The sequence below is a fragment of the Vicia villosa genome, unplaced genomic scaffold, assembly GCF_029867415.1.
Source record: "Vicia villosa cultivar HV-30 ecotype Madison, WI unplaced genomic scaffold, Vvil1.0 ctg.000911F_1_1, whole genome shotgun sequence".
NCBI lineage: Eukaryota > Viridiplantae > Streptophyta > Magnoliopsida > Fabales > Fabaceae > Vicia > Vicia villosa.
The window spans coordinates 338,085-410,173 of record NW_026705409.1 but is presented as its reverse complement, the minus strand read 5'-3'; the positions used below and the strand labels follow the sequence as shown (position 1 = coordinate 410,173).

At 34.2% G+C, this 72,089-nt stretch overlaps 5 protein-coding genes and 1 long non-coding RNA gene across 11 annotated transcripts; 5 read left to right on the top strand and 1 right to left on the bottom strand.

Annotated features, from left to right (window-relative positions):
• Nucleotides 1-30,090: 30,090 nt before the first annotated feature.
• Nucleotides 30,091-38,511, top strand: LOC131632178 (uncharacterized). The gene is made up of 9 exons (XM_058902960.1): nucleotides 30,091-30,281; nucleotides 30,553-33,553; nucleotides 33,645-33,731; nucleotides 34,233-34,385; nucleotides 34,610-34,773; nucleotides 34,841-34,988; nucleotides 36,695-36,817; nucleotides 37,149-37,236; nucleotides 37,981-38,511. Exons 2-9 carry the CDS (start codon nucleotides 30,824-30,826, stop codon nucleotides 38,190-38,192), a joined length of 3,705 nt encoding a protein of 1,234 aa, XP_058758943.1. The 5' UTR covers nucleotides 30,091-30,281; nucleotides 30,553-30,823; the 3' UTR covers nucleotides 38,193-38,511.
• An 8,215-nt stretch (nucleotides 38,512-46,726) lies between these two features.
• Nucleotides 46,727-49,562, top strand: LOC131632171 (uncharacterized). Its single transcript, XR_009292920.1, has 5 exons — nucleotides 46,727-46,925; nucleotides 48,135-48,284; nucleotides 48,379-48,439; nucleotides 48,538-48,572; nucleotides 49,192-49,562. It is a non-coding gene; the product is annotated as an uncharacterized LOC131632171 (long non-coding RNA).
• A 2,119-nt stretch (nucleotides 49,563-51,681) lies between these two features.
• LOC131632170 (17.9 kDa class II heat shock protein-like) lies at nucleotides 51,682-52,515 on the top strand. The gene has a single exon (XM_058902953.1). The coding sequence runs from the start codon at nucleotides 51,732-51,734 to the stop codon at nucleotides 52,365-52,367; it is 636 nt and encodes a 211-aa protein (XP_058758936.1). The 5' UTR covers nucleotides 51,682-51,731; the 3' UTR covers nucleotides 52,368-52,515.
• Nucleotides 52,516-53,442: 927 nt separating this feature from the next.
• LOC131632169 (methyl jasmonate esterase 1-like) lies at nucleotides 53,443-58,794 on the top strand. 6 transcript variants are annotated; one of them, XR_009292919.1, is made up of 5 exons: nucleotides 53,445-53,826; nucleotides 53,907-54,035; nucleotides 54,182-54,470; nucleotides 56,270-57,593; nucleotides 58,571-58,794. XR_009292919.1 is itself a non-coding variant. In XM_058902951.1 (4 exons), exons 1-4 carry the CDS (start codon nucleotides 53,485-53,487, stop codon nucleotides 55,594-55,596), a joined length of 702 nt encoding a protein of 233 aa, XP_058758934.1. In that variant the 5' UTR covers nucleotides 53,443-53,484; the 3' UTR covers nucleotides 55,597-56,247. The 6 variants fall into 6 exon arrangements, 5 of the variants coding, with proteins under 5 accessions (XP_058758934.1, XP_058758933.1, XP_058758935.1 ...); XM_058902951.1 differs by lacking the exons at nucleotides 56,270-57,593; nucleotides 58,571-58,794 and adding an exon at nucleotides 55,506-56,247 and having other exon boundaries at nucleotides 53,443-53,826; nucleotides 54,182-54,321; XM_058902950.1 differs by lacking the exon at nucleotides 56,270-57,593.
• Nucleotides 57,375-59,870, top strand: LOC131632173 (17.9 kDa class II heat shock protein-like). Its single transcript, XM_058902955.1, has 3 exons — nucleotides 57,375-57,487; nucleotides 58,872-58,927; nucleotides 59,273-59,870. The coding sequence occupies exons 1-3, from the start codon at nucleotides 57,375-57,377 to the stop codon at nucleotides 59,575-59,577; spliced, it is 474 nt and encodes a 157-aa protein (XP_058758938.1). The 3' UTR covers nucleotides 59,578-59,870.
• A 619-nt stretch (nucleotides 59,871-60,489) lies between these two features.
• LOC131632188 (potassium transporter 4-like) lies at nucleotides 60,490-65,014 on the bottom strand. The gene is made up of 9 exons (XM_058902970.1): nucleotides 64,868-65,014; nucleotides 63,499-63,739; nucleotides 63,157-63,405; nucleotides 62,844-62,894; nucleotides 62,466-62,726; nucleotides 62,325-62,377; nucleotides 62,112-62,226; nucleotides 61,779-62,033; nucleotides 60,490-61,698 (listed from the first exon to the last, which is right to left on the bottom strand). The coding sequence occupies exons 1-9, from the start codon at nucleotides 64,916-64,918 to the stop codon at nucleotides 60,611-60,613; spliced, it is 2,364 nt and encodes a 787-aa protein (XP_058758953.1). The 5' UTR covers nucleotides 64,919-65,014; the 3' UTR covers nucleotides 60,490-60,610.
• Between the last annotated feature and the right edge of the window lie 7,075 nt (nucleotides 65,015-72,089).

The window sequence follows — 72,089 nt, the reverse complement described above, 5'->3', positions numbered from 1 at the left end:
TAAAAAACAATATAAAAGTGTATATATAATGTCCCTATGCCTGAAATTACAACAACAGTAGTCATCCGATGGGATGCAATGGTAACACGTATATTCTTTTCAATATAAATTGTATATACGAAATTTATTTTTTAATTTATAAAGTCCGTGATCAATAATTTGAGGGTCTGTTTTTTTATGGCCCTGGATTGTGGGCCTGGTTGCCGTGGCCCAGAGTCGTCCCTGTGAATGTGCGTTGCGAAAGAAGTGGTTTTAGAAATATCAAGAGTTGAATCTTGATATTTTTTCACTAGCAAAAATATATTTTCCTTCTAGAATAATTGATCATCTATTATTAGAAGGATTAGTGACATTAAAAAACTTGTTTTGCGTGGGATGCCATAATGAATGGTTCATTCATATAAGTTGACTTATGAAGGTCAACCCGTGTGAGTCATAATTTATCGATTTATAGATGAGTGTCATTGACAATCCACTTTCACTTAAATAAAAGACACTTTAAATATAACATAATCAATCTCTCAAATATCCTCATTGACCCTCACAGTACGATTTATATGTTTTTACGTGATTCTTATCTTATTAACCAGAAAAGTACATAGACCCCAACCTCAGCCATAACCCGCTATTTAGCATAGCACTATGCTCATTCTTTAATTTTGTATAAAATAAATATTTACTACGTTATTACATTAAACTTAACCATATATGATATTCATTAGTTTTGTCAGATGCACTATTATCTTTAGAAACTCTTTCATTGAACTCTTGAGTAAATATTTATTTTGTAGGAAGTTATTTTTGGTTGAGAGTTAAATCACTAAAAGCTCTTGTTTGGTTTGGGGATGGTCTTAGGAAAATTCCATTTGGTTCGTTAGTTTCTCCAAGAAGAAAAACTCTTTTTTGATTCATAAAGATCAACCATTAAAATCTCCACAACGGTTCTTGAGCTCAACCCAGTTAGAAGCTGTATCAGTTCGAGATTATTCTGGTTAAAATCTCAATTGGTTCTTGAGTTCAACTGGTAAAAGCTCATTTGGTTAGAGATCAAATTGTATAAAATCTCAACTTGGTTCGTGATTAACATATATAAAACCCTGGTTTAGTTCAGAGAATAGCCAACTTAAAACTCCATCTTTATTCGAGATTAGCCATTGAAAAATATTTGTTTAAATTGGAGGATAAACACTTCATACCTTGTTCACTGTTTGGTCGGAAGTTAACCGGTAGATAAATATTTTAGCCTCGTTAATTGAACGAGAAAATCTTCAAAGATTTAAACTTTACCCAAATGTTCGAGGAAGCCAGATTAAAGAACTTCATCTTTGAAGTACCTCAAAAAATATTTCCTACATTAGCGAGATTGTTCTATGCTAACCTCAAGTATGTGTATTGAACTCTTATCTCCGAAGTAAAGAAACATCAAATCCACCTGCCCCTTGAGGAAATTGCACAAACTTGCAATCTTCCCTACAACAACTTTGAGTATGAAGACATTGAAGAAGGTAAACTTTAGTTATGTAATGTTATATTTTAGGGATAAATATACGTTACCTCCTGTCATATAGGCGAGATTTGGATTACCCCCCTTTAATATATTTTTTTTGGATTACCCCCTTTAAAAATAAAAATTCTATGTTTTTGCCCCCTATTACCCCCCTGTAAAATGGTTTTTTTATTTACCCCCTGGTTTTTCTCTGGTTTTTACACGCTTAGGGGGTACCCTAAAATTACAGGGGAGTTATCCAAAAAAAAATTAAAGAGGGTAACCCGAATCTCGCCTATATGGCAGGGGGTAACGTATATTTATCCCTATATTTTATCGGGCCCTCCAAAGAAAGGGGGAGCCGCACCCCTAGCGCTAGAACTGGGTCACCCAAAAAAAAGGGTGAGCCGCCCCCCAAGACTAGCACCTGGTAGCTCAACGAGGGGGGAAAGCCCCTTATTGGACTTAGGTTAAGATACCCAATCCAAATAGTCAATCAAAGGGGAAACCATTTCCTCCATGATTCTAGGAAGAACAAATTTTCTCTTTACCTTGTTTTTGGTAATAGTGTTAGGGGATAACGACTTGCTAACTCTGCAACCTAGGCCCAATAAAGCCTCTATAAATACTTAAACTCTAGCAGAGGTGAAATTAACTCATATAGATAACACCTTATGTACTCAAAAGCATATAGACAGGGCCTCTCACATCACGTGAGCAGGTCCTAAAAAAAAATCATAAACACCACCATACATGATTTTTTGCCGCTATAGGCAAACCCTAACTACCATACATCGTAATATACCTACTAAAATCTTTGAGTGCGCATACCCTTATAAAGGTAACATGCAGACCCGTACTTTTGTACAAATACAAATTGTAATGATGTTGTTGTTTCCTTTTTGGTTGATCAAACATCTGTTATTCCTGCTCGACATAATACGCATAAATATTAAATTAAGTCACTATACAAAATCATGTTCTTTTTCAAAAAAGAAAAACAACTCTAATCACATTATCAAATCAGACATATAAAAAAAGTATAATAGAAAATGAAAAGTGGAATAATGAAATATGCTAAAAAAGAGATATGACACTGAATATGCAATTTGGATCCTCGGCAAATAAGGAATGTGGCAGCCATTTGTGCATCTCATTATTGGTCATTAGATGTATCAAATTAATTATTCCAATAATAAATATTTTAATTATTTCAACAATTGATAAAAAAGGTAATTAATTATTATCAAATCAAATATTCTATTTCTAAATAATTAATTAATTAATTAGTGATTGATAATTCAATTTGATATTTTAGTTTAATTATATTTTTTATATTTTTAAATACACCAACTTTTATTTTTAATTTATAGATAAAACCAATCAATTTTTAATTTAAGTTTCCCTTTAAATTGCAGTCTATATATTTTTTGTTTTTAACTCAAGTAATGATCTAATTGCTCCAAATATAAATATTTGAATGTTAAATCATCAATTTAATATTAATATTAATTTTAAAACTACCAATAAAGTAATATAAATTAAATAATTAAATAATTAAAATGGAACTGAAATTATTATTGAAAAATTTATATGAATTAAAATTTAAAAGATATTTTTAAATGAGTTTAAAAAAATATATAGACTAATTGGTGTATTTAAAACAATAAAAAAATATAATTAAACTAAAATATAAAATTGAACTATCAATCACTAGTTAATTAATTATCGAGACATAGAATATTTAATTTATAATAATTAAACACCTTTTTTATCAATTATCGAAACAATTAGGATATTTATTATTGAAATAATTAATTTGATTCATCTAATGGCCAATAATGAGTTGCCCAAATGAGGATTGACACAAATGATTGATAATATTAACTAGATGATAACCTGCCAATTGTGTTAGATTCTTTTACTTTTTTTAATATAATTTTTTTTATATTTTAACAATTTTGTTTTGAGATAATGACAACTCAAAAATATTTGAATGAAATAGTAGATTTTTTTCTTCTTTTAACCAAAGTTCTAGGTTAAGTTATTATAAAGAGGGTGGTATAGTGGGAAATATAGGAGACTTGATGCTGAATTAGTCGTCTTGTTATATTTTTTTTGTCATTTGCGAGGGCTGGATCCAAGCGATCGCCATTGTAATTATGTGACTTTTTGAATTAATCAAAATTTTGTTTGCTCAAAATTATTTTTAATTAAACCAAGCACTTGGACTCCAATGGTAGATGAGCTTCTACTAAGGACGTAATTCGTAGAATATCAGATTCGATTTCTAGGTGGGAACAATGTTTGGCCAATACCCATACCTCTCGGCACAAGTTTTGGATTACTATGGCCTCTTTCCTCCGGGAACCAGAGTGCGAAAGCAAAAAAAAAATTAAAAAAAAATAGTTACAAAGTTGATAGTGCAGAATTTAAGATATTTAATAGTAATTATTAAAATTTATTGTAATTTTAAATATTATTTATTGTAATTTTTTTGCAATATGTTGCAATTTTTTTTTAAAACAAATTCAATTTATTTTAATAGTAATAATTGTTTTTACAAAAATAAGTAAATAATATATTAGTAGTTAAAATTTTGATACTACAAATTTAAGCAAAATTATCAAATGCATTTTTGCTAAGTTGAGAAAGGTGAATGAAGTTTTTTATTATGGATTGACACTTAAGAATTCTTGTTGATCTAAAAGAAATATAAGTATGTGATACATGATGGATGACATGTCAATGTAAAAGATTTGGAGTCTGATTTAAGAAATATAAGTATGTGATACATGGTACTAACCTTGTACATTTCAATGTCAAATTATTTGCTTCAAAATAGACTTCAAAATTATAATATTCATATAGGTCAATGATAAACATAAATTGAATAAATTGATAGATAAATAGATTAGTTAGTAATATTTTTGCATCTTCCTTGTGTATCACTAATAGGGCGTAGATCCAAAGCATGGGTGAGTAAGTTTGCCTCGTTATCACAATTGATACAACATGAACAAGAACGACTGTTAGGCACATCTTGTTTACATTCACAATTGGTAGCCATAGTCCATGATCCTATTGCAAAGAATTCATCCCTGCATGTTCTTGTGCGTAAAATTGTTCCTTCATCAGCACATTTACCATCTGCCGTAATTTCCCTTAGACAATAGTTAATTTTTACATCTGTTGAAGCATGCTTCTCATCTACAAACATTTGTTAACAATATTAGATTATTCATAATAATAATAATAATAATATTAATAATTAATTAATTAATAATAATAATAATAGTAATAATAATAATAGTAATAATAATAATAATAATAATAATAATAATAATAATAATAATAATAATAATAATAATAATAATAATAATAATAATAATAATAATAATAATAATAATAATAATAATAATAATAATATCATACCAGACCCATAGGTAGGAGTGAAAACAGCAGCAACCAATAGTATAACAATGCATCCTAATTTCATCATTGGTTAGCAAATATTAAACCGAAATCAACCCAAATATATATATACACACATAATAATTGACTTTAAATATAGTTAATGATATTTATATTTACATTCAATATATACTTAATGATATTTATATTACATTCAATATATTTAGATTCAATGTACACACAAAATGACAAATATTATAAATGAGACAGTTAGTTAATATTTTATTATAGACAACACTCACGTTAATTTTGATCGAAAATGAATATTATTACTTTCATTTTTCTATTATTTTTATAATGAATTATTTTTAAATAATACTTACTATTTAAATATGATGATATTAAAAAGAATAAACGATTTAAACAAAGAAATGAAAATAAAAAACAAATTCTGAAGTAGACAGTTTTATCGAATTTTCCCTTATAACCCACAATTTAATTTAAAAAATAGTTATTGAACAAAATTTTAATTTGATTTTATTAAAGTTTTAATTTTGTTGACGGTGGTGATTCTGGATATAGAACCAAAGTCTTAGAGGTTAAAAATTATGTTTGAAACTTAGAATCGATATTTGGAGATTTATCTAACTCCTTTCAAGAGGGGTCTAAAATGAAATCTAAAAGCTAAACCTTTTCTTAATGGTGAGATATATAAGGAGGCTTATTAAAGAAAAATTCCGGAAAACAATTGGTTGCCTCCATGGTCTCAATGGAATCTCATTCTAGAGGATCATTTTCACGATCCATGGAGAGTTCTAGTTATTTGTATGTTATTAAACCGAACTATTGGTTTACAGGTACATTCTTTATTGTTTTATGCTGATGTTTTCCTGTTGGCCTGTGAAGCACGGGTACTCCGTTTTAAGTAAAGTACCGGTATCGGGTACATACCGGGTACCGGTACACGTACGGTACGCGTACGGTACGCACCGAAGCCGTACCGATTTTATTTTATTTTATTTTGCTTTGGTACACCAACCGGTACACATTTGGTACACGTACCCAAACTTTTTTATTTTTTTCGATGTTAAATTTTTTTGGATAACATAATTTAAGCTTAAGTAAAAATTAAGTTATTTATTTATTCTATTTATAAATAAAAAACTAAAAGAAAAATTAAGAAATAGGTTAATTGAAAAGAAATTGGAGCACATATGGATTCATTCTCTCGATGAACCTGAACTAGAAGCTGCATTCATTGGAGAAGAAAATATTGATATTAAACTATGATTTTATGATTTATTAATACTTTGAAGTGTGATTTATTTAAGCAAACTATTTTTTAATTTTATTATTTTATCGTTATTTAAATAATATAATTGTTTAATTATTTTTATAATTGTATATTTAAAGCATTATACTAACGTACCCGTACCTTAGTTTTTCTAAAAATGCCGTACCCCGTACCAGTACTCGTACCGGGTACTGGGTACATACCGGTACCTATGCAACGCAGCTGTTGGCCCTGGCCTTATTATGCCATGTTATTGTATCAATCTGTTTTCTGATTTGCCTCAGAAGGCTTTACTGCTATTGTTTGTTGATTTGGCTTCTAAACGGTTTATTATTCCCTTAGAAATTAAGCATTGCTATAATGAGAATGAGTCTGTTCGATGGAATTTTTACTTTTGTTAAAAAGATCTTTTCAGCCGTGTGCTATATCGGAAAAAGAATAATTTTATTATTAGGATCCTATATCATTGATATTTTTGTCTTACTATTAGGATCCTATTGTTTGTTAATTTGGCTATTTTTCACTCTACCAGTCACATAATGACATGTAATATGGTATTAAGGCCTGGAGAGTGGTCAATTTAACCACAGGAGAGAAAGTTTCAAAGAAGTTCATATCCGTGGCGGAGCTAGGGGTGGCGAAGGCCACGGCCACCCCATTGTTTAAAAAAAAAATTTTAATCATGATGCAATGTCATTGCTTATTGATATAATTAATATTAAATTTTTAAAATACAAAGCTGATAATTTTTTTTTTTTAATTTACACAAGTAGTAGCTTTAAAGTATTAGAAAATATTGGGATGTACTATTATTTGTAATCAGCTCATATGGTCTTACACCATATACTGTAGTCAATTAACTAATTAACTAATTTGTTAATAAAAAAATCAATATGAATTTTATATTTATATTTCAATCTACAAGTTACCACTCCACATATCAAAACTAACTATTATCATAACTCCTAATTAATTCATTGAATTAACTATATATATATATATATATATATATATATATATATATATATATATATATATATATATATGGGGAATGCTATAACACACCCACTCATTTTAATGAAGGTGTGTATTAGCATGATGCACCTTCTTAATTTAAGATTAAAAGCTCTTCTCTCTCTTAATTATGATTTATATAATTTCTTTTTCAATTATTTTTATACCTAAAACTCATTTTCTCTCTCTATTTTTCACTCAATTAATTTATGTAATTATTTGGCTTCCCTATTTTTCACTCAATCTTTAACGTTGTTTGACAAAAATATTGATATAAATAAATTTTATTTTGTAGGGTATTTAAAGAACATGTCATAACAATTTATAGTGTGTTTTAACCATTATTTAAAATAAAAAAATTATAACGAGTAAATATATTGCTTTGTAATGTATTTTAACTATCAGTTGTTTTTTTAACGAAAACAATTTTATAATGAAATTACTTCTTGAAATATACTACAAAAGAATTTTTTAATTTAAAAATAAATTATAAAAAGACTGATTACTCAAAAATAAAAGGATTACTTTTGTTAAAGAAAACATTATAAGCTGTTTTTTTAAAAAAAAAAAAAATCTAATTGTACCTAAAAAAAATAGTAAAAATGTTTTCTTTTATCATACACTAATGTTTTAGTAAAATAATTGAAAAAAATTTCCATGAGCTGTATTTCAAGAAAAGAAATTACTGAACATATTTTCTTTTAATTATAAATGTTAGTGCTATAAAAGTTACGTATGCATTAATTTAATTACAAAATTTTTTTTGTCAAAAAATAAAATAAAATAGATGGTTTTGCCAATAATTTAATTACAAAAATGTTTTTGTCAAAAAATAAAATAAAATAGATGAGTAGAATGACAATGAGCAATGTTAAAGGACTTTTATTATTAAATTGATAGTTAAATGTCAAATAATTACATAACATAAATTAATTGAATGAAAAATAGAGAGAGAAAATGAATTTTAGGTATAAAAATAATTGAAAAAGAAATTATATAAAACATAATTAAGAGAGAGAAGAGATTTTAATCTTAAATTAAGAAGGTGCATCATGCTAATACACACCTTCATTAAAATGAGTGGGTGTGTTATAGCATTCCCATATATATATATATATATATATATATATATATATATATATATATATATATATATATATATATATATATATATATATATATATATATATATATATATATATATATATATATATATATATATATTATTAATACTATTAACTATGTTACACTATTTTCCATAATTTATATGACAAAATTTCTATAAAAAAAGTAAAATAAATAATTATTGTGTATTTTAAAAAATTTCGTTCTAAAGACTCTTCATAATTTAATCTCGATTCCGTCTTAATATTCCAAACAGATTTGAGGCGAAATATAAAAATATAAAATATATATAAAAAATTGTATTAAGTTTAAAATATATATATCAAAGTCTCTATACATAATGAAAATTCGTTTCAGTATATCACACGAATTTGAAACATAATTTTCATAAAATTAAAAAAATAATAAATATTTATGTATTTTTTTCTTAAATCTATCTTAAAGGTCTCCGTAATTAAAAAAATTCACAAACTCATTTTAATATATTACAAGAATTTGAAATAAAAGTTTAAAAATATAGCTAAATAAACAAATTTCTCACTCATTTTAATATATTACAAGAATTTGGAATAAAAATTTCAAAATATAGCAAAATAAACAACAATTATGTAATTAGTCTCAAATACGTCTCAAAGTCTCTACTACATGATTGAAATCTATCTGAAATTTTAATGTCATTTAAAACGAAATTTATTTCCTCCAAAAATTTTATTTAAAAATGTTAATATTTTAATAGTGTCACAACTGACACAACATGCAATTGAATGATGATAAGAAATTTCTTTCAAACTCAGCCTTGAACACGCATAGGGTTAATTTATTTCCCTCTTATTATAGTCCTCGTCCTCCCCGATTCGAGAAATTAGTCTTTGCACTCCATGCAAAAGATGCTTAATTTCTACAGAAGAAAAAAACTACATTCATTCATCGCTCTCATTATCCTATTAGCTTATATAATATGCTTTTTATATTTATTTATAATTTTTAGTTTATTGCAGCGACCATCCCAAAAATTTTGGTCTGGCTCCGCCACTGTAATCATACCTTCAATATGGGTAAAAACCTTAGCAACTAACCTTGCTTTGTGCCTCTTAATAGTACCATCAGATTTGAATATGGTCTTGTAGACCCATCTACAACCAATTGTTTTCTTACCATGGGGAAGAGTAGTGAAAATCCAAGTCTTATTATCACTAAGAGTTGTTAGTTCATCAGTCATGTCCTGCACCCAATGAGGGGAAAAAATGGCATGCTTATACGAGGTGGGCTCACAATTGACAGTAATAGCATAAATAAATTCATGAAAAAAAGGAGAAGTATTATGATAGCTAATATAATTAGATATATCATATGGGTGATTAGATTTAGAAGTGCTACAAATAAAATCCTTGATATATGCAGGTTGGTTTACTGATGGTTCTGTTGGATTTTCTTATGGGATTGTTAGAAGTTGGGGTATGGATAGGTTCAGGGGTGGAGATAATAGGAGTGGCAGTAGGTGGATTTGTGGAAATAGGAGGTTCAATATTTTGGGACTTGGGTGAAGTGGACTGAAGGGGAAAGTCAAATATGAAGGGATTGTCACTATCAAGGGAAGTAGGTATAGGAGGTGAAGGAGAATGGTTATTGAATGGAAGGTAAGAAAAGTGTGTTCATAGAAGGTACAATTTTCTGGAAACAAAGGTGGTTCAGTGTGATGGTCATAAAGAACATAGCCCTTAATGGCTGTAGGCTATCCTAAAAAATGCACCTAGTGGCACGAGGGTACAATTTATCTTTGTTTCTTAGGAGAGTAGAGGCATAAGTGAGGCAACCAAAGGATTTGGGGTTGGTAAGGTTGGGAGGTGTTAGACGCTAGACTTAAAATCTATAGGGGGTGAATAGATCCTACTAAAAAATTATTCATTTCTAAAATTGTTTTCAAAGATGGCTTGCGGAAGCACTCCAGGATCGACTTGCGTCTATTCTGAACCGCTATTGGTAGAATCAGATATGCGGCTAAACATTTAATAAATGTGAGGAATGCTAAATATGAGAAGTAGCTTGAATTAATTGGTTTTTGAAATATAGTCGTTTGAATAGTTAAACACTCTAGCACCTACTTCCAATGAAATATAATTGACAAATTGACTTAGTCAATTTATCGAATACTTGTTGTGAAAATGTTGTTATGGACAAACAATTTCACAAACAGTTGGTGTGCAAATATTAGCCAGTCAATATGATCTAAGTGTTGTTGATTGTGAAATTCAATTGTAATTAACAGTTGCAATTCTCTACACAAAAACAGTTTTATATCACAATTTAAACACTTAGAAGTATTAGCAAGTAAAGAATTCATATCTATAGCAAGTAATAGAGAAATTAGGAGAGAGGAACACAAAGAATTGTTTAGGCAGTTCATCGTTCGTCCTTGCTACGGTTACGTCTTCCCCCAATTCCAATTGGGAATTGAGATAGTTATTATTTCTTTGCAAAATGTTATTACAAGAGAAGTTAAACCAATAAATAAACAAACTCAGTTTTGATGTCAATTCTTTATCTTCTCTCCCCTTGATCTTAAGCAAGATCAAGTCGCCCAATTATCTCGAATTAACCCTCCGGTTACCGGTACTCCCTTGACTGAACCCACCGTTCTTTAAGGCTTTCACTCGGCTGAATTGCAATTGCAAATTGTTGTCACCCTAGAACTTTGATTGATCCTCCGTCTACCGTTATTCCCTTGACCGAACCCACCGTTCTTTATGGCTTTCACTAGGTTGAATCGAATATAAAGCTTCTTGTCAAAAACCCTTAAGTCAATCCGACCTTGGAGGATAAAACCTAATGGTTTTACTCAATGAATCCCCCACAATTCTTCACCTAATCAGAATCTACAAATTCCTAACCTTGGACGTTATCACTCTCAATCTATGATCACTCAAGCAAAAATAATTATGTGTATTTGATGAATGAGCAAGAGAAAGATGAAGATTAGAAAAATGTTTGTCTCTTTCATGTTTCAAAGTTGTGTTGACAAAGATGCATGAATGTATTTATATGTGTGTGAGAAAGGAGGCAAAAACTGGGAAATTCGTGCACAAAAATGCCCAGTATTAAGCGATGCGTCAACCTCAAAGACTCAAACTATGCAGGGCAGTAAGGTCTAGGGGTGAGCAACACAGTATGCATCGACATCTGCACTCATGGGCGTCGACCTATACTCTCATATACGTCAACCTGCACCTTTTGTGCGTCAACTTATGCTTGGCAGAGGTGTTTTTCATGAAATTATCTTTTTCATGCTCAGTGGAGGTCGACCTCCAAGAGTTATGCATCGACTTCTAGTATGAATATTCATCCAAAACTATGCTTTTAACTAGTGAAACTAACCTACATGCATATGAACAAGTTTAGAATGATTATGTAAACATTTTTATGCAAGAGTGCACCTTAGGCTAAGAGGATACCGTCCAATACATTCTACTTCTAAAGCCCTAGTTTTGACATCACTCAAAATAAACTACTTGAAGTATGCACTCAAATACTCCCCCTTTTTATGATGGAAAAACATGGCGAAGTGCTTGTCTTTAGGTAGCTCCCCCTTAATATGTGCACCAATTAAACACTTCGTCTCTTTTGCACTTACTTCTCCCCCTTTGACAACATCAAAAAGAGGACAAGCACAAAAGAAATGTTAGAAGTATCAAGTATGGTTTTCAAACACACAAACAAAATTCAGAGGCGGTTTCCAAGGAAATAAACATTAACAATCATTCATATTAAATGAGGTTCATGCAAGATAGTCAATAATTAACCAGAACAAACAATTTAAAATACACACGTTGTGCGTAGAAATAGTAAGTTGTTCAAGGATGAAATACAGGAAAATAAAAAGGATAGCCACTAAAAATTTGAACAGGTCTCATATGTATCCATCTAATCAACATCCTCTATCATAAGTCATCACAACCTCGCAAAAAATATGAACAGGTCTGATATGTATCCTATATCATAAGTCTGCACAAGATAACCACTGAAAATGTAAAATTGTCTAATCGACATAGTTTATCATAATTTACCATAAGATAAATGTAGTTTATTATAACTCACCACAACACAACCAACAAAATATACTCCATGATCCCTATTTAACAATTAAACGACATGTCTTTTAGAAGCGAGTCAAAACAATAAATGGTCCAATATGCTAAAATGCTACTCTCATCAAACACAACTTTCAATAAAAAGTCATATGTACTTATATAAAAACTTATGCTTTTGAGTGTTATGAAGATTCTCGAAAGTTCCTTGAAGCCGCAAACCATTTAAACAACCAAAAATTTAATACTTCATTGTTAAATAAGTAAATAGTCAAAATTGAAATATCATTAAGATTTGAAAGACAAACAAAATTTACTGTTATTTTTGTTTAACAATATCATACTGCAAATTTTGAAATATTATTATGATTTAGGTGCTGTTTGGCCTGACTTTTTTCATCATAATAACAAGTAAAGGGGTTAGGTTCAAAAATACAATATTAAATCTAGTTGTTAGTAATCAAAATAACTTATAAAACACCTTAGTTCGAATGAAGATTGTAGGATATGATAGAGGGAAACGAGGGTGCGAGGGGCCAAGGTATTAACCTAAAGGCCCTTAAAGAGTATTGTACCTCTATTACTTTGGATAAACATTCGTTTGAGGAAAGAAAATTGATTAAAATCAAATGTTATATTATGATACTATTTGGTAACCTGTTATTTTCTGAACGTATAAGTAATAATGTCAATTTTATGTATTTAAGTTTGCTTGGAGACATTGATAAAATAGGAAAGTATAGTTGGGCTTCTGTTGTTTTGGCTACTCTTTATAGTTCACTATGTAAAAACGCTAAATATGATACTTGTATATTTTATGGATGCGCTTTCTTGCTCCAAGTATGAGGTTGGTGGAGAATGTCAATACTAGCCTCAGACAACAGCGACCACTACATGCCCCCCTATGCAACAAAGTAAGTCTATTATGCTATTTCAATTTAATTACTCCCTTTATTATAAAAATAACTGTAAATAATTTGTTTTCTCTCTTTTTGCTTAAGGTTTTGTGTTGGATGGATGGATTACAATAAAAATCCTAGAGGAAATATCTTGATGTATCGCCAACTTTGGGATCACCTTCGATTAGAGGATGTATTACAACTAAACTATTCATCTTCTAAGTAATTTATTTTTAATATTCACCTTCTCTTTTTAATATTTTTTCCTCTACAATTTTATTAGAGACCATACCCGAGTCTGCAATATGATCCAACCCCGAAGATGAAGAAGTTTGGACTACAAAAACGACTATCACGCTGATCGGTAAAATAGCAAGTGTACTATTTTGCCTCTGTAGTAATAAAGGGAAAATTCCCCGAATATCGATCTCAAGGACTGCGTGATATTATAGAGTTAGAAGGAATTCAATTAAACAAAAAGCCTTGGGGGTTTTGGTTTTTATGATTACGAATTAAATTGAAAATAAACTTAAAAAGGGTGATTTGGCCAAATATGAGTAACATGCCAGGGTAGGTGTGTGCATTAACATGTAACAATTCTGAACCCTTGTTTCATTAACAAAATTCAACTTATCAATTACCGGTTCTTAAGGGTATTTGCTCCTAAGTCCTTACTGGGCAAACCTTTGAACATTGAAATCCTAATCCCAAAGTCCTTCGAAATTAGTGATCAAATCAAGTATTATTATAATCAAGAACAATTCGGTTACTATAGGGTGTCCCTAGTCCTAGGTGATATCTACTATAGTATAATGGTATAAAAACCCTAACAATGGAGGTCAATCCTAATTGTCAGTCATAAATCAATCCAGTTGGTCCGACGAGGAAAGCATTAAAAACCTTATACCATTAAATTGAACATGAAAGAGAAATATGTTATTGAAATTCGGATTCAAAATCATCACAAATGTTAATCAGGGACACCCCATAGCATTGGGGTGTTTAGCTACTCATATCATCCAAAGAAATTACAAAGATATCAAATAAAGACATTACAATAGAGATGATGAACTTTGATCTTCAATGGCTTCCGCTCATGAGAGTTCTCTGTTCTTCTCCAATTGCATAGGCTTCCTTTCTCTATCCTCCAATTCTTCGTGTGGCAAAAAGATCCCTAATTCATCTTGAAAACCCTCCTAAATAGTGCAGACTCACTTAAGTTGGTTGGAAATCCCAAAAACACCCCTGCAGGCCAACCACTGAACTAAATAATAAAAATCACTGAAATCAGCGTCATCACCCAACACGGGCCGTGTTGTGCAACACGGGCACCCGTGTTGGTCCCCTGTCATATTTATTTTTGTTGTTGAGTCCCAGGATGTGCAACACGGGCCGTGTTGTGCAACACGGGCACCCGTGTTGCTTCACTGTTTTTCCATTCTTCTTGCGTCCTCTTCCTGACACGGCCCGTGTTGTGCAACACGGCCACCCGTGTCAGGCCTCCTGTAGCAAGTTTTCTGAATTTCCTCAAAACTCCGAGTTTCGCACTGATTTACTCCGATTTCTCCATATGAACCTAAAAACATTAAAACATACAACCAAAGCATAAAATGACGAATAAAGAAATAAAACACTCAATAACATAACTTAAAAATACTTAAAAACAACGATAAATATATGTGTGAAAACCACTGATCAAACTCCCCCAAACTTAAACCGTTTATTGACCTCAAGCGACAATTACAAAAGTTAATGACCTTCAAAGCACACGGTGTTCATACGTGGGATATCCGTCTGTATTGATCAAGAAACAGCTGGTTCGGCATTCACATAACGCGACGAGTTTCTGTTACCACTTTAAACCTCAATCTCCCGTTTCGGATACCTCTCCAACTATGCTTTGCACTTAAGTCTCTTTCCGATTTTCATCCTCTTTCATTCGGACAATCATATTAAGGCACTGCATGTCTTCTAATAATCATCACCTGCATGAGACGAATCAAGGCTTCTAGTTTTCTTTTCCTGGCACCAAACTAGCAGCATTGGCTATTTTTTATTCCTGATGAAATTTTCAAACTTTGCAGTTATATATTGTCCTTTTGGACGACGTTTGGGGATCAATCTCGTTTGGGCTGAATAACCGGGTGAGAGTTACCCAATTTAGCGAGCCGATTGCCTTTTACCGCCTTTTCATCATTCGGTGCCAACTTTATATCTCTTTTTTTTTTCTCAACCAGTCATCATGCAAGAGAATCTGAATTATGCCAGACTGTATCAATAAACTACTCGAGAAGTACTTCTCAGGAGACAAGTACTATGGTGCAAATCTACACGTTAGACTCGTATCTCTTCCAGGGAACCAAGGGTGCTGAAACAAACCTCTTCTTGCCACATTATTCCGCACTTCCTGTCCTCAAACAATCCTCGCTTCATCTCTATATACTATTCTCGATCGCTCTTTAGGATCAAAACTTTGTTTTAAAAAAAAAATAAAATTTCGGTCAAAATTTGGGCAGAATTCACCTTATGGTTTGACATCATACCAATAACATAAAAATAACATAAAAATAAAATGCAAAGAGAAGAGCCTCCCCCAAACTTGAACTAAACATTGGCCTCAATGTTTCAGAACGAGCCTGAGAGAGGTGACTCACAGAGGGTAATGCACTCTAATGATCACTTCCAAGCTTTCACCAGAGACGTCCTCTTTTATTTCCTGAAAATAAAATAAACAAACATAGAAATTAATTATTAAAACCGTGGGTTGCCTCCCACGAAGCGCTTCGTTTAACATCGCATAGCTCGACGGTCCATTACCCTTTATTATGGAGGGTATTTCCTTTTCCACACCTTGCTGCTTGTCACTTTTGCAACCACGAACTCATGAAGATGAAAAGCGTGGCTAACTTCTCTCTTCAATTTGCTTCTCACATTCTTCTTGACTCCCTTCGCTTTCTTATGACTTTTGACAGCTACATAAGTTGGTTGCACCCGAGAGGCTATGCTTGACACTTTTTCTTGGAGATTTTTAGGATTTTTATCTTCTTTTTCACCTTCTGTCATACCAGCTGAAGTTTTCTCATTCATACCTGCCCTATTTTTCTTAACTCCTAACATCTTCAAGGTTACTTCTTCATCAAATGATTTTAGCGTTAGTGTCCCTTTTTCAATGTCGAGGTTGCAGCGGCCTGTCGACAAAAATGGTCTCCCAAGAAGGATAGGAGTTTCTTCGTCTTCCGGAATATCCATGATGTGGAAGTCAAGAGGGAATACAAACTTATCAACTTCCACTAGTACATCTTCAACTACCCCATAGGATTTCTTGACGGTGTGATCAGCGAACCTTAACTATGTCTTACTTTCACTAATCTTTTCTAATTTAAGCTTTTTGAAAATGGACAAAGGCATTAAACTCACACTAGACCCAGAATCGAGGAGTACCTTTTTAAATGCTATATTCTTGATAGTGCATGGTATCGCCACTGCCCCAGGGTCTTTCCTCTTTATTGGGATCTTTCTTGCTGTTGAGACTATACCATACTTCTCCGTTGCAATTTTTGGTTCTCCTCCTAGTGATCTCTTTTTCGCCAACACCTCCTTCATAAATTTCTTATACAAAGGCATGTGCTCAAGGGCTTCAAAGAATGGTAGATTTACCTCTAACTTTTTGAACAATTTAGTAAATTTCTCAAAGTCTTTCTCTCTTGAACCCTTCTTTGTCACTCTGGAGGGGAAGGGTAGTTTTATCACCGGTTCAGCGTCTTTCTTATTTTTTTCTTCAATTGGTTTAACTGGTGGTACCACAACTTCTGGATCTTTTGGATTCTCTCTTATTTCCAGATCCACCTCTATTACCATGGGGTCATCTATTTCCTCCTTTTCTTTTTCAGATTCTGCTACTCTCCTACTTCTTGTAGTAACAGCATTAATCTTCTCTTGATCTTTCGGATTTTTCAGAGTTGAGCTCGGAAGGGTACCTTGTGCCTGTAGAGTGAGATGCTGTGCTATCTGCCCCACTTGAACTTCCAGATTTTTAATTGACGCTGAAGTGTTTCTGTGGTTGTTTCTTGTTTCTTCTTGGAACTGAGAACACTGCCCAGCTAATCTTTCAATTGCCACTTCCCACTCTGCCTTCTGGGTACCTTGTTGTTGTTGATCTTTCCAAGCAAAATTTGGATGATTCTTCCACCCTAGATTATAGGTGTTAGAATACGGGTTGTTTTGCCTTAGGAATTTGATTTCTTCAATCTACTTGGGAGTAGAAAAATAGTACACCGTTTGGTGTGGGCCATTACAGATTTCACAGCTTACAGGTTGAGCTTGTTGAACTTGAGCCACTTGTTGTTTACCTATATTCATAGCCTTCAATTTCTTTTCAAATTCTGCGGCTATCGCATCTTCAACCCGAGTTTTAGAAGTCTCCAGATTGAGATCAATGATTCCTTCCGGTTTGCTAGCACACCTGTCATACAATTCCAAATGCTCATTTGCAGCTATTGCTTCAATGATTTTTATGATGCCTGAGGCTGTTGTGAAATTTGTCGAGCCTCCAGCTGCTGTATCAATTAACTGTTTTGTTTTCATTCTGAGCCCATTGAAAAATACTTGCATCTGTTCAGTCTTGTCCATATTGTGAGTGGGACATGCTACTAGAATTCTTTTGAATCTTTTGTATGCATCTCCTAAGGGCTCACCCTCCTTCTTCTTGAAATTCAGAATGTCATACCTCTTCCTTATAAATACCGAGGCGGGAAAATACTCATTTAAGAAAGCTTTTTCCATCTCTTCCCATGATGTAATGCTGCCCGCTGGAAGGGAATAAAACCACTCTTCTGCTTCTTCTGCCAAGGTGAATGGAAACATTCTCAGCTTCTTGGCCTCTTCTGTATGACCTTCGATTTTTAAAGTTGTACTCATGGTCAGAAACCTCTGTAGGTGCTTGTTTGCATCTTCATTAACCTTTCCGGTGAAAGGCTTTCTTTCGAGCTGAGTGATGGTGCTTGGATGCAATTGAAAATTAGGAACATTCACCGGTTGGTTGACAATAGTTAGTCTTCCTCCCGGTGTGTTTCTAGCACCATAGTCTCCGAGAAGTCTCTCTGGTGGTGGTACCTCGCCCATGATCTCTTCTTCACTTTCGGTGTCTGAACCAGAATGAACTGTAATTACTTCTTCCTCAGATTCCAGTTTAGCTTGACGAGTTTGTCTGCGCCTTGCGTGAAAAGTCCTTTCAATTTCTGCGTCAAAAAGAAATTCTGCTGAGGCCTTACCTCGCATAAACATATTAGATAATTATTAGAATGAGGAACAAAAGTCAAATTAAATATAAATTTTTTTTCCAGAAAATAAAATTTTAGTCGCAGAGCAACAAAATTCTAATTGAAATAAAACTAAAAACTCTAAAATTTTCGGCAATCCCCGGCAACGGCGCCAAAAACTTGATCGGTAAAATAGCAAGTGTACTATTTTGCCTCTATAGTAATAAAGGGAAAATTCCCCGAATATCGATCTCAAAGACTGCGTGATATTATAGAGTTAGAAGGAATTCAATTAAACAAAAAGCCTTGGGGGTTTTGGTTTTTATGATTACGAATTAAATTGCAAATAAACTTAAAAAGGGTGATTTGGCCAAATATGAGTAACATGCCAGGGTAGGTGTGTGCATTAACATGTAACAATTCTGAACCCTTGTTTCATTAACAAAATTCAACTTATCAATTACCGGTTCTTAAGGGTATTTGCTCCTAAGTCCTTAGTGGGCAAACCTTTGAACATTGAAATCCTAATCCCAAAGTCCTTCGAAATTAGTGATCAAATCAAGTATTATTATAATCAAGAACAATTCGGTTACTATAGGGTGTCCCTAGTCCTAGGTGATATCTACTATAGTATAATGGTATAAAAACCCTAACAATGGAGGTCAATCCTAATTGTCAGTCATAAATCAATCCAGTTGGTCCGACGAGGAAAGCATTAAAAACCTTATACCATTTAATTGAACATGAAAGAGAAATATGTTATTGAAATTCGGAATTCAAAGTCATCACAAATGTTAATCAGGGACACCCCCTAGCATTGGGGGGTTTAGCTACTCATATCATCCAAAGAAATTACAAAGATATCAAATAAAGACATTACAATAGAGATGATGAACTTTGATCTTCAATGGCTTCCGCTCATGAGAGTTCTCTGTTCTTCTCCAATTGCATAGGCTTCCTTTCTCTATCCTCCAATTCTTCGTGTGGCAAAAAGATCCCTAATTCATCTTGAAAACCCTCCTAAATAGTGCAGACTCACTTAAGTTGGTTGGAAATCCCAAAAACACCCCTGCAGGCCAACCACTGAGCTAAATAATAAAAATCACTGAAATCAGCGTCATCACCCAACACGGGCCGTGTTGTGCAACACGGGCACCCGTGTTGGTCCCCTGTCATATTTATTTTTGTTGTTGAGTCCCAGGATGTGCAACACGGGCACCCGTGTTGCTTCACTGTTTTTCCATTCTCCTTGCGCCCTCTTCCTGACACGGCCCGTGTTGTGCAACACGGCCACCCGTGTCAGGCCTCCTGTAGCATGTTTTCTGAATTTCCTCAAAACTCCGAGTTTCGCACTGATTTACTCCGATTTCTCCATATGAACCTGAAAACATTAAAACATACAACCAAAGCATAAAATGACGAATAAAGAAATAAAACACTCAATACCATAACTTAAAAATTCTTAAAAACAACGGTAAATATATGTGTGAAAACCACTGATCACACGCGGTACAACATTGTGGAGACACACTGTAACGCCCGTATAATTTTAATTTTTAATTTAATTTGAATATTAGATTAATAATTATTATTATTATGGATTTTATGAAAATAAGAGGAAAATGATGGTTAATGGCATTTGGGCCATGTGTGAAATTAGTAAGAAGAGGGGGGTGTGGTGTAGTAATCCCTTACTAATTTAATATTATTTTTCATAAAATAATCAGAATTGGGAATTGGAAAAGAAAGAACGTGAAAGAACAGAATTGGGAACAAGGAACGTGAAGGAGAACTGTAGAGGGAGAGACCAAGAACCAAGACTTTTATCTGAGGTAAGGGGAGACTCTCCATTTAATCTCTTTTATCGTATTATAGGTGATAGTATGGATTAGGAGTATGGTTGGATCCATTGATTCTATATTCTGAAATTGTGTATGTGTTCATCATTGAAATTTGGACTGTGAATCCCTAATAACTGATAGATTTAGGGTATGATGAATGAAATTGATTATAGAATCATATACTGTGGTTGTGGATGAATTCGTATGCTGTTTAGATGTGAATTTTTATGGTTTTTAGACTCAAAATCGTGGACTGGTATGAGTAAAAACGAATGGGTTTTGGACTGTTACGAATTCTGTAGGTTCTGGGCATTTTCTGGTGTTTCGCGTATGAAACAGTGCCATACGCGTATGGGATGAGGTCATACGCGTATGGGGGACACTCCCAATGGGCTATACGCGTATGATACGCAGTTGCCCTGTCCCAAATACAATGTACTGGTGTTTTGCGTATGGGAGCGTATGGGGATGCTCATACGCGTATGGGAATTTGGAAAGAGGAAAATTATTCTGGTGATACGCGTATGGCAAGGCTGATACGCGTATGGGTTGGTTTCTAGGCCATTTTGAGTTCTGGTGAAATGCGTATGATACGCGTATGAGACATGGTGATACGCGTATGGATGCGTATGGGCAACATGATACGCGTATGGACGCTATGTGTGCAAATTTCTGTTTTGTGATTTTTCAGGAAAGTTCGATGATGTGTAACTTTCGATTTGTAGGCCTGTTTGTATGCTGTTTTAGACTGTGTAAACCTTGTGATGTGACTCTGTGGTTTACTGATGATTGATTGTATTGAATGATGTAATGTATATATGAATATGCTTAGTATTGTTGATGATGATGATGATGAAATGAGTATAGATGATGCTACTCATAGAATGGTAATGATGAAAGTATGTTATATATATGTTGCATGCATTCATAAACATGGGCTGAATCCTATATGATGAGAGGATTCAGCGAGGGGCAGAATTCCCATTGTGTGGAATTTGTGCTGGCAGGGCCGTATCTGGATGATGATAGATCGGTCGGTGGATGATTTCCACTGGTGATGATTGGTACCACATGCATAGTGTCAGTTTCATACATGTGCATGATTTGTTTATAGCATGATGATAGATGTTACATGTTGACTGTTTGTTTATCTGTGGATGTATGAATGATTGATTTGTCTGAGTATGAAACAATTGGGTGAATGATATAACTATGATATGTTATTATTTATGATGCAATAACATTAGTTAACTGTGATGAGACTCACCCTTACTTGTTGTCATTTTCAGATTGAGGATAGCGGCGCGACTTGGTGAGGATTAGCTCATAAGTCGGTTTCTAGTTATAGTGTCGGTGTCATGCTCTGGTAGATGTAACACTGGGAACACGTTTGTTTTGAGTTGATTATAACTCTAAGTGGTTTTGTTGGTTGAGTCGGATACATTGATGATGAATGTTGACTCCATGTTTTGGTTCCGCTGTGTAAAACATGATTTAATTTAATGAGTTATGATTTCAGTTGTTTCAGTGAATGCATGATATGTACCGACGTGTGTTTTATCATTTATATAATTGTGATGCCTCTCTACATGTTACTCTGATTTAATATACTGTTATTTGCCGCGGGTTATTAGAGGGGTGTTACAATAGTGGTATCAGAGCATAGTCGGTCGTTGTGACCCGAGTCTTAGTGTCAGTCTTCTGTGTATGCGACTAATACAAGTTATTTGTCGATACTTTTGTTCTGACTGGATTGTTTGTGATAAGCAGAATAATGGCTGGAAGAGGAGGAAGAAACGATGATGCGATCGCTGAGGCTCTGGGCATGATTGCTGGTGTGCTGGGAGGGAATGCCAATGGAGCTGCGATTGGTGCTGACAGACAACTGAACAGTTTTCAGAGGAACAATCCTCCATTGTTCAAGGGCACGCATAATCCTGAAGGTGCTCAGAAATGGCTTAAGGAGACCGAGAGGATTTTCAGAGTCATTGACTGTGCTGAGGATCTCAAGGTGAGATATGGCACCCACATGTTATCTGAGGAGGCTGATGACTGGTGGATGTCAACCAGAACTGAGCTGGATGCTAGTGGCACATCAATTACTTGGACTGTATTCAGGAGGGAATTTCTGAGGAGGTATTTTCCTGAAGATGTCAGGGGAAGAAAGGAAGTTGAATTTTTGGCACTGGTTCAAGGCAATATGTCGGTACCAGAGTATGCTGCCAAGTTTGTGGAACTGGCAAGGTACTATGTACATTACAATGATGACGAAGCCAGGAGTTCTCGAAATGTGTCAAATTTGAGAATGGTCTTCGTGATGAGATCAAGCAGGGTATCAGGTACCAGAGAATCCGGAGGTTTGTTGATCTGGTAGATTGTAGCAGGATTTTTGAGGAAGATAACATCAAGCTGAGGTCATCTCACTCTCGCGAGTTGGTTGACAGAAAAGGAAAGAAACATATGGATCGAGGTAAGCCATATGGTAGAGGTAAACCTGTTGATTGGAAGAAACCCAGTGGGGGAGATTCCAGTGCTCGTATCAGATGTTACAATTGTGGTGAGATGGGACATCGTAGGAATGAATGTAAGGTTGATCAGAAGAAGTGTTACAAGTTTGACCAAGTGGGTCATATTGCTGCTGACTGCAAGAAGAGGGTCGTGGCTTGTTACAACTGTGGAGAAGAAGGTCACATCAGTCCTAATTGTCCTAAGCCAAAGAAGAACCAATCAGGAGGAAAGGTTTTTGCTTTGACCGGGTCAGAGACTACTCCAGAGGACAGGTTGATTAAAGGTACGTGTTTCATTCATGGCACACCTTTAGTTGCAATTATTGATACTGGAGCAACTCATTCTTTTATTTCTTTGGATTGTGCTATGAGGTTGAATCTTGAGATATCTGATATAAATGGAAGTATGGTTATTGACACTCCTGCGTCGGGTTCAGTAACTACTTCGTCTGCATGCTTGAATTGTCTGGTTGATATTTTTGGTAGAGAATTTGGGATGGACTTAGTGTGCCTTCCGTTGAAACAACTCGATGTAATCCTGGGAATGAACTGGTTGGAGTTCAACCGTGTTCATATCAACTGTTTTGCGAAGACGGTGATTTTTCCTGAAGAGGTTAGTTCTGATAGTCTGGAAATGACAGCTAGACAGGTGAATGAAGCTATCGGAGATGGTGCAACAGTGTTTATGTTGTTCGCATTGATGAATATAAAAGAGAAAGTGGCGAGTGGCGAATTGCCTGTAGTGTGTGAATTTCCATAAGTTTTTCCAGAAGATGTGAATGAATTGCCACCGGAAAGAGAAGTGGAGTTTTCTATTGATTTGGTTCCAGGAACTAGTCCAGTGTCAATGGCGCCGTATCGTATGTCGCCTTCTGAATTGGCTGAACTGAAGAAGCAGCTAGAGGAATTGTTTGAGAAGAAGTTTATTCGTCCTAGTGTTTCGCCGTGGGGTGCGCCTGTGTTGCTGGTAAAGAAGAAAGAAGGTTCAATGAGGCTGTGTGTAGATTACAGACAATTGAACAAGGTCACTATCAAGAATCGGTATCCATTGCCGAGGATTGATGATTTGATGGACCAGTTGGTTGGAGCACGTGTGTTTAGTAAAATTGATCTGAGGTCTGGGTATCATCAGATACGTGTGAAAGATGACGATATTCAGAAGACTGCTTTTAGAACGAGGTATGGACATTATGAGTATTCTGTGATGCCGTTTGGAGTTACTAATGCACCTGGTGTTTTTATGGAATATATGAACAGGATCTTTCATCCTTATCTCGATAAGTTCGTGGTGGTGTTTATAGATGATATCCTGATATATTCTAAGAATGAGGAGGAACATGCAGAGCATCTCAGAACTGTGTTAGAATTGTTGAAAGAGAAGCAACTTTTTGCCAAACTGTCGAAGTGTGAATTCTGGTTAGAGGAAGTCAGTTTTCTTAGACATGTGATTTCTAAGAATGGTATTGCTGTTGATCCTACAAAGATAGAAGCTGTGTCTCAGTGGGAAGCTCCGAAGTCAGTATCCGAGATTCGTAGTTTTCTTGGCCTTGCAGGTTACTACAGAAAGTTCATTGAGGGATTTTCAAAGTTAGCATTGCCGTTAACTAAACTAACCAGGAAGGGACAAACCTTTATTTGGGATGCAAAGTGTGAAGAAGGATTCCAAGAGCTGAAGAGAAGATTGACTAGTGCTCCTATTTTGATTTTGCCGAATCCGACAGAATCATTTGTGGTTTATTGTGACGCATCACTGATGGGTTTAGGTGGTGTATTGATGCAGAATCAACAGGTGGTCGCTTATGCGTCGAGACAACTCAAAGTGCATGAGAGGAATTATCCGACTCATGATTTGGAGTTGGCAGCTGTGGTTTTTGTTTTGAAGTTGTGGCGACACTATTTGTATGGTTCGAGATTTGAGGTGTTCAGTGATCACAAAATCCTGAAGTATCTCTTTGATCAGAAAGAGCTGAATATGAGGCAGAGAAGGTGGTTAGAATTTCTGAAGGATTATGATTTTGGTCTGAATTACCATCCGGGTAAGGCGAACGTCGTGGCTAATGCATTGAGTAGAAAAACCTTGCATATGTCTATGCTAATGGTGAAGGAATTGGATTTGATTGAGCAATTCAGAGACTTGAGTTTAGAGTGTGAAGGTACTCCTACTAGTGTCAAATTGGGTATGCTGAAGCTGACTAGTGGTATTCTCGAAGAAATAAGAGAAGGTCAGAAAGCTGATGTTGGATTGATTGATAAGTTGACTATGATCAATCAAGGCAAGAGTAGTGAATTCAGAGTCGACGAAAATGGTATACTGAGGTTTGGTGACAGAGTTTGTGTTCCTGATATTGATGAACTCCGAAAGCGTATTTTGGAGGAAGGACACCGTAGTGGATTGAGTATTCATCCTGGTGCTACCAAGATGTATCATGATTTGAAAAAGTTGTTTTGGTGGCCTGGAATGAAGAAGGAAATTGCTGAGTTTGTGTATTCTTGTTTGACTTGCCAGAAGTCAAAGATCGAGCATCAGAAACCGTCTGGGTTGATGCAACCGATGTTTATTCCTGAGTGGAAGTGGGACAGCATCTCAATGGATTTTGTGTCGGGTTTGCCGAGAACTGTCAGAAATTGTGAAGCTATCTGGGTCGTGGTAGACAGGTTGACGAAGTCTGCACATTTTATACCGGTGAGAATGGATTATCCGATGGAGAAGCTGGCTCAATTGTATATTGAGAAGATAGTGAGTCTGCATGGTATTCCTTCAAGTATCGTGTCTGACAGAGATCCGAGGTTTACGTCTAAGTTCTGGGAAGGTTTGCAGAAAGCTTTAGGTACTAAGCTAAGATTGAGTTCTGCTTATCATCCGCAGACTGATGGACAGACTGAGAGGACGATTCAGTCGCTAGAGGATTTGTTGCGTGCTTGTGTGTTGGAAAAAGGAGGTACTTGGGATAGTTATCTGCCTTTGATTGAGTTTACCTACAACAACAGTTATCATTCGAGTATCGGTATGGCTCCGTTTGAGGCTTTGTATGGTAGGAGATGTAGGACGCCGTTGTGTTGGTACGAATCTGGTGAGAGTGCTGTGATTGGTCCAGAAATTGTACAACAGACTACAGAGAAGATTAAAATGATTCAGGAGAAGATGAAGGCTTCTCAGAGTCGTCAGAAGAGTTATCACGACAAAAGGAGGAAAACACTTGAGTTTCAAGAGGGAGATCATGTGTTTATGAGAGTTACTCCTATGACAGGGATTGGTCGGGCATTGAAGTCGAAGAAGTTGACTCCGCGTTTTATCGGACCTTTCCAAATTTCTGAAAGAGTGGGAGAAGTGGCTTATCGTATCGCTCTACCGCCGATGCTTGCAAATTTGCATGATGTATTTCATGTGTCTCAGTTGAGGAAATACATTTCAGATCCGTCCCATGTGATCCAAGTAGATGATATACAGGTGAAAGATAACTTGACGGTTGAGACTTTACCCGTGAGGATTGAGGATCGAAGGCTGAAGCAATTGCGTGGCAAGGAAATAGCTTTGGTCAGAGTAGCTTGGGGAGGACCTGCTGAGGGGAATGTTACCTGGGAGCTAGAGAGTCTGATGAAGGATTCTTATCCAGAACTTTTTACCTGAGGTATGTTTTCGAGGACGAAAACTCTTTTAGTGGGGGAGAGTTGTAACGCCCGTATAATTTTAATTTTTAATTTAATTTGAATATTAGATTAATAATTATTATTATTATGGATTTTATGAAAATAAGAGGAAAATGATGGTTAATGGCATTTGGGCCATGTGTGAATTTAGTAAGAAGAGGGGGTGTGGTGTAGTAAGCCCTTACTAATTTAATATTATTTTTCATAAAATAATCAGAATTGGGAATTGGGAAAGAAAGAACGTGAAAGAACAGAATTGGGAACAAGGAACGTGAAGGAGAACTGTAGAGGGAGAGACCAAGAACCAAGAACCAAGACTTTTATCTGAGGTAAGGGGAGACTCTCCATTTAATCTCTTTTATCGTATTATAGGTGATAGTATGGATTAGGAGTATGGTTGGATCCATTGATTCTATATTCTGAAATTGTGTATGTGTTCATCATTGAAATTTGGACTGTGAATCCCTAATAACGGATAGATTTAGGGTATGATGAATGAAATTGATTATAGAATCATATACTGTGGTTGTGGATGAATTCGTATGCTGTTTAGATGTGAATTTTTATGGTTTTTAGACTCAAAATCGTGGACTGGTATGAGTAAAAATGAATGGGTTTTGGACTGTTACGAATTCTGTAGGTTCTGGGCATTTTCTGGTGTTTCGCGTATGAAACAGTGCCATACGCGTATGGGATGAGGTCATACGCGTATGGGGGACACTCCCAATGGGCTATACGCGTATGATACGCAGTTGCCCTGTCCCAAATACAATGTACTGGTGTTTTGCGTATGGGAGCGTATGGGGATGCTCATACGCGTATGGGAATTTGGAAAGAGGAAAATTATTCTGGTGATACGCGTATGGCAAGGCTGATACGCGTATGGGTTGGTTTCTAGGCCATTTTGAGTTCTGGTGAAATGCGTATGATACGCGTATGAGACATGGTGATACGCGTATGGATGCGTATGGGCAACATGATACGCGTATGGACGCTATGTGTGCAAATTTCTGTTTTGTGATTTTTCAGGAAAGTTCGATGATGTGTAACTTTCGATTTGTAGGCCTGTTTGTATGCTGTTTTAGACTGTGTAAACCTTGTGATGTGACTCTGTGGTTTACTGATGATTGATTGTATTGAATGATGTAATGTATATATGAATATGCTTAGTATTGTTGATGATGATGATGATGAAATGAGTATAGATGATGCTACTCATAGAATGGTAATGATGAAAGTATGTTATATATATGTTGCATGCATTCATAAACATGGGCTGAATCCTATATGATGAGAGGATTCAGCGAGGGGCAGAATTCCCATTGTGTGGAATTTGTGCTGGCAGGGCCGTATCTAGATGATGATAGATCGGTCGGTGGATGATTTCCACTGGTGATGATTGGTACCACATGCATAGTGTCAGTTTCATACATGTGCATGATTTGTTTATAGCATGACGATAGATGTTACATGTTGACTGTTTGTTTATCTGTGGATGTATGAATGATTGATTTGTCTGAGTATGAAACAATTGGGTGAATGATATAACTATGATATGTTATTATTTATGATGCAATAACATTGGTTAACTGTGATGAGACTCACCCTTACTTGTTGTCATTTTCAGATTGAGGATAGCGTCGCGACTTGGTGAGGATTAGCTCATAAGTCGGTTTCTAGTTATAGTGTCGGTGTCATGCTCTGGTAGATGTAACACTGAGAACACATTTGTTTTGAGTTGATTATAACTCTAAGTGGTTTTGTTGGTTGAGTCGGATACATTGATAATGAATGTTGACTCTATGTTTTGGTTCCGCTGTGTAAAACATGATTTAATTTAATGAGTTATGATTTCAGTTGTTTCAGTGAATGCATGATATGTACCGACGCGTGTTTTATCATTTATATAATTGTGATGCCTCTCTACATGTTACTCTGATTTAATATACTGTTATTTGCCGCGGGTTATTAGAGGGGTGTTACACACACCACATTAACCGTGTCAAACTGCAGTTCAACATGCATCAAGATATCTCAGGTCCACCCACGTGTTTAAGCCAATGGCATATCCGTAGAGTCAACTACCAATGGAATGTTAGAAGTTGGAAAGACTTCGCTCCAGAATGACGTCAGATGTGGAAGAGGCGTCACTAACATGTCCTACAATACCCTGTTGCGCCCTTTAAAATAAAACCAACTCAACAAACATATGGTTTGAATACACCACAAAACATTGTCTTTTTACCGAGCCAATTTAAGTGCCCAGTGCTACCAACCAACCACCGATTCTCCACCACAATAAAACTTTGATGGTATGGACAACCAACTTTTTAACAACGATTATTCAGAACAATTTGGTGACCTGACATATTACATGGACCTTTAGCGCATTGAGGAGACATTCCAAGGGTCATCGACCCAAACACAACAGGAACCTCAAAGGATTAAGGGTTAACGAGTTAGGCGAGAGCGCCTTGATGCAGAACCCAGGACCGTTTCGGGAACCGAAACATTAAAATAGATGTATTTCTTATTTACCAAATGTAATGATTTTTTTAATAATTAAATAGTAGTACTTTTTTTATTATATTCAATATTTAATATTATTAAAAAAATATCAAAAAAATACACATAGACGCCATATGAAATGACATATCTTAAAATTTTACACTTAAGCGTCATCTCATATTCGTACACATAGGTGTCATGGGGTGACGAGTACATCCATTTTCAATAGAGATGGCAATTTGACCCATCCCTAGTGGGTACCCACAAAAATACCCATATCGGGTAGGGTAAAAACCCGCAAAAATGGGTATGGGCACGGGTACGGGTAATTACCCATTAAAATATGCGGGTACGGGTGCGGGCACGGGTACCTTACTACCCACCCCGCCCCATACCCGTACTACATGTTTATATAATTTTATTTATATTATTATATAAAAAATGCATGTTTCTAAATTTTTTAAAAAATATATCGCTATTAAATCTTTACACATTTTAATAAAAGTATTTATTTGTTTCTTAACTCAACAATAACATGCATAATTTTTTTAATATTGTTAAAAGACTTAAACTATATGATATTTTGTAATTAAATAATTTAATTTTACTATAAATGTGGGTAAACGGGTACGAGTATGGTCATTAAAGTACTCAAAGGGTACAGGTACGAGTATGAATATTGATACCTATGCGGGTTTGGGTTCGGGTACGGAGATTATTTTAAACTGCGGGTATGGGGACGGGTACTATAGTACCCCGCCTAAACCCTGCCGATTGCCATCCCTAATTTTCAAACTCAAAGTTGGTTACTTTTACTTGTATAAATTTTTTAAAAAAATAACCATTTATGTACTACTTAATTTGAAAATTCTGATTATTTAAAAAATATATATATTGAAAGTTGAAGGGTAGCCATAAAGAGTATTTTAAGGTCGCAAACTTATTTTATATTTTATTTTTACTTTTTTATTTTTCTTTCCATTCATTTCAAAAAAATATTATATTATTTTGTGACCATTGTTTTTCATCATCCCAGAAAATTTAGAACCAAAAAACCATGTATCCACGTAGGAACATTGAAAGAAGAACAACAACAACAAAAATGCAACAAAGAGATCCAACATTGAATTCTTGTGTTGTTGATTTTGCTGTGCTTAGTTCTCGCCAATGTTGTTTTTCCAAAAGCCAAAATTGAACCTTAACGTGTAAGTCATTTTCATCCCTTTTTCTTCAATTCAAATCAAATCCTTGATCCTCTGATTCGATTGAATTTGCTCCAATTTTGCCACCTTTAGAATAGATTTGGTAGTTATTGGGTATCCATTTTTTGAATCTGGATAATTTTGGATTTTGATTGATATTTTGAGTTTGATTGATGACACCTTGGGTGCCCATTTTCTTCAATCTGGATGATTTTGTGTGTGTTTGTTTGTTTGTTCTGATTTGAATGATTTGGTTTTGAAATTGTTGATGCAGGTGCTGTGGAGTTTGGTTCATTTGGCTTATTGGTTAGAATTGCTTATTAGTGTTTTCATAGTTACTTTTGCCTTTTGTAAATAAACCTAGGTTCCTTCCAGTGCCCTAGGTTAGAATTGCTTATTAGTGAAGTTTCTATTGGATATTGAGCATGTTGATGTTGAATTCAAAACCAATAGGACGATAAATTCGACATGAACCTTGGGTGATTCGGCACTGTAAATTGGGAAAAGAATTAGCAGCTTGATTGAGTTGCTGAGAAATTGTGATTATGGCCCTAAATAAGACGGGAAACGAGCATGGGTTGTTTCCTCAATACAACCAACAAGAATCGCGTAGTGGTGTTGCAAATGTACATAATAGTAATAATAAAAGTATCCCTAAAGAGGTTGGAAGAGTTTTTGTTTCACCTGATGTATCGCAAAATCGTGAGAGTAGGTTTGGATTGAATAGGGAGAATGGCCATGTGAGGTACGAAGATCTTACAAATATTTTAGGGTTGAAGAGAATGGACTCGGAGAGTTTTTCTGATGTAGGTGAGTTTATCCCTAAAAAACAGCCGATGGACAACGGCCTTTCTGTAAATGTTTTAAGCAAAGGTCAAAAGGGAGACAACAACCATGGTGGCCGTGGTGCGTTGAGGAAGACATATAGTGAGTCAATTAGTGAGCAAATCGGTACTAAGCTGGCTGTGTTATCGCCTGTTTACTTACATAAAAGATCTCACTCAAATGGGTTTTCCGGTTCTGGGATTTTAGAAGATTCTTTGTCTGGTGGGAAAATGAAGTTTCTTTGCAGCTTCGGCGGAAAAATATTACCGAGGCCCGGTGATGGTAAACTCAGATACGTTGGTGGAGAAACTCACATTATATCTATCCAAAAGGATATTCCGTGGGAAGAGCTTATGAACAAGACTTTGCGTATTTGCAGTCAACCTCACACAATCAAATACCAACTTCCAGGGGAAGATCTTGATGCTCTAATATCGGTTTCCTCCGATGAGGATCTTCAAAACATGATAGAGGAATATCATGAACTTGAAAGTCACGAAGGTTCTCAGAAACTTCGAATTTTTTTAGTTCCTTTGAGTGAATCTGAAGAGACAACATCAACCGATGCAAACACCGTTCTGCAGAATGACCCTGATTACCAATACGTTGTTGCTTTAAACGGCATAATAGACCATAGCCCTAAGAAAAACATCGGTGGACAAAGTTTGACAAACGAAACAAATTATTCAGGGAATAGTTTCAGTTTTGCCCCAACAATCGCCTCTTCTCCTAAGGAGATCAGGGATGGTAATAAAGGTATGAGTGGTTTAAATCCAGATAGAATTTTGAATGATTCCGTAAATCTTCAAAGTCCATTGCGAATTTCTCCTACTCCGGTTCAAGCTGCAGGTTCTAGTACAGGTTACATACAATTGCTTGGCGGCAACTCATGCCAGGGAAGTATTGACAGCAATGCATCATTTGTTACTGCTCAGATGCATTCTGGAAACTCGAGCATCAATGCTGCTGATTGCCGACACCCTCAACAAGCTGTTCCTCGTCAACATGGTGACATTGGTCCGCCCAAAAATCTCAATGAACAGTATTTTGATAACTGCAATGCAAATAATGGTTACAGCGTTGATGTTTTTGGTGGAACCTTGCTCAATGATAAAATGTTCTCAAGAAATCCGATCACTCAACAGACCGAATCTTATGGAATTAATAACGTTCTGCCTCATGGGATGCCTCATGCTTTTTCTGATTCACAGTTGCATCCAAGTGGATCAAAGTCTATTTACTGCTCTCAAGAAGGAATTACCCCGTCTTTCTCGTTGAACCTTGAAAAGGCTGAATTATCTTCGACAGTGGGTGTCTCACAAGTGAACCTTATCAAGGGTCAACACGATCCCTTCCTCCATCATCCTCAAATACAAAGTAAGATGCCAAATGTGGAGTCAGCTGAGATACATAGACGGCAAGGTGTGGCATCATCATCTCCCTACTCGGAATCCGTTGGAACGAATGATCGCATTAATAAGAACAGCATTTTAACTGAAAAAAAGTACCTTGTTGCTCAAACCAACTTAAGTGGATCCAACTTTGTAGAAAACGACGTGCAGGAAAATCCTTTGAAGTTAGAAAGGATTGTGATAAATGAAGATAAGTATCCTATTTCTAAGAAGGATAACAACGTTTACGAGGGAAATTCAACTGTCAACTACATGAGTGAATTGCAGCTCTTGGATACATTCCCGACTAATAACATAAGTTCTCAGATTGGTACGCAATATAATTGGGATCAACCTCATGAGGACACGCTTCCTTTGTCATCAGGCATGACGGGACTCTCACTAACTAACCTTGTCGACAAGACTCCGTCTGATCTTCTTGACATTGGCCAAAAGACAAGTTATGGCAGAAATATCAATTTAAATTCTCCAATCTCAGAATATGCAGAAAACTCTCGTGACAAAAGTTCTGTCAGAGATGATATGTTCAATTTCTCCTTCGATCCACATTCTCTTAAATCTGCACAAATTCAGCCTTCTCAGAATCAGAACACAACAGGTTTTCATGATAATCCAACAATAAACTCTGAAAGTTTGAGTCCTGCTGTACTTCATGATGATGTCTGTCCAAGTTTGATCTTGCCGGTTGATGGCCTGGATAATTCAAGAAAGAATATTTCTTTTAAAAAGGAACCTTCATTTCTCAATGACTTCATTACAAGCACCGATCAAATGGTTGATCAGTTTAATCACGAACATTCTACCTCTGGATTGTCAAAAGTTGAAGGTGAAATTTTAGGACAATTGAAAAAATCAGAAAGGTCTAATGATGCCAAACTAGTGGAGTCATTTGCTGTAGCAAAAGATGCGACTGGTGTTGTTCCTTCAAATCGCAAGTCTTCACCAGTGCACACCCCACATAATTATGATGAAGTTGGAAGTGATGTATCTCCATCTCCAACAGAAGTAGAGAGCACCATCCCAGAGTCTGATCCCGAGGTAGGAAAACCGAATTAGACTTGAGTTTATTTATTTATTTATGATAAAATAAAATGTTTATGTTTTCTCAATCTTGTATTTTCATTTATAGGATTATAAAGACGATCAAGCCGACGTGAATGACTTTCTTTCTGATGCAATGATAGCAGAAATGGAGGCCAGCATATACGGTTTGCAGGTAGGCAATTACTGAAATGTTCTGGTTTTGGTTTTTTTTATTATGTTTTAAGATTAGAATTCCATTTTGATGTTATGTCCTGCAATATTCTTCACCTATGAAACACAGACACCAGAAACATGACACTGATACTGACACTTAGACATCAGTAATAATTTGAAAAAATGAATAAATTAAATGTAATCACAAGTGTTCCTGTCGGTTTCGGACACCGATACTGACACACCTTTTTTCAGAGGTGACAGTGCTACAGAGACTTTCAAATTCAGATATCTTGATAGAATATGCTATCGTGTCTTTCAGAGAAGACCTTTACTTTTTTAGCATCATAAAAAATAATGCATACATAGATACATACTTGTTTTGTAGAAATCAATTTCTATGATACCATAATCTCTATCCTGTAGACAATCATTGAGTTGTTGAATGAACAGAAAATTCGGCTGTATCTATCTGTTATTGATAATCCCTGTAACTTACATTTTATGTTTTGTCGTTCAGATAATCAGGAACACTGATCTTGAAGAACTTATGGAGTTAGGATCTGGTACCTATGGAACTGTTTATCATGGAAAATGGCGAGGAACAGATGTTGCAATCAAGAGAATCAAAAAGAGCTGCTTTGGAGGGAGAACTTCTGAGCAAGAACGGTTGGTGAGTTGTCAGTGCAGTTTTCTTCTCAATAATACCATCTTTCCAAAAACTTGAAGTAAATTCACTTGAAAAATGCATTCGAGATTAAAAAGTATACTTCTAATTCTATGGAATGAAATAATGTAATTATTACTATTTCGGTTTCAAAAGTAGACACCTTTTTTCTATTGAAACAGAAAGTAAAATATGCACATGAATCTGACAATGTATGCTGGCTTGGGTAGGCAAAAGATTTCTGGAGAGAGGCGCAGATCCTGTCAAATCTTCATCATCCCAATGTTCTCGCATTTTATGGAATCGTACCCGACGGAGCTTGTGGGACCTTAGCAACTGTAACAGAATATATGGTTAATGGTTCCCTTAGACATGTTCTTGTCAAGAACAACAGGTAGCCTCAATTTTTTGTGAATATCATTTTGAGTAAATGCACGTACTGAATCTCAACTTTTATGCAGATTACTAGATCGTCGTAAAAAGCTTATAATTGCCATGGATGCAGCTTTCGGTATGGAATATTTGCACTCAAAGAATATTGTCCATTTTGATTTGAAGTGTGACAATTTGCTTGTTAATCTAAGGGATTCACAACGACCCATATGCAAGGTTAGAATTCCATAAGTCAAGCTTCATCTTGTTTCACATAAAAATATAAAGTAATTAAGTTTGTCGTAGTGTTTTAATTAGACTCAAATTTTTATTGAAATGAGCTTTATTTTAAAACTCAGAATAGAATCATAAACCAAGCATAGTATTATGGTTGGTGAGAAATTATTTGAGATTTTAAACAATCAATCACTATGTCCCAAAAAATCCATGTTAAATAGGTTCATTGGGGTTTGATTTTGCTGATGTGCACTGCATTCTCCATAAATTTTAGCACAAGGTATTTTTTAGTTTTTTAGATAGACAAATGTTAAGTATATTAGTTGTTCTGTTCTGTTGGTATTTTTTTCTTTCACCAGGATTCAAACACTGATCATTTAACTCATTCAATACCTTTGCCACTTTGTTCAAACTTGTCGAACTACCCAAATGGATTTCAAATGATTGCTAGTTTTAGAATTTGGGTTGAACCTAAGTCAACCTTATAAAACTAGCTTGTAAGGTGATAGCTATTCAAACTTTATAAACACTACATATACCATATCTCTAAGCAATATGAAACTAAATCTACCCCTTCAAATTCAACACAATAAAGGTGTTGGAGGTTGTAATGAAGGCAAGTCAAATGCCACAATTAGCCGACTAGGGGCAGACCACAATAAAGGCAGAATTTCCAACACACCCCACACGCTCAGGTCTTAACGAGCTTGCAGCGTGGACGATGCGGGAAGTCCAACAACATATCTAGGACACAGACTCTGGTACCATCTTGGAATTTGGGTTGAGCCTAACTCATCCCTACAAAACTAGTTTGTAAGGTGAGGATTTCCCCACTTATAGACACATGTTGAGACGATATCCTTTCCAATACGGGACTCTTTAACACACCCTCATGTCCAACACTATTGGACTTGATGCGTGGATATAAATGGTGGGTAACCGGTAGCGGAGACCTGATAGTAGTTGGTCCAACGGATTTTGGATAGGCTGTGATGCCATCTTAGGAATACAACATATGTCATATCTCTAAACAATGTAAGACTAAATCCACCCCTTCAAACCCAACACAATGATGGTGGGTAACCGGTAGCGGAGACCTGATAGTAGCTGGTCCAACGGATTTTGGATAGGCTATGATGCCATCTTAGGAATACAACATATGTCATATCTCTAAACAATGTAAGACTAAATCCACCCCTTCAAACCCAACACAATGAAGGTGTTGGAGGCTGGCAATGAAGGTAGGTCAAATGCCGCAATTAGGCAACTAGGAGCGGACCCCACCCTCTTACGCTCGGGCTTCAATGAGACCATCTTAGAATTTGGGTTGGACCTAACTCAACCTCACAAAACCGGTTTGTGAGGTGAAGGTTGCCAAAGCTTTATAAACACTACATGCGCCATATCTTTAAGCAGTGTGGGAGGCCAAATGCTGCAATTAGAGGTGGAATTTCCAATGGATAATCTTAGAGATATAAACTATTAGACCGTTATATTTTGATGAAACTCTTCCAGTCTTATGATCAATACCTAGAAAGTGAATAAAACTCCAAGTCATAGTTTTTTTTAAGCAAAAAAACAGTTAAAGTGAAGCAATATGAGTCATAGTTAATAAAACTCTGTATATTATCTAATTGTCTTGCGTAAAATGAACAATACTTTTTTGTTATTTTAATAACCGCCGTTTTCTGATTATTTTTTCCTAGGTTGGAGATTTTGGATTGTCAAGAATTAAACGAAATACCCTTGTATCTGGGGGTGTGCGAGGAACCCTTCCATGGATGGCACCAGAGTTGTTGAATGGTAATAGCAGCCGGGTTTCGGAAAAGGTAATAAAACCATTCATATGTGCTACCTTAGGATAGAGATCAGACATTCAGATGTGTAATCATTGTGAATAGAGCACCGACTCTGTTGTTGACGGGGTAAACCCTTGAACGAGTGTTTTATCTGCGATTCTTTCCTATTTGTTAGGAACCCAAAATTATATTGAATAGAAAGAATACTTTTATTAACAAAGTAGGAAAGAATATGATAGAAAACTCTCCTCCAAGGGTTCCGCTTCTACTACAGATGATAATTTTGAATGCGAAGTTTAGCAATATATAGTAATGAATGAATCTTTCTCCAGGCACTTAGTTTGTGGAATCATTTTGACAGGTTGACGTTTTCTCATTTGGCATCTCAATGTGGGAATTATTGACAGGAGAGGAACCTTATGCAGATATGCATTGTGGTGCCATTATTGGTAAGAATCTTTTAACAGACAAATCTTTATGGAAGGAACCTAGAAATACAGAAAATTGAAATCTTATTGTAGGAGGTTACATTATTTTTTTGCTTTATTTGGCATTAGCCTCTTAACTGTGACTGACTGATATCTTTAAGGTTTAGAATGTGGAGGTTGTTATTTCTTTCTTAGAATATCCTGTGTTCGGTCTCTTTCTATTGTAGCATAAAACATTTGTTTCTTGATGGAATTTTGACATTTGAGTGGCTGCTCTTATCCTATGAAGTACAAATGCAGACACCGTCGTCGACATTGATAATAGTTTGAGAATATATAATAATTGATTGTAATGTCAGTATCTGATTTGTTGACATTGATAATAGTTTGAGAAAATAAAAAATTGACCGTAATCACATGTGTCAGTGTCTGACTTGTCGACATTGATAATAGTTTGAGAAAATAAAATAATTGACCGTAATCACATGTGTTAGAGTCGGATACATAACATGCTTTGATGAGAAGTGTCGGTGCTACATAGCTCTTATCTCTAGCTATGTTATGGTTGAAGGCCAAAATAGAACAAAAAAACTGTTCCAAAATGCTAGTTTTGCTGCTTAATATCCAATCATTAGGATTTCATGAAGTTTGTATGTGTAGAGTTGAAAACCAAATCAATATTGTTGCAACTTGCAAGTGTTTTATAGGATCTTTCTATGTAACAACCTACTTACTTGCTTCTCTTTTGATGTCATGTTCATTTAGGGGGCATTGTAAAGAACACACTTCGACCGCCGATTCCAGACCGATGTGATCCTGAATGGAGAAAGCTAATGGAAGAGTGTTGGTCACGTGACCCTGAATATCGTCCATCGTTCACCGAGATAACAAACAGGTTAAGATCCATGTCTATGGCCCTTCAAGGAAAGGGGGTTGAAGAGAAGGCATGGCAATTGAGAGCTACTAAAGTTCCATAGGTATGTTTGACTGTATATAATGTGATTAAGAAAGCAAGACTAGGATTAGCTTGCTTTGAGGGTTACCACAACATTTACCTTCTTCTTTTTTTGTATTAGCAATTATATCTTCATTTGTTTATTCTTTTTCTTGTAAAAGCTTGAGGTTGGGATCATTTGGTATAGTTGTTTAGATATATCATCAATTTTGTATTTGGTGCATCATCCAACATTTTGTAAGAAGATATCTATACAAAGAGAAGGTGTATTTAGTATATATGTATGTATACTTACAACAATGCTTGTAATATATGTTTGTTTAGATTAATTTGGATGGTTACATTCTAATTGATGGTTTATTTTAGATTCTACTATTTGAATGATGTTTTGTTAGTTCGGATTGTAAAATATGAATTGGAATTGATGGTTTCTTTCAGATTCTACTATTTGAATAGTGTTTTGTTAGTTCTTGTAGAATCTGAGCTGGAATCAGACTATAATTAGTGAAACAACGCCAAGAATAACAATATTAAATTCAATGATAAATTAAATAAGTATAATAAAATATTATTTATAAATTAAATATATGTGGTCGATTAATCATATACTAGTACATTTTTAGTATTTTTTTTTTTAAGAAATATACTTTGATTAATTCAAAAAAACAGGGGTTATACATGGGATCCAAAGTGGATCCAGCAACTCATAGTGTTCTTAAAGACTAAAGGACCAAATTTAACAAAAAAAACTAACAATCTCCCATCATTAGGGTAGTTATGTGTTTTCTAATCTTCTTATTCCTCCATCCTCTATAAACTATGGTGACTATAATGTTTTTTCCTATATTTGTGGTGTCGACCTCATTGCCAAAATTGCTGTTATTTCTCATTTTTCAAAGTTTGTAAATAGTTTCTGTTGCCGCCATTTGTAACACACGAGCTCGGGGACCTTTACTCTTAGTATGTTGGACTAGCCAGTGAATCTCATCATGCCAACCGCTGGGACTATGATTGATTTGCAGCCATTCTAGAATTTGCATCCAAATTTTTCTCATTTCACCACATTCAAAGAATAAGTGTTGGGTCGATTCCTCCTCCGCACAAAAACAACAATTCATGTTATCAATCATGTCGAACCTATACAATCTGTCCTTTGTTGCTAATTTATCATGGCATGTGAGCTATAATATAAAGCAAGCTCGAGTCAATCATGTCGAACCTATACAATCTGTCCTTTGTTGCTAATTTATCATGGCATGTGAGCTATAATATAAAGCAAGCTCGAGTCAATCATGTCGAACCTATACAATCTGTCATTTGTTGCTAATTTATCATGGCATGTGAGCTATAATATAAAGCAAGCTCGAGGACAAACATTATTCCTATAAATCAGATCTCTCCATTCCCATTTTGTGCCAACATCCAGTAAGTTTCTGTATATTTTATTCATGCTGAATTTTGTCCATCCCATAATGTCTTCCCAGTCAGGTAAACTCGCCACTTCACTTCTCTGGTTTAGGGTAGATTTCAGGATCCATGTATTGCTGGGTTTAATATCAATCTCCATCAACTTATTCTTCTTTATATAGTACGCCTGGATCCACCAAACCCAAAGCGAATCTACTTTATTATTGCTTAAAGGTAGTAAATCGTCTATGTAAATTAGTATCATACAAACATTTAATCAAAATATTTTAAAGTGGTAAATCATATTAGTAGTTTAAAAATAAAAGTGTGATTTAACATAATATACGTCTCTCGTTAGTTGACAGTCCTTTTTTTTTTCTTTTCATTTTGTTAAGACTTTATATCAAAATATAATATATAGTGTCATCCTCAACACTCTTAAGACTCTATTAAATATCATAGTATGTCTAAAATGTAATTAGTGGCATAATCATATATGTTTTAACTAATCTTTGTATAAGTCTATCATCATTGTTAGGGGTGCTCGCGGTGCGGTTTGGGCGGTTTTAACGAAAAAAATCATCCGAACCGCAAGAGAAAAAATAGTGCGGTTTGGTTTGGTTCGGTTGGCTTTTTAAAAAAATCCGAACCAAACCAAACCAAACTAATGCGGTTTGGTTCGGTTCGGTTGGTTCGGTTTTTTACAAATATTTTATTGAGCCATACTTACACATATAGATGATAACATAATTTTGTATTTATACATTCATACACTATCAAATAACAACAAAACTCGTCATATTTTGACAATAATTTTCCATTTAATATGTAAAAATTAAATTAGACAAAAGTGGAATATTAAACATAAAATAATAGCATAAAACAATATAAAAATTATTATAACGAAACAAAAAAATAGAAGAGACGAAAGATTAGTGAAAGTGAAAAAGAAAAAAAGTGTTGAGAGATTAGAGAAGAAGATATGCGATAAAAACGAAACTGAAATACGGAACATTTACATAAAAATGAGAAGGTGAAAAAGAAAGAATATAAGAGAGTAGAGATTATAGAAGAAGAGGGAAGATGTAAGTGGCAAAGAAGGTGCGATAATGTTATTAGAGATTTTAGAAGATCGGGACTGAAATTATATGTGTAAGGATGAGAAAATTGTTCGTAATTATAATGCTAATGTATAATAAATTTAAGTTTGGGTTGGATGTGAGTTAGTAAAATTTAGGTTGTAACATAGTGCGGTTTGATTCGGTTTACAAAATACAAACCGCAAACCGAACCGAACCGTGCGGTTTTGTAAAAACTGACCCAAACTAATCCGAACCAAATGCGGTTTTTTGCGGTTTCGGTTTGGTTTGGTTTGGTTTGGTTTGGTTTGCGGTTTTCTATTGGGTTGGTTTGGTTTTGATCACCCCTAATCATTGTCATGCGTATCGAGATCTTTACTCTGTATCGATTTAGCATCATCTTCAACTATGATATCACATTGAGCATGAGTGACTTCGTTAGGAAGATTTATACATTCCTAGTCTGATGCTTTTGGCTGACAAAGTCTTTTTCACATTGGACATGTCTTCAAATATACTCTCTATCTTAAAAAAATGTTTCATTTGCACTTTTTCTTTGTCTTAAAATAAATTATACTCTTATTTATTAACTTTAATTATTCTCAACTATTCTACTAACTATGATTAATAAAAATATTTTAATAAATAATATTAATTATATCATTAAAATTAATACATCTAATATTTTTTTTAAGAATACCGCATTACTCAAATAAAACACTTATTGTGAAACTGAGGTAGACAATATTCTTTTCAAATATATATGTGTCTAAGGTTATGACAGTTGTTACACAAACAACATGAAATATAAATTAAACATTGAAATAAATTTACCTACATGAAATGAATTTTACATGAATATCCCAGGCAAATTATTTTGGAGTAAGAGTGTGCTTGACCTGACTAAACCGACTTTTCATCCCAAATAGTTGGAGATAACCCTCACGCTTACTATTTTACTCCCTTGTAAGATCATGACAAATGGTGTTAAGGGATTCAATAGACATGTCAAGTAATCCAAATACAACATGAAATCTACAATTACCATCTCCTTTGACATCAATAACATTTTCAAAATATTGATGCATAAATAGAGGAAATTCATCTTGACTTGGAAAGTTGTATCGGATTGGTGGAGGATTAGGTGACTAATTAGTATGATGTGCACTCTTTCTAGTTGAACATGATGAATTTGTCTATGAAGCTTCTATATCATGATACAAGGAGTCGACATGCTCAACTAAAAATGGCAAATGCTTAGTGGAGCGTTCATTATGACTAGAAAAACTTCTCTTTGGTGGACTTTTGAACTTAACCTCGGTTGTAGGTGGACATATCAAATTTGTTAATGGATAAGCAAACTGAAAAAACTTCTCTTTCATATGTACCCTGGTACAGTTGTACTATGGCCAACAACTACAAATCTAGCATATAATTCACAAAAATGTATTATAATCTTTGAACAAACAAACAAAACTGTCACAATATTATCGATATAATTCAAATTCTACAATCTGAACCAGCAAAACACACTCTCGATTGTAGAATAAATCATGAGCTAAAATAATAATGAAATTGAATACCATTTGTCAAGTTTGAATATAGTAAAAAATAATAGTAATAATAAATGAGTTTGAATAAGGTTTTGCAAGATTGTTAGACCAAGATCTATTAAATGGTTTCATCAAATGTATGTGATGTCATGTGGTATCATATCATTCGTGATAAGGACTAAATCTTTTGGTGTTTGTTAACAAAGTGAGAATATTCAATGGTTCTTTTGGTGGTAGTAGAATTGCAACAATTTAATTTCTTCAGCGTCATGCAAATTTTTCTCGAAAGAACTATACCATATGTTAGGGGTGCTCGCGGTGCGGTTTGGGCGGTTTTAACGAAAAAAATCATCCGAACCGCAAGAGAAAAAATAGTGCGGTTTGGTTTGGTTCGGTTGGCTTTTTAAAAAAATCCGAACCAAACCAAACCAAACTAATGCGGTTTGGTTCGGTTCGGTTGGTTCGGTTTTTTACAAATATTTTATTGAGCCATACTTACACATATAGATGATAACATAATTTTGTATTTATACATTCATACACTATCAAATAACAACAAAACTCGTCATATTTTGACAATAATTTTCCATTTAATATGTAAAAATTAAATTAGACAAAAGTGGAATATTAAACATAAAATAATAGCATAAAACAATATAAAAATTATTATAACGAAACAAAAAAATAGAAGAGACGAAAGATTAGTGAAAGTGAAAAAGAAAAAAAGTGTTGAGAGATTAGAGAAGAAGATATGCGATAAAAACGAAACTGAAATACGGAACATTTACATAAAAATGAGAAGGTGAAAAAGAAAGAATATAAGAGAGTAGAGATTATAGAAGAAGAGGGAAGATGTAAGTGGCAAAGAAGGTGCGATAATGTTATTAGAGATTTTAGAAGATCGGGACTGAAATTATATGTGTAAGGATGAGAAAATTGTTCGTAATTATAATGCTAATGTATAATAAATTTAAGTTTGGGTTGGATGTGAGTTAGTAAAATTTAGGTTGTAACATAGTGCGGTTTGATTCGGTTTGGTTCGGTTTACAAAATACAAACCGCAAACCGAACCGAACCGTGCGGTTTTGTAAAAACTGACCCAAACTAATCCGAACCAAATGCGGTTTTTTGCGGTTTCGGTTTGGTTTGGTTTGGTTTGCGGTTTTCTATTGGGTTGGTTTGGTTTTGATCACCCCTACCATATGTCATCTCACAAACAACCTTTACCTCTCCTGGTTTTAGATGTTTTATATATGTACATCCTTCAATTTTTTGTCAACTTATGATTGTGTTCCTGATAAGGGATAAACGCATCATTTTCTTGCTTGTTTTATTTCAATTTTTATGTGTGTTTGCACCATTTTAGTTTACTTTTATGTGATTTTGTCTTCCTTTTGTGTTTTCAGGCAATAAGAGGTCAATGGAGCAAATGAGAACGATTAAGGCCCAAGATCACACGAAACAGAGCGCTTCCAAGAAAAATTTCCTAAAACCAACACGGCGTGCCCGTGTCCCATGACACGGGCTGTGTTAGCCCCTTTGAAACACACCTATAGAAGCAGTTAGAGGCTAACACGACCAGCCTGTGTTTCCTCACACAACCCGTGTTAGCACTCTAGCAGTTACAAGCTTTTAATTTTTGGATAACTTTTTTGTGACCTTTCATCATCCATAAACTACATGGCATTGACAATATGTAACTAGTGGTAGTAATGCATAAAATTAGTGCCAATTATGAGTCACTTATGGCTTGGATTAGTATAAGTAGAGGCTTAGGCATCAAGCAAAAGAAGGGAGACACCTAAGGGTGGGACTTAGGAAGATCCATCACTTTCTACCACTATCACTTCAAACAACTGTTGTTTCTCTTTGTTCTTAGTTTAAGTTATTACTATTTTCTTGTAATTGATGCACTTATGATATTATAATATTACTTTTATCTTTTTTTCCTTTTGATATTGCTTTACTTACTTTTCAATTATTTACATTTTTTGCAATGCTCTTAAATTTGTTTATTATTGTTGTTCATCTCACCATGAGTGAGTAGATCTTCAGGGACTAGGATTATGAGAGTCCATCTAATGAAAAACCCTATTGAGTCATCCTTTAAGTACAAAGAAATATAGATTTTATTTATTTTAGGATTCAAATTCTAATCCATGTCTATGTCGGTTGCAAAAGCAAAGGCAAAACATATGACAATCATGAATCGAAAGATAATGATTCGACATCCAAAAGCGAATTATTAAAAAATTGAGTAGAGGTGCCATTGACAAGGTGACTTAATCTCAGTTGAGAAACAATTAAGATGCGGTGTCGCTTGACAAGGCATAACGCTCTTAATTGAAATGCACAGTTGTGCCTGAAACACATTTAGATGTGCATGCCACGAAAGTGGGTGTCACACACATTTATCTAAAATTTATATAAAAAACTTAGAAATTCTTGTGATTCAAATACGGATGACCATAGGGGTGAGTCTTGATTGTTGCTCATAGCTCCTAGTCATTCTTTTTATTACTTGTTAAAATCTATTTATCAATCTGCATCAAACAAACCTTTTTTTCTTATCACTTTAGATGAACATAGTTGAAGTTATATTTGGTAGCCACATATCTCTCTATGGGTTCAATTCTTTTTATTACTTGACAAAATTGTGCACTTTTGGTTCATACAAGATCAAGTTTTTGACACTGTTGTCGGGGAGATTGTGTTAATATCAAAATTTTGTTTTAACGTCGTCTGGACTAAAGCATTTTTTTCTATTTTTATTTCTTGTGTACTCTGAGCCCTCTTTTCTGAATAATTATCGCTAAAGGATATGTTCGACGGATGGGCAGTTTCATGAACAATAACCATGGAAATCCTTAACCCGATACCGATAATCCAGAGTGGAACAATCACCAAAATCTTCTCTATAATAACCACCCACAGTATATCGAGGAATCATAAAATTTCCAACAATCCAACCTTGAAGTGTTAATGGAGAACTTTTATGCAACACAAACTCACTCTAACCTAGAACCTATGGTGGAGAGTTTTGTGGCAACACAAATGAGGAAACTTCTAACACGAAGATGAACAAGGACAAAAAGAAACCTAAATCTCAAGAAAACGGAAACCCTAACGGTAAAGCCCCAATTATACCACCAACAATGATTTGTTGTGACAATATAGATATGCATGTAGCAACTCCCGCAGACATGAAGGTTTATCCAAATTCATATGTATATGAGATCGATATGTCGGGATTGAAATTTGATGGTGAGATAAAGGTTTACGTTGAAAATGATGATTATTTTGTGGTTAACAGAGAGAGGAGGAGGAAAGAAGGTGTCGAATATTTGATGATGAAGGTAAAGGTGGAAGTTGGTGCGCATATTTGTTCTTCCTAAGAATGCTAATATTAATGTTGTCACTGCTATCTGTCAAGATGGAGTTCTTAGTGTTACTGTTCAAGCTCCTCCTTCTCAGCCTAAGAACCCTAGAAGAACTATTGAGGTTACCATTGCTTTAAACATGTTCATTCAATGATGTTTTTCTGTTTTAGGATCATTTTAATAAGTTTTTTGAATTGATGTTCTAGAAAGTAATGTTTAAGTTTATTTCCAAAACTCTAAAACTCCAAAATCCTAACATCTTTGTTATTGGTAGCAATGAAGAAGACAATATTCCTCGTCGGATTCCTCTTCATGATCATCTTCGGACACTACAAGAAAAGATGAGTTTTACGACACATGAGTTGCGACAGTTGCCATAAAACCGCCCTTATTCCTAGACTGCGACAGTTGTCACAACAGTTAGAGCCAACCGTCGCAGATTTATACGCATGGTGAGTAACATAATTGCGACAGTTACCAAAAAACCGTCCTCTTTCCACACTCGCGACCGTTAGGACAAACTGTCGCGACTACTTTGGTCAATCATAATATTACTTTTTTAAGTCTTTTATTTTCTCATTTCATTGTTTTATTTTCCCATCTTTTCACTTTTATAAATTAATTATAATAATAATTAAAATAGTTATTATTAATTAATAATTATATTAACATTACTAGTATTTATAATATAATAGCTATATATATATATATATATATATATATATATATATATATATATATATATATATATATATATATATATATATATATATATAGTCAATAAAAATAGAATTATAGCATATATATATATATATATATATATATATATATATATATATATATATATATATATATATATATATATATATATATATATATATATATATATATATATATATATATATATATAGTCAATAAAAATAGAATTATAGCATACATATATATCTAAAAAACAACCATTTCCAAATAAATAATTAAAAAATGAAAATGAAAATTTCAATTCCCTCTTCAATTTTTTCAAATTGCGCGCTTCTTTCAATTATTTAGAACATTTATTTATATAATTTATTTATATAATTTACTTATATAATATAATATAAAACTTAAATAAATTAATAAAACAATGAAAACAATATAGAATACCTAGTCATTCTTCTCTTCCTCAGGAAAACAGAAGAAAACCTAGTTTGTTTTTTCTTCCTTGCGAAAATAAAAGAACAGAGGAGACCCTCAGGACATATATCATTACCAGCGGTCGTTGTAGAATCCCAGCCTAGCCAAATATGAAGATCATCGTGGCATATTTGTTGGCCGTTTTGGGAGGTAACACAAAACGGTATTCTCCATCACTAATTATCTCTTTCTTTAGATCTTTTTATTTCAGCTACTTGATTTAGGGTTTGTTGTTATTGGGTTTTCTTGTTTAGGTGGCGTTGTTATAAGTTTTGTATGTAGAAATCATGTTTAAGTCGTGGGTTTTTGTTTGAGATTTAATTTGTTGCTCTTTGCTTTCAGTCTCCTCACCCAAAAGGGAAAAAACTTCCAAGAACTTTTGGTTCCCTCAAAAGTCATACTTGAAAAATCAATGAGTTCTTTTGTGTACTTATATTTTTTTATGGCCAAATGAAGGTCGTCTCTCATATAATTAAAAGAAAAAGAACTGAGGGGGTGTTTGTGAGGTCAAGTGGCATATGAAATTGAGATTGAAACAAAGATATGCAATAATTTTAGGCCATGCCTTTTCTCAAGTGATTCAAACAAGGTTAATACTTGGGATTTGGCTGACACTTGAATTCTCAAGTGATTCCTTTTTCTCCTTTTTGGAATGGTGTTGTTTCTATAGGTGAGATATCGTTTCGGTATTTGGTTTTGATCTATTTAATATTTGGTTTTGAAATTTTCACTTACACTTGATAATATGTTAAAATGTGAACCGTGCGCTTAATTTCCATGTTTGATCTTCTCCGGTTGGTTTTCTTAAAATATAGACATTGTTAGTATTGTTGAATATGGGAAGTAGATCTTTCTTGTAACACAAAGTAAAAAACGTTTGAAATGATTGTGGGGAAGTTGTTGTTATTTGGCATATTCATGAAGTTTGCTAGAAGTATGCACTCAATGTCCTCGTGGAAGTAATTGAAATAATTGATTTTTGATGATAATTGGGACTGTTTTAAACATGAATAATGCAGAATTTTAGTAGTGTAGTTGTTGGGACTGTTTTGAACATGAATAATGCAGAATAATGCAGAATTTTTTATGATAATTGGGACTGTTTTGAACATGAATAATGCAGAATTTTAGTAGTGTAGTTGTTGGGACTGTTTTGAACATGAATAATGCAGAATAATGCAGAATTTTTGATGATAATTGGGACTGTTTTGAACATGAATAATGCAGAATTTTTTATGATAATTGGGACTGTTTGGAACATGAACAAGAAAGTTTTAATTATTTCTTATCTTTAGTGAAATAAGTGTAATTTTCCATGTATTATAATATTCATTAGAATGTCTTATTTTGAATGTTTTCACCTTATACACAGAGGCTTGTATATATGCTAGAGCAGAAAACATATATGCCCACATTTTTGCAGTTGTTGGGTAGTATAGCACATACTACAATGCTTGTATTTGAAACTAGAGAGAGTGAAATTGAAGAATTTATAATAAACAAGATTCTGAAAAGTGATAGTGTAAGCCTTTTAATTCCTAAGTGTTTAATTCTTATCTATTGGATAAGTGTCAAAGTAATCAATTTCTATCTAAATGCATGTTTTATGTTTCCAGAAAGATGATCACAAAAAAGCTTCTTGGGATGATAAAAGTGATATTTGTATGTTGAAAGTAGGTACGAAGATAGTCTATTCCATGATAAAAGTGATATTTGTTATTGCAGCTTGTATATGATTTTCATATACTCACAATGTCTTAACTGTTACCATTCAGGTTTCGGGGATTCTTTTGGAAGGCTTCTAGAATAGGTGAGTCTTTCATAGATATAAACACTTGGCAGCTTTCTGTTATTGTAGCTTTTTGTCCAATCCTATAAACACTTTGACTACTTAAAATATGAAGATGTCTCTTCATTTTAATTGTGTATGGTATTTATTGCATTTTGATATAAACTTTGTAGATATTTTCATAACTGTAAACTGACCAAGCATTTAATCCCTTATATATTCCTTCACTCTATCCCTTGGCTGGCCATGCTTGTCTTGATATGTTATGTTTATTTCAATCCATGTTAAAGTATATTCCAGATAAATGCATGTAGCTTAATGGCCCTCTCATATAACTAATAAACAACCCTTGTGTATGTCTTTTCTGCTAATGGTGATCATGATATTGACTGGACAAGCTTTATCTTTTTAAATAAATTATATTTTATGTGTGATATCTCCCATAAATCATATTGTTATATCCTTCTTAAAATCACTGAAGATATTTCTTCATATATTTACTATCTATTTATATTAAATTAAAGAATACCTATACACATTGTGGATCATAGGCAAATCACTTTATATTATGCATTGCATGCTATTTGGTTTTATTATACTTTAGTTTTTTTGGTTAACAAGTTGTTTGTTTCTATATCAGGTACATGATTCTGTTTTTAATAATTAATGAAGAGTTTGAAAAAATATGTGCTGCCCAAAGTTGACTGCAATATTTCAAGTTACAAAAGTTTTTCCAGAGGATCCCGCCATGAACTATGTGCTGCTCTAGATTGACTGAAATGTTTCAAGTTACTCAAGTTTTGTAAGAGGATTTGAACATGAGCCATATTAAGTTATATCATGTTGCTATATTAAATCAGTATATTTTATTTTACCTTGAAATTCTGAAATTTTGATATATGTTAAGTTATGTTTCGGGTTAATTCTGAATTTTAATGTACATTAAGTAATGTTTGATTTTGAGAAATGTTTCGGTTAAATAAGTTCATATATTAAATTTATTATCTATTTTAGAATTTATGTATGTGCAATCAATAAGATGTTTATTTTTTTAAAAAATTAATTCATTTAGCGGGGGTTTAAAACCTTTGTAGTTTGTTTAATAATTGAATCTATAAACACCAAAAAAACACGACGGTTTGAAACCGTCGCAATTAAAACCAAATAAAATTCCCAACGGTTTGAAACCGTTGCAACTACAATTGATAAAAGAATTCAAATTGAAATTCACAACGGTTTGTAACTGTCGTTACTTGCAATTTACGACGGTTCCATACCCGTCGCGATTGATAACGACAGTTGGAGTGACGATTTTAACAACCGTCGCAATACCCCCTGCCGACACACGTTTCCGCGACAGTTAAATAACTGTCGCGCCTTGCGAATTGTGGCGGTTTGAACCGTCGTAACTTGCCAGAATCAACCGTCGCTATTTGCCAATTTTCTTGTAGTGGGAGGAGGAAATTTTCTCATAAGATTTTTGGATGCCCTAAGGCAGAAAAATAAGATTTGATGAGTTGAGGTGGGTTTTATGTGGAGACAAGCCTTTGAACATGGAGCTCTACAACAGTATGCAAAGTCATAGGGATCGAAGAGGCTTGTGCCTAACCACTTCCTTTTTCATCCAAATTTTTTTATTCTGAAAGAGATAAGGCAAGTAGAGTCATGTTTCTTTATCAAAGGACAAGTATTCGGACCATGAGGTTTACAACGATATCTTAGCACTCAGAGAGGAAGAAGTCTGTGCCCGATCACTCTTTTTTTAGTCTAATAAATAAGGAATCATACTTGTTTTATTTAGAGTGTATTATCTTGGAAGGCAAGCCTCTTGATAGGAAGCTCTACAACAGTATACAAAGTCTTGAGGAAGAAAAAGGCCTATGCCCAATCACCTCCTTCTCCATTCCATTTTGTTGTGAAAAAGAAGTTTGAAAATGACAACTTGATATATAGATCAAGTGTTTGAAATTTTGCTTTTGTTTTTTATTCAGTTATGTGGAATGGATGAGATACTTGGTGTTGAACCAAGCACTCACGTGCGATGTATTACTTGATTTGTTTTTGAAAATACTTGACGTTGGATCAAACTTTGTTCTTGGTCTTATTTTAAAATTGTTATTTTTGTCGTTTTGTTTTATCTTACTTATAAACATGTAAAGAAATCAATAAAGAAAAGTAAAACCTACCCTGTTACATGTACATGTGATAGGAGGAGCATTTTACCTACCAAGAGGGCGATGAATTACAATTTTATGAGAATGAGAGATATTTTACCCACAATGGAGGATGAAACCACAAACCATACAAAGGATTAAACCATACACAAAACCATTAAAAATGTAAGAAAATAGATGATACAAAGCAAGGATATAACATTCAAGAAACCTTAATTACGACAATTTATGAATTAAAATGTAAATCACGATTAATATGCAAATATGATGAAAATATGTCAAGATGCCATTAAGATGAATTTAAACCAAAAGTGAATGGAAAACCCTAAATTTTAGTGTTCAAATTAGGGGGGAGAAAACCAAGATTAGTGCATTCTAATTCGTACGCAAAATCTAAACATCTAACTGAATCTAAAAATTAAAGTCTAATTCAAAGAAAATTTACTTATTATCGAGATATGTTCTAATTCTTGTTAAAAGAGACTACATCTAAAAAAGAGAAATTAATATGAATAAATATCCAGGGGTGCCAACTAGAAAATAGTGTGAGGAAATAGTTATGGGCGTAGGCCCAAGTAAAACAAGCCCAGATTTTAGTTTTTTTCTCTCTCTCTATATATATTCATAAGCAAGCACGATTTAATATAGAGGCATACTTTTATCATTATACCTTTCTTTAAAGTCATTAATTTTTTAAAAATATGCGTTTCTATGAATAATGTCGAATTTTAAAAAATTTTCGTAAGTTTTTATCAGATATTTAAAAATATATCAGAAATTATGAAACAATTATCAGATTTTTTTGTAATTTTTTTACAAATTAATATACTAGAAATTTCGAAAATTTTACCTGAAATTTTATGCTTCACCCAACTAACTTATTCAGGGCAATTTTGGAATAAATAAATATGGGGTGGCATGTTAAATCTTGGTGAGCAAGAAAGGGTTTATGCATCAATAACCCTAAAACTCCAAAACCCTAACATTTTTGTTATTGGTAGCAACGATGAAGAGACGCTGTTCATCATCGGATTCCTCATCTTCATCGTCGGATTCTTCTTCATCTTCATCGTCGGATTTCTCTTCATCTTCATCGTCGGATTCCTCTTCATCTTCATCGTCGGATTCCTCTTCATCATCATCTTCATCGGAGAAGGAAATTTCTACTAAGCTTTCCGTGCTGAACAACAAGAACAATAAGAAACCTAAACTTCAAGAAAAGGGAAACCCTAACGGTAAAACCCCCGTTATTAAGAAACAACCACCAACAATGACTCGTTGTGACAATGTGGAGATGAGTGCTGCAACTGCAACTACTGCAGACGTGAAGGTTTATCCAGATTCCTACGTGTACGAGGTCGATATGCCGGGATTGAAATCTGCTGGAGAGATAAAGGTTTGGCTTGATGATGATTATCTTGTGGTTAGCGGAGAGAGGAAGAGGGAAGAAGGTGTCGAGTATTTGATGATGGGGCGAAAGGTTGGGAAGTTCATGCACAGATTTGTTCTTCCTAAGAATGCTGATGCTGATGCTGTTTCTGCTATTTGTAAAAATGGAGTGCTTAGTGTTACTGTTCAGAAATTGCCTCCTCCTCCTCAGCCTAAGAACCCTAGAAGAAATGTTCAGGTTTTCATGGCTTGAAACCATGTGGTGATTAACATTTTTTAAATCGACTGTTAGCATTACAAATTAGTAATTTTGTAACTGTTTTGAAATGGTTCTGTTTGTAAGCTTCTGGTTTATGATGATATATGTATGGTAGATTTATTTTTAATCTAAAGTTTGTGTTTTGTGGAGATATTTTTGTTGTTTATGTATCTGAATGTATAGCATCGAACGATTTAGGTCATCAAATAGACAAGATGCTAACTTAACTCTTCAAATGTTTAGCTTATTGTTCCGGGTTCAGATTGTTCAATGTGTCATCACATGTGTCGGTGTCTATTACAGGTGTTTATTTATTTGTTGGTATCGCGTCTGTGTTTCATACATGTATGTACACAGTGCGTGATACAAAAATTGTGCTAGAAATGGTATGGGATCTGAATTATAACTAGGATTTGAGGTTTTAAAGGATAAACTAAATTAACTACAAATGATTTACAGAAAGACCAATTTTAGTAGTAGAGTTCTATAAACGATGTTACCTGTAAATAACAAAGTTGGTCTCTCTAGAACTTTATGAACAAGTTCCTTACATTATCAATATTCTGAATATTGAAATTTTAAGCTATTAACTAAGTTTGTCAGTATGTCTAAATTTGTTATTATTCATTTTGTGACATTATTCACTTAATGTTTAACTAACTCTCCATATTATCATTTTAATATCAGTATAATTCCACAAATATCAACAAACAAGAAACCAAACTCCACATTTAAATAGATAAAATATGAAAGAATTAATAAATAATGACATTTTTCTCTTTACAAGTCAGTTTTAAAAACACCAATTATTTCAGAGATGCATATCCAAAATTTTGCGTAGCAAAAGGCAGAAAAACATTGAATTACCAACTTGACAAAATCAAAATACTATTGATATCATAAGATGACAAAATTCTACTGAAATACTTTTGATTTTTTTTGGAAAAGATAATTGTAAGGAAACACAAATCTATATAACAAATTTAGTGGACAATATGGGAGCGATATCTTGTAGGTGGGTCCATCCATTTTCATTTTGGATAAGCTTGGTTTTGGAATGTTCTTATAAAGAAGTGAATAGTGATATAGAACAAGAGACTAGGAAAGAAAGATGGTGGATAATAAGAGGCATTTCGTTTTGGTTCATGGAGCTTCCCATGGAGCATGGTGTTGGTACAAGCTTGTCACTCTACTGGAATCTTCTGGACATAAAGTCACAACATTAGACCTGGCTGCTTCTGGAATCCATCCAAAACAAGTGGATGAGGTTGATTCTGTTGCAGATTATTATGAACCATTGATTCAACTTGTTAGGTCATTGCCACAAGAGGAGAGGATAATCCTTGTGGGTCATAGCTTTGGTGGCATTTGTACATCTATGGCTATGGAATTTTTTCCAAACAAAATAGCAGTTTCTGTATTTGTTGCATCTGCATTGCTTCCTACTGAGGAGGTACTGTTTTGTGTTTTCTCATATTTCTAGTTAGACTTTTTATGAATAAAGTTTTGATTTTGTTATTTTGATAACTGCAGGGTTCCTCCAACTCTGAATCAAAGATTTTATTTGGCATTAGGATTAGCTCAAATAATAAATCAAATGGATCCATACTATTTCCCCCAGAATACATGAAATCCCATCTGTATCAACTATCTCCACCTGAGGTATGTTGGCTAGTCAACATGCTTATGTTAATCCCAAGAAACTCTTATAATCTTTTTTTTTTTGGAAAAATGAATGTAGATTATTTTGAAAATAAGATGTTTATAATAAATCATTATTTTGATAATGTTGATTATATATGAATCAGGACTTTTCTCTTGCAATGACATTAGTAAGGCCTATAAGTACATTTGATGATAAGTTCGAAGAGCAAACAAAGGTCACAAAAGATAATTACGGAACTGTTGCTAGAGTTTGCGTTGTGTGTCGAGAAGACAAATTGGCAACGTATGAATCTCAAATGGCAATGATTGAACAAAATCCTGTGAATGATTTCAGAGTGATTCCTGATGCTGATCACATGGTCATGTTCTCTAAACCTCAAGAGCTTTTTGCATATTTTCAAGAAATTGCAAAGACATATTATTAGCAATTTAGTAAGTATGTTAATTGTTGATTTAATTTTTTTTTAATTATTAGTGTTTTTTTTTCCGACGATTTTGGTCGTATCTTTTGATCCGTAGATCCAAATGACGTGTCGTTTGAAGCGTTAGAAAGGTAATGCGCAGAGCTACCTCATGGTAGTACTGGATGAAATGTTTGAGTCGTAGTCAATTACCTACTGTAAGGATGTTTGTGATGATTTGTATGATCGGTTAGCGAATCGTTATGTTTATACGATGATGTGTTGTGGTTTTGGTGAAGTAACATGAATGAATGCTATGATGAATTTGCTTGAGTTGTGAGTATGAGTTGATAAATTATACATGTGTATTGTTGAGTTAAAGATGAGTTGCATGTTAATAATTTTATTGAGTTGAATTATTATATGTGCTCGAGAGTTGTGTTGCTATGACGAGATGTTAAGCATTGAGAATAAGTATGAAATATGGGAATATTGTGAATATAGATTATTTTGAGTTATGCTTGTTGTATTGTTGCATGTTTGAAATATGATTCTATTGAGATGAATTATTAGCATGCTTGTGTTTCATTGTTGATTAATAATGTGCATTTTGTGATTTTGGTGTGATGTAATTCAGAGAGGGGATTACTTGAGTTGTCAATGAATTTATGTTAGGATTAGAGAGGGGTCTTAATGCATTAATTTGATGATATGATCATTCAAAGATGTTGGTCCTAACGTCATCAATCAACCTTTGTTAGGGCATGACAAGTGAAGCTTCATTCAGAGTCAGCCAAATCACTTCCTAAAACCAGTGTTTCAGACAGGACAGTTCATCCTCATTGCTGATTAGCCACTATGCCATGTTTCCTTTCTGTTTGCATTTCCCTTTTGACTGTATTTGCTATTTTGCTTTCAAATTCTGTTTGTACTTTCATGTTGATTTTAATAAAATGAGCATTGCAATGTTTTGATTCAATTCATTTACATCCTTTTATGCTTTCTTTTTTCAAAAAGTATGTATATATCTCTTCACTGCTTTCTTTATCAAACTTTTGTATATCAGTTTATTCAAAGATTGGAGGAAAGATGATGAAAACGAAATACCCATAATTGATGTTGGTATGCTTTTAAATAAAACTTTGCTGACGATGTAAGGCATTGTTTCAACTCCCAAACACTGGAGAAATAAGGAAGTTAATCCCTCGTTCACCCCTTTGAGTAATAAGAAACTTTTGTTTTTGGTTTTTGGTTTTTGTTTCTTGTTTCAATCTCGAGTTGATTCTAGTCAGAGATTCTAGTACAATGAACCAGTTTTTCTTCTATTTTTCCGTTATATCGGTTGTATTGAAGTGGATTGATATTTTTAGAAGGGCCACATGAATGAGATATATTAGATCAAATAAAACTCAACTTATGATCATAATAGATAGGTTACTATATAATGGCCAATATCTAAAATGAGATTCATACATGTATGAGATTGACATGCCGAGATTGAAATTTGGTAGCGAGAGAAAGGCTGGCGTTGAAGACGATGATTACCTTGTGATTAGCGGAGAGAAGAAGAGGGAAGCTAAATCATTACTTCTAAAATGAGATTCATTATGTCTTCAACCTTGAAAAGCTAAATCATGACTTCTAAATTTATGTGATAACAGATCAATAAGTTCATTTTGATTTGCTTATTGATTATGATTTGTTTGTCTTATATTTTGCAACAATTTTGGTATTCTTTTGAAGCTCTTATTTTTTTGTAGTAATTTTGCAAAATCCTTGGTGAACTTAACTGAACTATTTATTCTTGCTTGATTTGATGTTTTTCTCAAGCTCGAACAAGAACGATAATCCCTTAATTACACATTTTCTTCATGGATTGTTCGTCTTTGACACACAACCGCCCTGCTAAATCCAAATATATTGGGTCGACTAACCACTTCAAATCGTGCTACTATGAATCAAGTATAAGATTCCAATCCTGATGCATTCTAAGATCAATTCAAATGTGGCAGACCATTGGAAGCATAATAACTGGGCCATCCACATCAATATTATCACAGTATTGCCATCTATCCTTGACACCATTAGCCCATTCTCCATATCTGAAATGGATATGGAAGACTCCCTTGCTTGGAGGAACATTGAGAATGGAAATCTAACAACTAAGTTTGCATATGACATGATTGCAAAAGCTAGCAATCCCGGAACATGGAAATCCTTCCCATCTGGAACATGGAAATCCTTCCCATGGGATATTGACTCTGCTCCCTCTAATTCCATGGTTACTTGGAGGCTAATGCACAATAAGATTCTCACTGATGAAAACATGGCTTCAAGGGGTTTCTCTTTACCTTCTATATGTTCTTTATGCAATTGCAATGCTGAAACATCCACTCATTTGTTCTTTGAATGTTTTTTTGCAGTTAAACTTTGGAGCTGGTTCAGCAGCACTTTAGAGAGCCCCATTGTCATCAAAGCATTGCCTGACTGTTTACAAATAATCAACGAAGCTTGGAGTTAACAATCAATGGATGTGATCAAGTCCAGCATTGTTTTCATCATATATCAACTGTGGCAGACTCGCAACATGGCCAGATTTGAGGACAACTTTTTGCCTTGGCAGCGATGCATTAGTAATGTGGCAGCTAGAGCTAAATTGGTAGGAAGGTTGACTGGAAAAAAAGGAGATAATTCTATTAAAAGCTTCTCCTTCCTCAAGAAATTTGAAATCATAATCCATCCTCGTAAGCTGAAGATGACAGTGGAAGTGATGTGGAGCCCTCCATGTATTGGATGGATTAAATGCAACATCGACGGAGCTGCAGCCGGTTCGACCTCTCTTGCTTCTTGCGGTGGTATTTTCCGTGATGCTTAAGCTAACCATGTCATTAGCAGTGTCTTCTTGGGTGCTGGTTCTTCTGTGTTTGGAGAATTCATGGCAGCGGTTTTGGCAATAGAAAAGGCTCGTCATTTGAATTGGACAAAGTTGTGGTTAGAAACAGATTGTGCACTTCTTGTCAAAGCTTTTTCAGATTCAAGCTTGGTCCCGTGAAAAATCAAATCTCGTTGGCTTACGTGTTGGACATCATTGTTTAAAAAAAAAGTTTATAAAGATGAGGCTATACTAGATATCATCTTATCTATGTATCCCATAGTAAGTTTGCTTGGACATCATTGTTTATACTTTTACATGTATTTTATGGGTATGCCTTGGGACCAGCTCTATATATATATATATATATATATATATATATATATATATATATATATATATATATATATATATATATATATATATATATATATATATATATATATATATATATATATATATATATATATATATATATATATATATATATATATATATATAGGGGACGACTCAGGTGAGAACACTTGGTTATTATGAGAAATGAGAACAATGAATCACGACCATTAAATTTAGATTTTGTTGATTTTAATGGACTGGATTGGTTTCTCTTTCGAGGATCCTTAACATTTATTTTAAATCAACATAGAGCTACCTCATGGTAGTACTGGATGAAATGTTTGAGTCGTAGTCAATTACCTACTGTAAGGATGTTTGTGATGATTTGTATGATCGGTTAGCAAATCGTTATGTTTATACGATGATGTGTTGTGGTTTTGGTGAAGTAACATGAATGAGTGCTATGATGAATTTGCTTATGAATTATGAGTATGAGTTGATAAATTATACATGTTGACATTTGTATTGTTGAGTTAAAGATGAGTTGCATATATGTGAGTTAATAATTTTATTGAGTTGAATTATTATATGTGCTCGAATTGCGTTGCTATGACGAGATGTTAAGCATTGAGAATAAGTATGAAATATGGGAGTATTGTGAATATGGATTATTTTGAGTTATGTTTGTTGTATTGTTGCATGTTTGAAATATAATTCTATTGAGATGAATTATTAGCACGCTTGTGTTGCATTGTTGATTAATAATGTGCAATGTGTGATTTTGTGTGATGTAATCCAGATAGGGGGTTACTTGAGTTATCAATGAATTTATGTTATTATTAGAGAGGGGTCTTAACGCATTGATTTGATGATATGCTCATTCAAAGATGTTGGTCTTAATGTCATCAATCAACCTTTGTTAGGGCATGACAAGTGAAGCTTCATTCAGTTAGCCAGATCACTTCCTAAAGCCAGTGTTTCAGACAGGACAGCTCATCCTTGTTGCTGATTAGTCGTTGTGTCGTGTTTCCTTTCTGTTTGCATTTCCCTTTTGACTGTATTTGCTATTTTGCTTTCAAATTTTGTTTGTACTTTCATGTTGATTTTAATAAAATGAGCATTGCAATGTTTTGATTCAATTCATTTACATCCTTTTGTGCTTTCTTTTTTCAAAAAGTATGTATATCTCTTGACTGCTTTCTTTATCAAACTTTTGTTTATCAGTTTATTCAAAGATTGGAGGAAGAATGATGAAAACGAAATACCCATAATTGATGTTGGTATGCTTTCAAATAAAATTTTGTTGACGATGTAAGGCATTGTTTCAACTCTCAAACACTTGAGAAATAAGGAAGTTAATCCCTCGTTCACCCCTTTGAGTAATAAGGAACTTTTGTTTTTGGTTTTTGGTTTTTGTTTCTTGTTTCAATCTCGAGTTGATTCTAGTCAGAGATTCTAGTACAATGAACCAGTTTTTCTTCTATTTTTCCGTTATATCGGTTGTATTGAAGTGGATTGATATTTTTAGAATGGCCGCATGGATGAGATATATTGAGATCAAATAAAACTCAACTTATGATAATAAATAGATAGATTACTATATAATGGCCAATATCTAAAATGAGATTCATACGTGTATGAGATCGACATGCCGAGATTGAAATTTGGTAGCGAGAGAAAGGCTGGTGTTGAAGACGATGATTTCCTTGTGATTAGCGAAGAGAAGAAGAGGGAAGAAGGTGTCGAGTATTCGAGGATGGAGCGAAGAGTTGGCAAGTTCAAGCGCAAATTTGTTCTTCCTAAGAATGCTAATGCTGTCTCTGCTATCTGTCAAGATGGAGTGCTTAGTGTTACTGTCCAGAAATTGCCTCCTCCTCCTCCTCCCCAGCCTAAGAACACTAGAAGGACTATTCCGGTTATCATTGCTTGAAACCATGTTTTCACTAATCATGATGTAGTAGTTTATGTGTTAATGTGGTGATTAGAATCACTGTGTTAACATTTTTGAATCGACTGTTAGCATTACAAATTAGTAATTTTGATACTGTTATGAAATGGTTCTGTTTGTAACCTTCTGGTTTATGATGATATATGTATAGTAGATTTATTTGTAATCTAAAGTTTATGTTTTGTGGGGTTATTTTGTTCTTCATGTATCTGAGTTCATGTGTTAAATGATATTAGAGTCTATCTATTTATGTCATCCCTTAAATTATCTATAGACCAAAGTTCAATAGTTCTGAAACTTTATTAAAAAAAAGTTGAATAATGCTGAAAATAGTTTATAAAGATGAGGCTATACTAGATATCATCTTATCTGCATATTCGATCCTAAATTTGCTTGGACATCATTGTTTATACTTTTACATGTATTTTATGGGTATCTAAGTGCCTTAGGACCGGCTCAATATATATATATATATATATATATATATATATATATATATATATATATATATATATATATATATATATATATATTAAAATTTAATGCGAATTTTCAAATAAAGGTTTTTTATGTTTATATGTTTTATTAAAATTTTAATTTATAAAGTTTTTAAGATGTAAAATATTTATTAAATAATTCTAATCAAAAGAGTGTTTATTAATGATGCACATTTTACTTTTTTTTATGCTTTTAGAAAATTAAAGTTGCAGTAAAATAATATTGAGTCAAAGATGCAAAGATATACCACTAAAAGTCTAAGAAAGGAATATAAAAATAACAGCATATTTTCAAGACTTCTGTTACACATAAACATACCAGCATTGATTTTTTCTCTCATTCATTCTCCAAATATTTTCTTCATTCATGTAATGAAAACCTTTTTATCCAACTTGCTTTAAGAACCTTTAAACAATCGATTAAGCTATAAGAAATTTCACATTTTTCAGTTCAAGACTCAAAGCAAGATACACATTATTACTAAGAGTCTCTAACCTAAATGCTAAATTTCCACAAACTAAACATAATATATCATTCCAACTTCAATAAGACTGATGTGAGGAATGTTAAGAGCCACGGCCGGGCCCCGGCAATTCTTCCGCAGAAACGAGTATCCCATATCGATCACAATCTTTTTCAAGAACGACGATGATTTCCTTGCCTTCACATACGAGTGTCCCATTATATACGCGATTCCCGCTTCTTTGGCTTGGATCAAATCTAGAATCTCTTCTTTAACAGCATTATCCAACCCGGGATTGTTAGGCACTTGAAATTTTACTCTACGCCTTCTGACTTGCGGGTTCTCGTCTTCGATGGTGGATTGCAAGCGTCGTAGTGTTATAGATCTGCTACTAGGGATGCTTTCGTCGATATCAACGTCTTCTTGCTCGGACGCGATCAAGGTTGGAGTTGATTCTAAGCTTCTGGTGCCTATGACAGCCATTCTCGCGTCAAATGAAGAAGAATCAGAACTTGAGAATTGTGGTTCTACAGCTTCCATTTGGATGAACTCCATTATACTTTGTATGAGATGGTTCTCAAACTCGCCGTCGTCCCTTTTAATGTCTTTGTAGCCGTATCTAACAATGCACCTATACATTCGAAACGGTCTTGGACAAGCTCGGCCTATCAAAAAGCGTTCTTCAGGCGAGACATGTGGAACAGGAACCGATTTCACGCAGACAAAAACCAGAACCTTGTGAAATGCAGGGAGGTTAGTTACGAAATGGGTGAATATCGCTGGTATTCCCGTCGCAAGTTCCGAGTAGATGAGACCGATTCCCGGGACACGAACAATTCCAAGACTAGGTCCCAAACCTAGTAACCATTTCAACGAAACTTTGTTGTGTAGATCGTATTTGTACTTCCTACGGATACCGTAATGCCATACATACATAACGACCAAAAAGAAGAACGACAGGACAAGAGGAACCCATCCTCCTTGGTGCACTTTTAGGAACGCCGCCGATAGATATACCGCTTCTACCACCCAAAAGAACAAAAGGAATAGTGTAGCAATCACAATGCTTTTCTGCCACACGAAGACTATGACAAGTGCCATCAGAAACGTTGTCACAAACATTACGGTCATACAAGCAAGTCCTGCAACCAAAAACAACCGGAAAATGAACACTGGTTTCAACGCAAAAACACGTATATTGTTTCGAAATTAAATAAATTACCATAAGCATTTCCGATTAAGGTTGTGTCCTGAAATCCAATGGTTACAGCAAGAGTCAGAACCATAAGTATCCAGTTTATTTCTGGGATGTAGATCTGTCCAAACATGTGTTTTGAGGTGTGAACAACTTTGACGCGGGGAAAACAATCAAGTGCATGACACTGCTTGATGATGGAGAAAGTGGCAGTGATGGAAGCTTGACTTCCAACAATGGCTGCCAATGTAGCAATAACAAAGACCGGCCAAAATACAGGTTCTGCCACAAAGCCAAAACAGTAAAAAAAACTGGCATTGTTTTCAAGTGTCAACTAGTCAGAAACTCCGAAAAACTAACCAGGTATTGAGTCGTAAAAACTATTTTGAATAGAGTTGAGGTTTTTGGACAAAAAAGCTGCTTGGCCCATGTATTGCATTACCAAACACGGGTATATAACAACCGCAAATGCAAGCTGCATACAAAAAAGAAAGTTCAGAAATCTCTTCTTGCAAACAGAATGCAAAAGAGGTAAAAACGAAATTATCTTATTTGTAGAAGCAACAAGCTTACCCTTATTGATGTAGCAGTAAAATGGCCAAGATCTGCAAACATAGCTTCGGCTCCTGGTGAGACGCAAAAACAACATAATCATTCAACTTATCTCAGTGTTAAACATAGCCCCGGCTTCTTGTAAGTCGAGAACCAACATACCAGTGATACAGAGAAGTATCCCTCCGAGAGAAATCCAACCCTCGGTACCAGTCTTGATGAAGAACTGGATAATATAATGTGGCGAGATAGCAAAAACTATTTTCGGATTCCAGAGTATTGTATTATAGATCCCAATAATAAAAATCGATAGAAGCCAGATGATTACGATTGGTGCAAACATAAACGCAATTCTGTGTGTTCCACAATGTTGAAGAGCAAACATGCCAACTAATATGACACATGCTAGAAGAACAAGTTCACCTGAAAACAACATGAAACTTCTATATGGTGATATAATATTTATCACTACAAGAGAAATTCATAAGCAATGATGTTGATATGTGACGAAACATCTTCAACATTTGAAAATTGGCTCACCGTTATTGAATTTCGTTATCGTAACTTTTAACCCTGATACTGATGCCAGAACTGTAGGGTAAGAGGCAAAATAATAGTGAGTTTCTTATCAGAATCATGATAATTTGATAGAAACCAACTGATTACAAAATAATATCGCAGAACTTCCCAGTTATTTTGTAAAGAACCAGTTTCTATCATAATTCTTATGAAAAGTTTATTAATGATGAACAAGTTAAAGGAGTCGATTTGTGCATTAAACTTGGAAGGGCGGGTAATTTCCACAAAGTTGTATTTGCATTGTGAGACAAGGATTATACAAAAATCAACTTACCTGAAATAGCTGGTGAAAGCACGCCATCGCCTATGACCATACAAGCACCAAACAGTACGACAACAAGCAGGACTGTTCTTAACCGTTTGTGCTTCTCCAAAAACATCTTGAGCGGAGACGAGGCTCCTCCGGTCTGCGACGAGGGACCGTATTTGTAGGATGACAGCTCCTCATCGGCTGCTTGTTGATTGGGAAGCAAATTAAATTTGGCGTGCCTACATAGCAGTGAATAGAGAGCAAAAGTCCCACCTGACAATATTGGCATCATAATTAAAAGATTCGGTTCATAATCTTTCGACTAGAAAAATTAATTGAAAGGGAAAATAGACGTCGATTGAATACCTTCACCGTTATCATTGGCGCTCAATATGATGAATACGTATTTAAGCAATGGTATTAATGTAATAGTCCAGAAAATCAATGAAAAAACACCGAAGATAGTTTCTTCATCATGGTGATCCTTCAACTTTCCTTTAAATGTGCTTGTATAAACATAGAGAGGTGATGTGCTCAGATCTCCATATACTACACCAAAGCTTTGATATGCTAACAATAAATTCCTAGACAAGTTCATCCATGATAACTGCATAGAAACCCAAAAAAAATCAAAACATTTCCATTGTTTAACTGAATAATAATAATACCGAAAAAAAGTTATCAGTAGCACTGTTATCAAATATCGGCCATGTTGGCGCTATGGCAGATATACGTGGCAATTTTTGGGCTCTTGCAATGGTAAATATCGACCAATATTGTGGGCATAATCCTCTATAACGGCGCCGCAAAGCTGCCCGTATGGCGGGATTTTGACTCCGCCATCGGGAACAATGATAATTAGACAATACAATAAAGAATTATAGCAACTAGAAACCAAAAATAGTGGTAATCCAATGGAATCAAAAGTTCTTTAGCACCAACATTTCAGAACAAAAGGCGTGGTTTCTAACAAGTGTCGGTGTTCGATACCGACACTTGGATTACGTTCAATTTATTCATTTTTTAAAATTATTATCTCTGTCGACGTGTCAGTATCAGTGCTTCATAGATCAATACTGAGATGTTTTTCTCCTGTAACTATGTTATTTGCGCAAAGTATCACCAACGACTTTGCAAATGACTAATTTTTGCCGGAGAATATGGCTAGTCACCTTTAGTGGGTCTAATCTACCCTCGAATTCGAATTGCCTGCAGTTGGCAATCCCCATTTTCACGCAGTCAGCAAATTGGTGCCTTAAATCGGATTGGATTATCCAAATTTCAAAGCAAATTTTGATTTTTCTTAAACCAAAAATAACGCGCTTGAAACTCGGACAATTCTCCCTTTGAACCAAATTGTTTCCATTCACAAATATTGAATCCATAAATTGCACTAAAGATTATTTACTCAAGTTAGTTGGAAAAAAAAAACACTAAAGAAGAACAATTGAATCATATCTATCGATGAAAACTCACATGGTTTGGTTTAGAGCAGTTCATAAAAATTTACACCAAAATATGAATTGGTGTACTACTGTTCATGAACCACAGACACATCTACTATACTATTAAAAATCAACAACAACAACAACAGCAGCAGCAGCAGCAACAACAACAACAACAATAAAAGTATGCCAAAGTTGAAAACACATGAAACATGCTACAATTAGTGGAATCCCCAAATCTGAGAAACTATGTTGAATTGAAGTAAAAGAGAGTGAATGAAAGGGTTTACCTGAGAGGGATTACGAGAAGACGAAGCTATGGATTGAGATTGAGACTCCATAAAAAATAGAGTGAGTTTGGTTTTTGTAAGAAAGGAATTGAAACAGTAACAGAATTATATAGTAAGCATGAGTCTCTTGTCTTGTCAGTTGTCTATGTTATGACCACAAATCATCTAATCTTATATTAATGCATTATTAATATTCTCCTCCTTCTCTTTGTCTTATTATCACTAATATCTTTTCTTATAAAATTAGTTTTTTTATTTTTAATATAATAATTACCATAAAAATATATTTTAGACTCATTTTGATTTTTAACTTTAAAAAAAATATGTATTGGTCTCTCAATTCTTTGTTAGCCAATTTTTTATTCTTTATTTTGTTAGTTTTAGAAGAAAAATTAACATAATAGTATTAGTTTTGAATAGTTAAAGAATTAATATGAATTGTTTTAAATTAATGAATCAAAATAAATTATAAAATATTAAAAAATTAAGAGACCAATATGAATCTAAAGGTATAGATAAAAGACCAAAATAGATATTTTATCTTAAATTTATTAAAAAAATAATAAATAATATTACCTTTTAAACAATACTTTATAATATTCTAGAAAATTCATTACTTTTTAAATGTATTTTTTTATTTTTCTTTAATTATTAAAAAGTTAATAAATATTTCTATTTTTTAAATAATTATTCTTCTTTTATTTATATTATTTTTTAATTAATTTACTTTAAAATTGAAAATTAATGATTAAAAAAACAGTTACACGTATAAAGAATTTGGCTGGGCATGTGATATTAAGATTTGTATCACCATCCATATTAATGTTTCTTTATGTGTGTAATTTTTGTGCTTTTATATTTGTTGCTTCTTGAAAGAGTCGATTTAGTCACACTTAACATCTCTTGTGATCATCTTCGTAAAGATGTAGTTAATCCAAAATGGTGAAGTTTGTTTATAGCAAAGATGTAGTTAGTTATTTGTTTGGTTTTGATGATGACGACCACATATGTCAAAGGATATATAGTGAAGTCTTTATTTGTTAAAGATAGCTCAAGCGATCAAAGATACTCAAGATGTTTTATATAGTTATCTTATTGAATCAAGCTATTCTTTTGGAATGTACTCTTGAATATCAAGTCATCTCTTTGAAGTCAACATTATGGCCAAGCGAATTTCAAGTGAAGACTTATGTTTCAAGGCTCAGTGGTAGTTTGACCTCTTTGATGATGGTAATCAATTTGAAATTATCTCAAGCCTCATCATGCTAAAAGACTCAAAGTTCTTGAAACAAAATTTTGAAGCTTTAGGGTTGTGAAATAGAGGAGGTGCGAAAACTCATTTGGTCGTGTCAATTTGAGTGGTTAGTGTCTTGTAAAGGCACAAGGGTGCTTTTGGAAATACTACGGCAAAATCACACACATACACACACTAAAAAACCTTTGAGAAGCGTATCTTGTTTTGGTAAAACCACCTGAAAATGTTTTAAGGCCTAACTATGGTAGAAGATTACTCCGCCTCAAGCCAACCATTCATGGTTATGAACCTCTTTTGGAGCTTCTTCCCTTTGAGGATCAATTCTTTTTTATAACCCGTGTTAGCCTGAAGCTCATGCTGCAATTTGTGACAGATAATGGATTAGAGGGCTGGTGTGTTGATTGGTTCCCCAAGTAATGGATTAGAGGGCTGGTGTTTCGATCGATTTTCCCATATAGTGAAAAAGTTTTCTTTCAATAGGCTTAGTATCAAAAAGGTTGATTGGTGAAGTTCATTGGTAATCTGGGATATATAGGGGGAGCCACCCTAGTGATGAAAGTTGATAAGAAGCGTTTAAAATATCTTATTAACGTCTAGTTGCTGAGAAAAGCCCGCTCCCGGTGGGAAGAAAAACCATCTCTGGTAAGATTTGAACTTTTTAGTTTTATGGTATTTTTAACCTGCATGCCTCTAGTGTATATGTTTTACTCGTTACTGTGCAGGGAGCATGTGTAATGAAGAACAATTCCAGCTCCTACAACGGGGAGTATGGCTGTTCAGGAATGATGTTGCTGCAGAAAACCTGCTAGCTTCATCAAATGCCTAGGTCGATTTGCTCGTCCTTTACTGATAGGATCTAGATCCCGCTCTACTGAAGGTCGTCAACCGCCTCCTTTGGATGAGGATTGTGCTTACTTGGCTAGACTTTCTAGACATGTTATTGAGGAAGAAATTGGCGAGCTAACAAGGTGTACCAGGTGCGCTTCAACTGCTCTGAATCTTGGTGCTTCCTATCATTGGGAAGATTTTTGGTCTGATTGAATCACGCTAAAACATATGCATCTTGAAGCTTCAACAAGACAAGTACCTGCATGAGGCAAAGGAAGCTTCTACCTCTCTCTCTACAATGAAAGACGTTTTACTTCCCTTGAAGCTCAATGGCTCTTTTTTCGACCAGATGGCTCAGCTGGTGAGGACCGTGGCGATACAATACCAAGATTTTTTGTTGTTCAAAGAAGTATAAGGACTGCTCACAAGGAAATAAAGTTCTTACACACTCAGAATGCTTCGCTAACTCAGCAGTTGGTTGACTGTACGGGTCAGCCCTTGAGGCAGTTTCCAATTCATTTGAAAATATTTTGGATCAAGTGCAGTATTTTCACCGTCCTTTTACATTCTCCAAGGAGCAAATCTTACTAAATATAGTTGTCGTAGATGGGAAAATCGTTTGTTTGCGGAAGTAGGCCAGGCAGGGACCTTGTCTAACTCCTTTTTTGTAGTACTTATGTGATAGTACTTCGTAATGAAAAAGTATGTAAGAAATAAATTTTATTAAATGAAATTCTTTTGTTACTTGCTTAAGGTGTTTTTGTATGATCTTGAGTACATGACTCTGGATTTTTGTGAATTTACAAGGTCTTCCTCGAAGTTAATTGGCGTCACCATTTTACGTAGTTTCTCACAATCCCAAGTACATATCTCCGAGTCTTAATGGACTTGTGAGGTCTTCCCTCGAATTTAATTGGATGTTGCCGTGACAATGAAGGATAACAATGAATTTATTACGCTTTTGGTACATGTTTCAAGGTATTCGACATGATCTTGAGTGCACAACTCTGAATCTTTATGATCTTGTGAGGTCTCCCGAAAAGTTTATTGGACTTCACTAGGGTTATTCCCGACCAATAGTATTTTTGCGTTTAAGTTAGGATCATTATTCTGGACGGGGGCTTAATTGTAATTTATCAATAGTGTATTATCTCTCGAGTAAAATATGTTTCTAAAGGAAGTTGTTTGGTTGACAGCTAAACCATTAAAAGATCTTGTTTGGTTTGGGGAATTGTCTTAGGAAATTTCCCATTAGTTCGTGAGTTTTGCCAAGAAATTCATGAAGATTAACCATCAAAATCTCCACAAGGGTTCCTAAGCACATTCCGATATAAAAGAACTATCAATTCAAAATTATCTTGTGAAATCTCATATTGGTTCCCGAGTTCAGCCAGGTATAACAGCTTAATTGATTCGAGAGAAACATGTGTAAAATCCTAACTCAATTTGAGGTTAGCCCCTGTAAAACCCCAGTTCGGTTTGGGAGATAGCCAACTTAAAACTTCATCTCATTTCGAAGGATAGTCAGTGTAAAACTCTATCTTGGTTTGAGATCAACCCGTGGAAAATCTCAGTTTGGTTTGGAGGATAACCACTTTAAACCTTGTTTATTATTTGGTTGAAAGTTAGCCTTTAAACTTCATTTTCTTATATAAGGAAGTTTGTTGACACATCCTTCTAAAATCTTTCAAGATTAGTGGATACTCTAAAAAAGAATTCTTGGGAATATGAGTAGGTCAATTTAGGTTAAGCATATGTATAAATCTCTAGTGTATTTCTCTCTCCCTTATCTCTATTGCATTTTAGTTATTTTCTTCCTTTGGATTTTTGTTGTTTATTTACAAAATATTTTCAAACTTAGATTTTTGAAATGATTTTGTTTTTAACTAACATTTTTTCAAACCCACATGATTCGCCTCACTTTTGTGTATGGAGTTACATGTCCAACACTCCTCATTGTATTTTCTCAAGAATATATATATATATATATATATATATATATATATATATATATATTATTTACTTTGTCATTATAATATATTGTATTATTTTATTATTCATTGATGTTTAATTTTTTGATATTATTTATCAATTTAATTTGTTTTTTTTACTATTTTATTTGTTGTCACTTGTAATATTAATTTGTAATATATTCTAGTTAAAGAGTTCATATCTGTTTTCCTATTGTCAAGGTCATATATGAAAAATAAAATCATTAACAAATGTAAATTATATAATGTGATTTGAAATTTTCTTTTTCCTACAACAAATTAAATCATCAATTTATTTTTAATTAAGTGGTTGGAGTTTACCTTATTAAATATGATCAAGTGAGATATGGCATAATTATACTTATGTTTTTACATTTGATATCCCTACATAACTATCAACTAACCTATTTTTATAAAAATAATTTTTCGTTTTTAATGTCACGTGATTGTTTTTTGTTAAAATTAAAATAATTAAAACAGCAAAACAAAATTTGGTCTTCCATTTTATCAAAATAAACATAAAAGTTTTGGTCTTCCAAGAGTTCAAACAATGGACATCAAATAAAAAGACATTTAATTTTCCAACTAAGATACATTTCTTTATTTTAATAATTCGTCAGTCCAGAAATTTCTTTATTTATTAATATATTAAAGTGTATTTAGTTATGAACATACCATTTTGAAAATAAAAATTCATGTAATTAGGAAAATACTATTTAGTAAATAAAAATCTATTTATTTTTTAAAGTTGTTGATTTATAGATAATATCAATTATATATTTAAATTAATACATAAATATAAATAAATGTTACTATTCGGGACTGAATTATGAAACGTCATTTTACAAATAAAAATTTCTTTAATTATAAACACACTATTTTGCTATTATTCTTTAAGTTCATACAAAATAAATTATATTTAAATACTATTCAAACTAAAAGTATTTAAATTTTTATATTAATATTCAATTTTCGAACACATTTTAAATAATGCGAACTAAAATAATATTCGAACACACTTAAACATTTAATTTTTTTAATATAATATTTAAACACATTTAAATATTTTTTAGTTTGGTCAGTTTTTGAATTTTATATAAAATAGTATTTTTTTTTTTAAAAGAATTAATGAGTTCAATCCTTTGTAGTGTCATTTTTTGGTGAAAAGACAGTTAAATTTTAAAAAATAGCTTTTAAGACTTAAATTATAAAGAGCAGCTAAAAATATTTAAATATGTTTGAATATTATATTAAAAAAGTTAATGTTTAATTTTTAAAAATTAATTTTTAAAAATAAATATTTAAGTGCATTTGAAATAAGTTAGAAATAACTCATTTTCAAAAATTTATTAAAAAAATGTTAGATTTGTAATTTCTTGTATTTATTAGTAAAGTTATTGAAACTAAATAGAAAATAGAAAACATGGAACGCATTGTTACTATGGGGCAATGTTGTGAACATGGTAAGGAAATTGTTCCGGTTTGCATCTATCCATCTTTCTATAAGCATGAAGCTTAAGAATTTTTCTTTGTGGACGCTATATGAAGATTTGACGGGTGATTTTACTCGGATCAGAATGTGAGGTGCGGTCGGCGAGTGTTGTGGATTGGATGCAATCAATAGAGGTGGAGGTGTACCTGCAGACACTTTGATACTAAGGTCAATATCAGTTGCAGAGGTACAAGGTTTAGGGTTAGAAAAGTGAATAACCGACCCTCCTTCAGAGGAGGGTATTTATAGTGAGCCTACAGCGCAGGGTTAATGGTCTCCATTATAGGCTGAAAGTCCAAGCCTATAATAGATGACTGTCAGGATTTTCACGTGCATGTGGGGTGAGCAGCACGTGATCACCATCCTGGACCAACTTCCCCGTGATCCTCGAAAACATGGGCGGAGTTGCCCGTTATGGGGGCGCAATTGTCTTGCTTGTTGTGCAAGATATGGGAGGCACTTGACGATGTGTCCTCTGGCGAGAAGCACGTGGGAAATGTGCTCTCCACTGACTGTTGCGGATTGGGTAAGTGTATTGGGTCATCCTCGTCGCGAATGTGGATTAGGCTCTGCCCAACAGTGGGCCAGTTCTAGGCTCAATCTAAAATAGAAGCCCCCCAAGTCTTTGCTCGTAGACATAGGAGTAATGACTTAGTGTCAGCTTGTGCGCCGAGTAGGATTAGTGGGCACAAAACGGAGTGAGTTACATTCGAGTCCGCGATGATGAGCCTGCGTTGCCACAGACGTTGCTCGTTGTGGGTGCCTCTTGTTCATGAGTTTGTGATCATATAGACGGTATGTTTTGTTAGAATTTTGGCTGACATTTTCACTTGGTCGGGAAAAGTCTCCAGTGTCACAAGGGTTTGAGTACATACAAGCTCATTGTTGGCGACGTTGTTATCTACGTCGAGGAGACAGGTTTTCGTGGGGACGACTCTACCTGTGCTTGAGGGGAGCGTTTGGGTCTGATCATGATTCATTTTTCTATTTGTGTGACTTCCCCAAACTATCCCTGAGGACGTGTTTGTGAGGAAATGAGGGGGTTTGCCGTTGTGTTCGACTAGGTGTGCCCTTATTTCGGGGAGATAATGAAGTGAAGGGACTTGAAGAGACAATGATTTGTCTTTTTGAGCCACGCATGGTGGCTATTAAATGAGTCATTATTAGGGTCTACGCCTAAGGGTAATTATGAGTCGTAACAGTAACACGTTACCCCAAGCGGTGTCTCATTTCCCGCGTGAAGGCTCGGCTTTTTTTAGGGAAAACATTATCACTTTTTCTTTCCCTCTCACTCCATTTCGTCTCAGAGCTAACAAGTTTCTATTTGCTCCCCTCTTGTCGATGTCGTCATCATGAATCAACTGTTGATCCTTTACTTCTTCACAAATCAAGTAAGCTCTCTGATTCTGCATTGTTTCTTGTTTCTCTTAGGGTTTTATTTTCGCGCTGGTTGGTGCGGCCTTAGTTTACATGTTAAACTACAGCGGATGTTGGTGTTTGGCGGCGGTTTAGATAGTTCCAGACGTCATGGCCGATAGGTTGCGTTGGTTTTTACGGTAGTTTTAGGTTCATCGTTGCCGCTTCGACGATGAGTGGATTTTGTGCTGGTAGCATTTACAAAAGAATTCTGAAAACACATGAATTTAAGATGGCGTT

What these genes read in the sequence shown, in the direction of transcription:
- LOC131632178 (XM_058902960.1), top strand. Translation starts at nt 30,824, where the DNA reads ATGGCCCTAAATAAGACGGGAAACGAGCATGGGTTGTTTCCTCAATAC. An exon ending in TCCCAGAGTCTGATCCCGAG is followed by an intron (nt 33,554 to 33,644) that starts GTAGGAAAACCG and finishes TTTCATTTATAG; the next exon opens with GATTATAAAGACGATCAAGC. An exon ending in GTTCTTGTCAAGAACAACAG is followed by an intron (nt 34,774 to 34,840) that starts GTAGCCTCAATT and finishes ACTTTTATGCAG; the next exon opens with ATTACTAGATCGTCGTAAAA.
- LOC131632170 (XM_058902953.1), top strand. Translation starts at nt 51,732, where the DNA reads ATGAAGAGACGCTGTTCATCATCGGATTCCTCATCTTCATCGTCGGAT.
- LOC131632169 (XM_058902950.1), top strand. Translation starts at nt 53,485, where the DNA reads ATGGTGGATAATAAGAGGCATTTCGTTTTGGTTCATGGAGCTTCCCAT. An exon ending in CATTGCTTCCTACTGAGGAG is followed by an intron (nt 53,827 to 53,906) that starts GTACTGTTTTGT and finishes TGATAACTGCAG; the next exon opens with GGTTCCTCCAACTCTGAATC. An exon ending in ATCAACTATCTCCACCTGAG is followed by an intron (nt 54,036 to 54,181) that starts GTATGTTGGCTA and finishes TATATGAATCAG; the next exon opens with GACTTTTCTCTTGCAATGAC.
- LOC131632173 (XM_058902955.1), top strand. Translation starts at nt 57,375, where the DNA reads ATGGCAGCGGTTTTGGCAATAGAAAAGGCTCGTCATTTGAATTGGACA. An exon ending in TCAGATTCAAGCTTGGTCCC is followed by an intron (nt 57,488 to 58,871) that starts GTGAAAAATCAA and finishes TTTGTTTATCAG; the next exon opens with TTTATTCAAAGATTGGAGGA. An exon ending in AATACCCATAATTGATGTTG is followed by an intron (nt 58,928 to 59,272) that starts GTATGCTTTCAA and finishes ATCTAAAATGAG; the next exon opens with ATTCATACGTGTATGAGATC.
- LOC131632188 (XM_058902970.1), bottom strand. Translation starts at nt 64,918, where the DNA reads ATGGAGTCTCAATCTCAATCCATAGCTTCGTCTTCTCGTAATCCCTCT. An exon ending in CGCCAATGATAACGGTGAAG is followed by an intron (nt 63,406 to 63,498) that starts GTATTCAATCGA and finishes CAATATTGTCAG; the next exon opens with GTGGGACTTTTGCTCTCTAT. An exon ending in GATAACGAAATTCAATAACG is followed by an intron (nt 62,727 to 62,843) that starts GTGAGCCAATTT and finishes TGTTGTTTTCAG; the next exon opens with GTGAACTTGTTCTTCTAGCA.